General features: G+C 43.5%; 3 protein-coding genes across 3 annotated transcripts; 1 reads left to right on the forward strand and 2 right to left on the reverse strand.

The window, feature by feature from the left end:
- Nucleotides 1-920: 920 nt before the first annotated feature.
- On the forward strand, nucleotides 921-16,316 carry LOC128303543 (LIM/homeobox protein Lhx2-like). Its single transcript, XM_053040526.1, has 6 exons — nucleotides 921-997; nucleotides 1,087-1,221; nucleotides 8,336-8,536; nucleotides 8,965-9,245; nucleotides 15,487-15,725; nucleotides 16,092-16,316. Exons 1-6 carry the CDS (start codon nucleotides 921-923, stop codon nucleotides 16,314-16,316), a joined length of 1,158 nt encoding a protein of 385 aa, XP_052896486.1.
- A 12,920-nt stretch (nucleotides 16,317-29,236) lies between these two features.
- LOC128300700 (G-protein-signaling modulator 2) lies at nucleotides 29,237-35,667 on the reverse strand. The gene is made up of 7 exons (XM_053036861.1): nucleotides 35,051-35,667; nucleotides 33,961-34,700; nucleotides 33,258-33,822; nucleotides 32,534-32,728; nucleotides 32,379-32,464; nucleotides 32,085-32,307; nucleotides 29,237-31,999 (listed from the first exon to the last, which is right to left on the reverse strand). Exons 1-7 carry the CDS (start codon nucleotides 35,093-35,095, stop codon nucleotides 31,592-31,594), a joined length of 2,262 nt encoding a protein of 753 aa, XP_052892821.1. The 5' UTR covers nucleotides 35,096-35,667; the 3' UTR covers nucleotides 29,237-31,591.
- A 423-nt stretch (nucleotides 35,668-36,090) lies between these two features.
- On the reverse strand, nucleotides 36,091-37,103 carry LOC128300622 (S-adenosylmethionine sensor upstream of mTORC1). The gene has a single exon (XM_053036749.1). It carries the CDS (start codon nucleotides 37,099-37,101, stop codon nucleotides 36,091-36,093), a length of 1,011 nt encoding a protein of 336 aa, XP_052892709.1. The 5' UTR covers nucleotides 37,102-37,103.
- Nucleotides 37,104-62,607: the final 25,504 nt, after the last annotated feature.

A 62,607-nucleotide genomic window follows, 5' to 3' on the forward strand; every position in this document is an offset into this window, starting at 1 on the left:
GAGCCGATGATTGTCAACGTACGCATTTTATGTTGCAAACTGATGTGACGTTTGAATAAAACATTCGGCCGCTGGGGGCGTGGGTATGGGGCGTAGAAGAGACGATGCGTCTCGAGTGCTCTCGATTATCGATTTTGATGAACACAATGAACATCCACCTCAGAACGTACTGTATTAACTGAAGCATATTCAATAAGGGACAGCGCGCAGATCAATGAATGTGGATAGTTAAATTGTAGAGAGGTTCAAAAGAAATGGAGTATCGCTTGTAAGTTGAATAATTTTCGTCCGTAACGTGCGTAATAGTTTTGTAAAAAATATTTGTTTGAAGTACGGATAGAGTTTAATGTCAAATTCGAAGAAATTGACAGATGACGTAGAAGAAGGCAAACAAAGCAGGCCATTCGTTTATATACTCTAATGCTTCTTTAACTTCTAATCATTTATCTAATTATTATGCAGCTTTGCGAGTTTGTCTACTGTAGGAAACTTATCAATGTATCAATAATTTATCATTCTGAGATGATTTATGACTCACAAATGTCAACTCAACTATATATTAATGTGTACATAAAATTTAATACCATGCCCATATCGAAGAAACCGCTAGACCAAAGGCCAAAAGGATCGTCCAATAAAGAACACTTCTTCTGGCCACATTGCGCAATGGTCAACAAAAGATTCTAATTACATCAAATTCATTTCCAATAACCTCAACAGCAGCTGTGTTCGAAACCGAAAGCGAATGACCTACATTGCGTGCGTTTCTGCTTACATGCTATAATTAATAAAAGTGTCTAGGTGAAGAAAAGGCGCGCGCGCGCGTTTGAGTGCGATTATTAAAAACCCTAACCAAGTGCAACAGTCATCAGCGGCAAAGAAAGTGACAAAACCAAAGCGGAAGTGCAACCGATCGAACCATGCTGAAGGACCTCATTGCCGCCGAAACTGTGGCGCCGGAAAAATGTGCCGGCTGTGGCATTTCCATTCGAGACCGGTAAGAAGCGGTTTGTTGTATTATTATCGCGCTTTTACACTATTTACCCGAACTTTCCGCCTCCGTCCAACACATTCCCTCCCGCCCAGATACTACCTCCTAGTGGTGGACCGTGCCTGGCACAACCAGTGTTTGCGGTGCTGCAAGTGTCTACACAACCTGGAAGCGGAACTTAGCTGTTACTCGCGGGAAGGAAACATTTACTGCAAGGACGACTACTACAGGTACGCTTTGGTCGATTTTATTACACCCAAGATGCGCCGCCAAAAAGATGCGCTCATTATTAAGGAAATTATTTTAACTACGCTACGGACGGACGGTACGATCAGCACGAAACAGTTTTTTGTTTGTTGGTTTGTCGTGGCCATTTCTTACTTAACGGACGTATTTTCATGCGCCATTTGCACGCGCCTTGCAATTAACAGTAATTACCCGGTCCGCGGTATCCGCGGTTGGTCCGCGATGCAGACGCATTTATCAAACAGTTTAAAGTAATGAGATTGGTTGCTGTTTTCGGGTGGAACTTATTAAACAAAACGGTTGCAACGGTTTTAGTTTTACGATACAAAAAAAAAATTTCGAACGCCCAACGGACAAGTGTGCTGGGCTTAATTTGAAAGAATAATTAGGACAAAATGATGCGTTTTGGTGCATTTTGTTTTGTTTTGTTGCAACAACGGGGAGTAACGGTCGGGACAGACATGAAGTAGTTTAATATTTTATTCTTTAATTTCAGTTAATGTTGTCTGCCGGGCGTGCATAACGATTAGTTTGAAGATTTGTTTACTGTAGGTTGCTATTTTTTTAATTTATAACATCTTTTCATTTCATTTATAATATGTATTTGATACACAAATAAGCTTTTTGACAAGTTATATTAAAAATTAGATGATTAGATGATTAGGGGCTTAGAGTAGGATTGGTGGTAAATTGGCAGAGGCACCGGTCTTCACACAACAGGACCGGTCCAAAAACTCATCCGGACCAATCCGCCGTAGCAAGAACTAACTATCCGACTACAAGTTATAATTAAGCCTTGAAAGATAAATATGGCAGGCATAATCCAGTCGTCACGCCAAGAAAAAAGGGTGAGATCATGTTAGATTATGTATTGATGTTGTTGATTAATTGGAAAATAAAATTACAGAACGTAACCAATGGAACAATAATATCTTCACAAAGGTCAAAAGATATGCTCCAGAGATGTATTTGCTCAAGTCCTCAAGTTCTACATACATCTCCCATAAAGTTCTTTTAACAATAACCATATTCATACCCCACAACACCGACAATGTGCCACCTACATTCAATCACAAAATTTGTTGCTATCCTTTAAAAAAAATGTAAAGAAACCAAACTTACCTCGACTTTTCTGCTCAACGCTTGAAAAGAAATCCTTTTCCACCGCTCTGTCAGCGAAATGAAGATATCGTTTGTGTCTGTAAGAAGAAAAAAAAATAATGAGGAGATTCAACAGTGGCAAGAAATGAAACCGTTACAATAATGAAAGCAAAATATGCTTTTACCTGTCGTCCTTTTTTATGTTTTCCTCACGGTTCCCCACCTCCCGGTTGGTTGTCTGTTCTTCCCATTCTCTGAATCTCAGCGCAATTCAATCAGTTTTCTGCACCCAACCGCAAACGCAAACCAACTCCTCCGGCTGGCAAACGATTTACCCCGGTACATGACAAGGGATCTCCGTGTGTAGCGTCTCGGGGTGAATCCATAGAATGCAAATAGCTGCTTGAGCCATTGCGGTGGCGGGGGTGATACTGTGGAGTACACAGGGAAAGAGGGAAGTACTTTGGAGTACAAATAAATCCGAAAGGAAAATGGAATACTTTCGTACTGTGCCTTCCCATTCCGGCCGAAACCCATCCCGAAGGCAGCGATGAAGTTTGCAGTGTACGTTGGGAAATATATTATGTGCATATCTTATTTGTTGTTTGGCTTGTCGCGACAGCACCGCTACAGAAGTCTCTCTCTACCATTGCGAATCGTCCAACTACAGGGGGAGTTCTTGAAGTTTTGAGTGTATTAAGCAGAGGCAAGAGAATAACAACAACGACCAAAGAATATGCATGAAAAGATCACCTTTGCTGCTTTGGAGTAAAGTAAATATTTTTTTTCCTCTTTTTCGCAATTCTTTCTTTCTTTTGCCGTCCACATCACATCATTGACAAGATTCGTGGTTTGTTGAACCGCTTACAAGCACGCTGCACGTTGCGTCTGAGGATGTGTTGTGTGTAGGCAATAAAATCCTTCCTTTCGGTAATGGCCGGTCACATAAAATACCATAATTTGATGAAACTCATTTTCCACTCCGTAAAGCACAACCGAAAGGTTTATTGGAGACCCCTTCATAAAAGCGGTGAGGCTTCTTAGAATGAAATATGGAAACTCATGTGTTACATCACAAATGTTGCATACCGGAAAGATGTGCCCAAGAAAAAATGCAATGAATTTTGTAACATTGAATGAAGATCCCCACTCGAGAAGCGCTGTTGGAATAACCAATCTGTAACATTGTACTCATGGAGCACTACAATGGAGACGCCTGGTGGTCCAACGATACCACACAGGAAGACACCAACGATACCCCGCTCCCGGGTGTCTTTGGCGTCAATTTGCATGCATGATTTCTTGGGCATCGCGTGTGGATACCGTGGGCGGGTTTCCTGGTAACGATTTGCACCTTCAGCGTACGATACGCCCCGTTCTTTCCGGTGGGTGGCTGAGCCGTGGCCCACACCATTACGGTCCTGGTCGTTGCCAACCTCACGGGGTAGGGCGAAAAAACCATCATCGCAATCTTTCATCAGTCCTTCAAATTGTAAGAGCGTTCTAAAGCCAACCCCGATTCCGTGCAAAAACGTTCAGCTACATCATCATCCACGAAACGAAACAGCCACCAGGCGACGACCACTGGCTGCATCCGGTCGGGTCGGGCGAATGAAACGACGAATACTCGCAGGACGACAGCGCAAGATGTGTGACCCAGATACGAGGGTGGTACGTGACAAATGAGAGAAAAACGCAACCACTACAAAAAAAAAACAATCGACTGCAAGTTCGGGAGAATGCTATCACGCAGCAGAAGCGCATGGATGGTGGCCGAGACTATACTTCCCATCCCATCGTATGCAACGGCTGTCGGCTTTCCGTGCCCACCTTTACCCGACAGTCACCGGGCATTCACACACCGGAGGTCTCCGGAGATGAGCCGCCGGTGATACGCCACGAACAGGCGAATGCATGACTGAATATTAATCCGACTCCAGTTCGCAACACGGCAGCCAATTGTTTCCGCTTTTCCGCTGTGCGCAACCAGCAATGGGCTATGATTATCGCGAAAGACGCCCCACCACGGCTGAACTGGTTTCGGTGCGAGAAGCTTAAGCCACCCATACAGACGGATGGCCACCGTGCTTTTGAGACCGCAGCACGCCAACCCGCCCGGCGGTTGCACGTGCTGCACCGCTACCGTGCCGTCGCGTTCGCGGAAGCGTCGGGATTACCATAAAATTGCTCTCGAATGTTCTTTTGTGTGTCTGCGTGTGCTTGGGGACTGGCGACGATTCCCGTGCAGTGCGGAACGGATTCCTGGACGGTGCCATAGTGCGAACCACGTACGCGTACGCTTCGTCGGAACGCGCAATCGCGGATGCGTGTGGCTGCGTGTGCACCACATGGCCATTTAAATCATTCGTGGAATAGTTGCCGTTACTCACGCAATGTGCACTGCGCAAGAAATTCGAGCATGCGGTCGCATGTGACTGGGAAAGGGAGTGCGCGTTCTTAGAGTGCTTGCGGAAAGGCTACTAAGTGCGTGGTTCTGTTTGCAATACTTTCAACTGGTGGGTGATGCGATAGGTTATTTACTTATTTTTAATATTTAATAAAAGCACAGTCATTTCTCGAGTCACGCGACACTTCAGTTTCGCGAACTCGAGACACGAGAAGCTCAAAATTTTGACAGTTCGTGTAGTTTTGTATGTGAAATTCAATTTTTTATTTGCCAAATTTCAATTTTTCCCAAAAACGTTGAATTTTTCTATACAAAAACACTGTTTTTGGTAAAACTTAACCTAAATATTGAAATAATTGTAGCAATATCAATTAAGAATGAGCTTCGTAACGTGAAAAGAAGTAATCGATCTCTAAATATTAAATATAAAAGAATTTATAAAAGGAATTCGACTTAAGTTTAAATGTTTAACTGACACGCATCAATTGCGTAACTCGGGAAATGACTGTATACTAAGCCTTTTTTATAAAAATTAGGAATTAGATGATTGTGGAGCAACTTCCAGACAATTTTACAATCAATTTAATGGCAAAAAACACAAATTATCGGCTTTATTAGGACTTTTTTCGAAGATTTCAAGTCCAGTAGTTTGAAATGCCTACTGAAGGCCAACATAAATCATAAGTTAAAAATATGTCAAAATTGTGAAAGAAGATCTGATTATTGTAAGTGGGATTTAATAATTTCACTATATACTGTACGTAAAAGTGTTTATTTTGGTGTTTGGTTAAAATATGATTAAAATTTAGTAAAAAAATGAAATATTAATGAAAATATGAAGAACAATAGGAAGTATGAAGTATTTATTTATTTATTAAGTATTATATGTGATTATTTTTAATAAATTTACTGCATAAATACTTACCCGTCTTATTCGGAACTACAACCGCTTAGGGAGTCTTGTATGCCATTCATGTTGCAGCATTCCATCTCAGTTTAGAATCACCACACCTAAGCAGTCCATGTGGACGATCCAAAGGAAATTTATGAGCTAGGTACTTCGGTTCCAAAAAGTCATATTTAAAATGCTTTAAAATTAGCCCAAAAATAATTTAGGAAGAACTCGAAATTACTTACAATACTTTAGCATTAAATTACAAGACAAAAACATCATTTAATAATTCTGCAACAAAAAAGTTAGAAGTAATACTTTAACAAACGTAGCCTCCCCATAAAAGGCCTCCTAAAATTGGTATCAAACACCACAGCAACACTTCACTGAACGGAACAAAAGTTTTGGTAAAGTGTACGAATACATTTATCTTTGCTTTTCCGTCATTTTGTTCCCTTCTTTTTTATACGCTACCAGCACCAAAACCATTTGGTGACCATCGCGACCAACGACAGTCATGTTTCACGATCGATTTTACGCCACCACCATTTCGCCCTCCTCCCCTTGCCATCCACCAACCGGTTTGGCATGGTGCAGATCGCAAAAAAAAAAACGATTCCCGTAACCGTATAAATTTGGAAAACAATAAAATAAAATTGTTAAAAAATTCATACCAGCCACCGTTTGGCCGTGTACGACCCGGGCCAGGATGTCAACCTTCGCTGCAACACCCAAACCCACCCGCACGGCCGAGCAGATGGAGTCTCGTCTGGTGAACCACCGGTCCAGCTTCGGGAATGGGACCGAGGCAGCACAATTCCATTCAATCCGATACCGGTAAAATGTTGCTTCGGTCGCGTTGGTTGAAGGCACCGAAAGGACACAACCGTGCACGGGGGGAATAAAAAGAAGATGCCCGCTTTATTCGTTGCATTGCATTTTTGTTTCCCGTTTTTTTTTGTGTGTGTTTTTTTGAATGAGTCTCAATGTTCCACCGGAGTGCAGTAGGAGGGAAAAGATAGCAACAACTTAACAAAAAAAAACTCCCCGCCGACAACGAAGCCATTTCGTCCTTTGGCTCGATCCGGATTGCAATCGCGACAAAACGTTTTCATTGCCGTTCGTTTCGTTCGTTCCCGCTTCAATGCTTCCAGCACAGCGCGAATACCCACCGGCAGTCATCCTTTCCTGTCTGCTGCAATTCAGCTTGACCCGAGCTGGCACCGTTTGGCACACAGCGCACTTGCCGGGGAAGCGTTCGGTCGCATCGGAAGTGATTGTTGGAAGAGACAACATGAATACTACGCTTCAGCGCTTTTACGTCCATGGTTGGGGATGCATGGAGACTTCATCTCGAAGTCCACAAGGCACCGGGTGCATCCGATGCACTCGCTGCAGTTCGCTCGCTCTGCGACAGAAGCATGCCCGGTACACTGTCCACATGCTAAGGTGACATCTTTGCAACCATGTAGATCATGTGCTGCGGCGGCACTGTGGTTCGCGAAACGATCGTTTGTGTCCAAAAAAGGAAAAACCCATCCCCTTCACGGCGTGGTCCCGGGCACCATTGTTTGCAAAACAAGTCGTCCCGATTCGGGGCTCAAGGAACGACCAAGAATGTCGATTGCAGCATCGACATGCAGCGTTAAACACACACCGGTGGCACGATAACCGCTCGCACCGCACCGCGGAAAGAGAATGTTGCGGAACGGTCCATCCAGCGTGGTTGCGAATACAATGGCGAAAATTTCGCGGAAATCTGAATTGTCCTCAAGCCGCCTGCGGACACTCCCGGCAGCCGTCCGGTACAGCGGTTCATATCAGCTGGAAAACCGGGTCCCAAACCAACAGAGATATTCGACAACGCGACAACCCATCGAACCCGGTCGCATACATAGTTTTTGTTTGTTTCTCCCGTTTGACGTTTTACCTTGGAATCGATTGAATGGACATGCATGATTTATCGGGAATTTTGTAGCAAAGTTGGAAACGGGATAAATGGTTACGTTCCTTTTTATGTGTGTGTGTGCGTGTGATTTGTTTTTTCCCCAAAAAATAAATAAAAAAAAACACACACACACACTACGGCAACCAATCTGAGCTTGCGAGTTGTTACTGAGTACCTCGGGATGCCTTTTCGATTCAACATGGCGGAGGTCACGTTCATGTTATGTTTCTTTTTTTCAAACCAAGACATCTTGAAGAAGGTTTTTTTTTACTTCTGCTTCCCGATCGATCGGGTTCGCGTTTTGGTTGCAATCGATTTCCTCAGGGATGCATGAATCATTCGATTCGACAACCCTTTGCTTCACTCAATCCTTTTTTGGGACGCGTAGAACTTGGACTGGAATGTTGGGCTTTTGGCTTCCGGAAGTGGGCAGTGACCAGAGGGTTGTCGAGTTTGTCGGTGGTCGTGGTCATAAATTTTTCAACACTTTCAACCGGTTCGTTCCATAAAGGGAAAACTGCAACGAACGTCGTTGTTGCTCATGCGGGAAAGTCCCAGTAGCTGTGCTCCCAAATCGAATCGGAATTCGTGATGTTTGAGAAATCGTTAAGACTCATCTGTATGGAATTGTTTCACTAAATATTGGGGTTTAAACTCATTTTCGTCATGCTCCATTAGCTTGTCATGTTTCCTATTTTAAGGCATTTAAGTTTGAAAAATAAAATGTATAGTTATTGCTCCTTTTTGCAGGCATTTCTCAGTTCGAAGATGCGCTCGGTGTGGCAATGGGATCAGCGCCTCAGATCTGGTCATGCGGGCGAAGGATCTCATCTTCCACGTCAACTGCTTTTCCTGCCTCGTTTGTGGACAGTTGTTGCGCGGCGGTGATACGGCTGGGATACGCGACGGCCGTGTGTTTTGTGGCGACCACTATGAGTCCGAAGTGTTAAGGTGAGCATTGACGTTAATTGTACGATTGTTTGCATGTGGTAGATTATGCAATATGTGATCTTGCTGTAGCGTTAATGGAAATACTTTCAATCTTACTTTCTTTTCCATCTCTGTCTGATTTATGTCTCTTTATGTCTCTTTATCTTCCCTTGTATTTGTATCTCTCAACAATTCACAACTGTTGTGCTTAAACTCTGCTTAAACTCAACTTCATCCCAAATACCAAACAATAATCATATCGAAACAAAACAACATCCCTTAACTGTAAAAAAAAAATATCGATTGAAAAAAAAAACAAAAAACCACATGCAAAAACCAAACAACAACAACTACACGAAACAATGGACAACGGCGGCCTCCCGAAACACTAATGTAATGTACCTTGCTTCACACATTGCCACATTGCAAACCACACCAACACCAACCAGTGAACCCGAAACCATTTCACCGCAGTTTTTCCCCGTAACGACGACCGGCGGTATGATGGTACAGTCGTCGCAGAAAGGACGACCCAGGAAGCGAAAACTCGCCACCCCGCAACCACCGGGGCTGCTAGACCCGACCGGCGGTTCGGTGCAGCATCCCACCAACACCTGCCCGTCGCTACAGTCGACGCCAACGCAACCGCAAGCACCTCAAATGCAGACACAACAAACGACACCACCACAGCCGCTCGAGGCACTCGATGCTGGTACGCCTCTACGTTTAGGTAAGTCGGGGACTCGGGGAACCCGTGCTGGAACCAACGTTTCCCGACGCATACGCGTATGCTCACGTTTTTCGCCCACCTCACTCGATTCGCTTATTCTTATCAACGAAAACCCCTTTCGCGCGTTCTGGTCCTTCGAGCTAACGCGTCCACATCCCACGGGGGTCAGATTTCGTCACCGGCGGAACGATCGTCGCCCACCGTACGACAATGTTGGCGTGATGAGCGTGAGCGACCGAATGCCGTTGTTGTTGCTGTCACGCTCAAGTGGCTCTCGGGAAGGATTTTCTTTTTTGTTTTGCTTTTCAAATAAAAAGGGTATTTTGCTAGCCTTTCGTGCTTGTTTGCTTGTTGCGAAAATACGGGCAGCATGATCGCCTACCGCACGTCCTAAAGTGCCTGTATCAAGAGCCACAACACTTACGTGACTTTTGGAAGATAAGTTGTGCGCGATAAAGTAGGAACTGACCGAGATTTTATGCGATTCGTTGTAGGATCGGTGGGCTCAACGTTGGTTGCCGAATGTGAGTCAACCATTTTCAACCACGAGAGTCAAACATGTTGTAGATAGGTAAACAATTTTAAATATTATTTATTTATTGTTAACAAATGCTTTAAGACTGGAAATTAATTGATCGTTGTTTATTGACATCACCTGCTCAATAAATAGAATAACTCTGATTATCCGTGGTACTCCGTAACCTCAACTTAACTTGTGGTAAATCGGAGACATTGATAAAAAAACTCCACCAACTCTATTTTAACTCGAAACAGGTGGTAAAGCTGGAGATATCTCTAGAATTAATTTAAGCTGATCTAGTATGCTTATACATAGATCTAGAATCCTTATCAATTTTCTGGAACCACTGTTGCAAGATGAACTCGAAGCTGGACAAAGCTATATTTCCAGACACACAGAATGTTTTAGAAATATGTGCCTTACGAATAAAATCAAATGTAACTAGTAAAAGATCCAGAAAGGAATTCAAAAATGACTCCAATTTTGCAACTTGAATTATAAAACCCTATATCTGTTGCAAGTAAAGACTCTTATTATTAGTATTCTTATTAGTCCGCTTTCTCAGGGTAGATACTTGATAAGGTAGATTAACTTTAGACTATCTTTTGCCATTTTTCTATAAATTTTATATGAACGAAGTTTGACAAACCTGAACTCAAGGACCTCAAGCACAATCAACTTCCTCCAGACTGTCATGTCGTTCGTGTCCATTTTTCAGCGTGATTCTAGTTTTCTTTATTTCCACATCATATACGTGTCCCGAAAGTTGAGTGGAACGTGTCATTTTCAATTCTACTAGCACAGATGAATCACATTATGCTTTGGCTTGGAAAAATGGTTCCATTCTAGAGCCAGTTTTACTCAAGCTCAACCATTCTTTTTTTTTTTGCTCAAGGCCAGCTTCTAGGTGGCCCGCAGGTTCGCTTTAACGGGAAAAGCACAACCCCCTGTCCCATAAGCGGTCCCAGTGGAGTTACCAGGCAATAGCCACCCGCGTAGGCCGGCTTATATCTACAAGGTGGCGCCAATCCTCCTGGGAGGCAATCAACGCACGGTTTATTGCCGGGTTGCTGAGGTTGCCATTTTTCTTTGGCATTTCAATCACGTGTCAATCCCCAAGCTCATATCCGGAGCCCACCGGCCAATGCGTACGCCAAACATGGATGGATGGCTTGCTCACTTGGTGAGTAAGCTTTTTATGCCCGGTCTCGGCTCGGAGGAAGACGATTTCTACAAAACCACCGGATGTTGCTCGCATGCACATGGGTTTTGCAGGCTGTTTGGGTGGAGCAATTACAAAAAAAGACGCCAGCAAACGAAAGCACATTTGATGTTGTCTCAACTGTAAAGGAGAGTTCCCTGGAGGCAAGCGTACTAAAGCAACCGTTTTGGCGTGTGTATTCGATGTATTATCGAGCGCTAAACATACGGCCCGAGGCGAGCTGGTTTCCGGCAATCAGTACCCGGGCCCGGTGGTTCGAGTAGTTCACCCTCAGGGCAACACATCCTTTTGCGGACGGATGGGCACCATTGGCGATCCTTTGGGGATGATCGGAAAGTTAAGTTGTCAGGTAACGCGCTAAGCGGATTCCACGATGGTACGCCATGCGGTTCCATCTATTTGATGCCTTGCTTGGGCATGTAGCGAATGGTTTCGGGTGCAAGGACCTTAAGAAAAAGTTGCTGACTTTACAACAAATAGATGTAACACGAAAATTCAATTTCCGCTATCGAAATAATTTAAACAAATTGAAAAAGTACATAAAGGAACATTAGGTTAGGTTAATTGATTAGGTTGTATAATTTGATGATACGATATTTTATTTCAGACTGTCTATTATTTTTTAATGTTATAAAGATTATTAATATATTTTGTAGCGGATGGAAGATCTAATGGAAGAATTCTATACGAAAAAAGGCTATAATTAAATTATATTTTGGGGACATTTAGGGACTTCAATAAGTCCCGCCACAATGTAGATAAATTCAATTGTGCGAACAGAAAGATAAAATAATAATCTTACCTTTATCTATTGAAAGAAAAACGCAATGAAACGTTTTACACCCGCTAAATATCGACTAATTACTACCCGATTGTCGTAAAGCATTAAATTTAACTTCATAAGATGTTACACCCTTAGGTCCGCATCAATGAGATGACCACTTTAAAACGAATAAAATGCAGCCCCATTTGTATGTCCTTAAACAATGCATCTGATTTACATGACTAATTAGTTTGTTTTTCTACGCGTTCGCCGCGTCAAGGTGAACCGATAGTGTTGAGTAATTGACTTAATATCGGTTCGCCGCAATCACCGGATGTTGTCTGGATGTTTTTTTTTTGTTTCGTTCGGGTACGAACTCCAAACGACTCCTGCACGGTTCCGACACGCTCGTATCAGTAGCAAATGGCCAATTATGAGTACCCTCCGGGTCATGAACCGAACCGCCGAAGGAACCTCCGCTTCCACACGCTGTCTCTAGCGCAGAAAGCGAGAAGAAAAGGCTCCAAATTATGTCGGAACCTATCGGATGTTACCGGTGCCAGTTCGTTAGCATTTGGCTGCAAGCGCAAGCTTTGCTGCGCCGTAGCGTTGGATTTTGTTCGCGTGCCCACCACCTTTTGGGCTCCAACAGCTTCACGATGCACGATCGCCATCCACGCCAATAATACGGAGAGCTCCTAGGCTGTACAGCAAAGGGGGAACTTTCTGCTGGGCAGAAGAAAGACTGCTGCAGAATGCAAACAACTGAACCACGGTCCATGGTGGGACAAGCGGGTGCTCTCATCATTAAATTAAAATAAATCACTCATACTTCCTATTATGCTAATGATGAGTGTATCGCATCTTCATTCGGGCCATAATTAGCTACGGACCAGCCGTCGGTGCGCCCCGGGATGCATTTTATTTTATGCAAAAATAAAAAAAACACCCCAAACTCTCAATGGACGGTGGGAGGCATGCACAATTTCGACACCACCATATATCAAATCACCGATAGGCGCCCTTTCCGTTGGCCCCGATGCAAATGGAGCGGTAGCAGTGGAATTGAAAGCAAAAAGCACCCAAAACAAAAAACATTATCAAAATGCCATTCAGTGGCAAGAAATGGGTTTTGTTGGGCGGTGGGCAAAAATATTGGCATAGTATAATGGCAAAAAATCAAGCGAAAACGGTAGCAAACACGGAACGAACCCCGGCAGCTTTCTTGGAAGTAGCAAAACGGTTCGCCGGTGCATGGGGGGAAGGGTTTGTATCGGTAGCATCGGTTTGGAAGGTGGCCCCGTATCTTTGGCCGGCCTGATGAGACTTATTGGTGGGATGTTTTCGGTGGCATCCCACGATGGGTGGGCGGCCCGGGCACGATCCTCGGTCGCGTCGGTCGTGAAATCATCATCATCAGGGTAAATGGGGAGATCGTGCTAAAATTATGGCCGAGCCGAGCCGAGCGCAAACGATACAACTTCATTAAAAGGAAATAAATAAATATGAGCTCGTACCCTCGTCCTCGATCTCGACCTGCGGTGAGTTTGGATAAAGACGTGATCGTAACCACACCGACTGGGAGTTGTTAAAAGTTATTTCTGCCTTGATAGAGTATTTAAGATTTGAAATGATGCTAAATAATAGAAATGAATAATAATTGTTTGAAATATTAACAAGATAAGGGGAATGATGAGTTATATTATAATGGGTTAAGAGTTGGAACTGCTGTACAATGAGAAAAATAAAACCTCATAAGCATATTTTATAAAGCTACCCATAAATAAAACGAAAGCATTATGCATGCTTCGCAAAATCATTAAAAGCAAAAAAACCCATTCCCGTCATAAAATCGACACCCTTTCGGTCATAACGAACTGCGCTTGGGTGGAAATTTCGATGCAAAGATTATCTAACTAGGTGGCACACATCATTATTTTGCATTTGCAACACCCGTCCGCTCGAATGGGTGCCGGGTTAGAAGACCCTTTTTTCGCCCTCTTCTTATCCTATACACTGGCACTTAACTATGTGCAGTAATAAGCCGCTACCAAGTGCCCCTCCCATTTGCATTTGTTGCATTTGCATGCTACTGGTGCATGTTCTGCTGTTCTTCACTCCCCCCCCCCCCCCCCCAAAAAAATGAAACGGTTACATGAAAAGCGCCTAATCACTTCGAACCTTCATGAAGATAAACAACCACTCGGAGGGCACAACAAACCAAACCAAAAGCGTGTGAGTTAAGCTTAATGAAAGGAGAAAAAAACTATAACAAAAACGATCATCTTCGTTGGCTTTCCGAGAACTTTTGTACCGAGGGGCCCCGGACTAAACGGTTTTCTTACCGAGTGGTACCGAATGTTTCCACCGTAGTGGAATCAACCCTCTAATTCCGCTCGCTAAGCAAGCACCCCGAGTGCCGAGATGCAATCGCGAAAGGGTTTTCTGTTCTTTTAACAGCCAGCGTGCAGCATAACAACGCTAATTTTCGATAAATATGACCACGCCAGCATAAAACCCCACAACAGCCAAGCGGTGGAGCAAACATAACAACAGCAACAGCAACCAGAGGGCGAATAAACATGCCGCTGCAGCCAATCAATGCAAATCTACGAGGTGCAGTTTTGCCGCCCCCGTAAAACGCCATGCTGAACAGTGCTATAATGGCAGGGCCTAAAGTTATAGCATCTTGCTTCGTTCGTTCGGTCGAGATTTTTCGTTCGTCGGCCCGTTTCTGGGAATATTGAACGGATGGAAAGAAGAGAAAAAAAGTAATATACCCTATAAAGAGGGAGGAAAAAAGCTCACAAGACATACCCCTTGAAGGAGGGAGAATGTTTTCTTTCTCGCTCATTTTTTTTTCTGTTTTCTTACTTGCATGTGCATCAATGGGCACAATTTAAGCTTCACTCAGGATGCACAATGCAACATATTTGTATGTAAAGTATGTTTGCATCAATTTTCCCCCTTCGCCACCCCCACCCCACCACCCACTTTTTTCCGCCTAAAATATACACAATTTTCTTGTACGAAACAATAGATATGTTGGGGGTGGGTTTTTCTCGTGCCAAACCGCTGGTGAAAAGCGAGCAACAATTAAAACCAACAAGCGAAAATTTCAAACAAAAAACCCTCCACAAGAGAAAGCACTGGGGGAGGTTTGCTTATCGGAAGAGAGGAGTCTGGGAGAAGGGGACGTTTGTTTGCTTACCACCCTTGGAAGGTGGACCGCCCTGGGAGCGTTCAATAAACAGAGATCGCTACTGCCGGCCTGTCAATGCAGTCGTAAATTTTTGCATTTTGCCGCGCAAATCAGCAATTATTTAGCAGTGAGCTGCTCTGCGTTGTCTTCCACCTCCCCCTCCCTGCCCGTTAAGGTTAGTTGTTGGAAAATATGTTAAACACATGCTCACATCGCTGCGATGGCAACGAGCGACAGCGTGGAAATAAATCGTTTTGTTGTCTTCTCACCTTGCATTTCCGCGGCAAAGCAGCGATCAAAGCCGTAGACCAGTTGACGAGCAGTGGAGTGTGTGCTTTTCGCTTGCCAACCGTTACTGCGGACAACGTTGTGGGTGACAAAGTACGAGTTGTTGGAAAATTAGTCGAAGCAGAGAAAATTTACGCTGCTGCCTTTCAAATGGGGAAAGCCGAGCAAGGGAAGCCGATGTATCGTATGCAACCATGAAAGTGATCATAATTTTCTGTCCGCTTTTCGACTACCTACACCAACCAGATCTGCTGCACAAGGAGCTGAGCGTGAACAGTTTGGATCTGTCCACGTACGACGGTAGCCAATCGCCCGGGTCAGGCGGTGCGCTAACGCCAAACTGTCGCACAAAGCGAATGCGTACCTCGTTCAAGCACCATCAGTTGCGCACGATGAAGTCGTACTTTGCCATCAACCAGAACCCGGACGCGAAGGACTTGAAGCAGCTGGCACAGAAGACGGGCCTATCAAAGCGGGTGCTGCAGGTGAGTTTACTTTTATATTTTACAAAAGTATTTTGAAGACTCATTTATTCATTACTAATATTCTATGAACGACATAGCAGAACTCCTCAAGATTCCTTGAACTCTGTAGCATATGGAAAAGATCTCTTCTGAAGTTCAGGTAGATCCTGTGAAATATGGGTAAAGAACATCAAAATTAGACCTTTTGACGGACGGAACAAGAACTTCTGATCGTTATCAATACAAATTACTCAGGATCTCTGCTAAAAAATCAGAACTTTCTTGCGGGTGATAGATTAGGATACTTTTTAATCATAATCAATCCTTACGAATATTTAAAAAAAATTCGGATACTGTGTAAATTGTAACACGAATTTCTTTCGCCAGGTTTGGTTTCAAAATGCCCGCGCAAAATGGCGCCGAAACGTAATGCGCCAGGATGTGGGCATGGGTAATCCGGGCCAAACGCTCGGCGGCCTACCATCGATCGGTGCCGTCACGCTACACCACCACAGTGCCAACGGGCCGAACGATCCGGGCAGCATCGGCGATCTGTCCTCGACGCAGGTCCTCGAGGAGATGCACAACATGACGTTTGCCGAGCTGTACTGACACAATCTGATGATCAAGAACATGATCCTGTCGAATGTGATAAAGCTGTCGCGCAATCAATCACCGGCCGGTTCCGCAGGACATGCGGCTGAGGAAGCGGCTGAGAATGTTCACCTGCGGCCGCAACTCGAGCACCGCCCGGCAGACGGCGACCGTATGGGACTGTTGGATGCCGATGGGTCCTTGCTGGACGAGATGGCACTGGAGGCATCCACTTCCGACGGTGGATGGACACCGATGGGCTGTCTGGATGGTGCGAGTTGCACCTCGTTGCTGGACGAAGCATAAAAAAGCGGCAAAACACAAACGCCCGATTGTAATTAGTAGAGGTGTTTATCTAAGATAGTGTAGCGTGTCGTGTCGTCGACAATTCTCTCAAAGCCTCACCAGATCCACTCACCCGGCACTTTGTCGCCTCGTTAACAGCGCCAAATGGGCCACGAGAATGGTAATTTTGTAGCCACACGCCTGAAGTAAGTGGCTTACTGTTTGCATTTGCCTGTTCCACGCTAATTGGTCCCTTCGGATGCGATACGGCGGCATCCAGAGCGACACCGCGCATCGTCCTCATCATCATCATCGTTATTAACATCAGTTTCACACCAAGCATCGTAAAAAAAATAATGCGTTTCAGTGCGATAACGAGCAAAAGCGGGACAGACGGGGGTACATAAGAGTGCAACACAAATTGCAAACGATGCATCGGACAATTTGCCACCGAGTCCGATGACGGTGGTGAAGGTGTGTTCGAGCGTGCCATACCCAACCGTCCAACGCACACATTTCCGGCTATTTCGTAATGAAAAGTAAACTTTCCAACTGAACTTTTCTGATATTCACCGCGCCAACTCTGTGCTGCACTGCTAGAACTAAACGGTTTCCATGCTACCACACTCACTCTCGACCAACTGGGCCGGATGATGGTGAAGTGTTAAATATGTTCTGCTCTTTACCTCCCTTTTGTGCCCGACCTTATAATCATAGTTCGCTGCCCCACCCCAGAGCGCTGGTAATTAATTAATACGATAAACCAACAAACGATTAGTGCGGGCGAAAGTGTGAATATGTTGCACGTTTGCTCGAGTGGCTGTTAAGGGCAAAAGGGTAAACCCAACACGACGAGTTGGCCAAAACAAAATGGCCTCCCCGTGGACGCACCCTCACTCGCCCGGATGTGTCCCCCTCCCCTCCCTCGCGCCTTCCAACGAGAATGTAAATCGTAATTGATTTAATAGTAGGTTTTTCGGCCGCACCGTAGAACAAACACGTGTACACAATGTTTCATTATTTGTGCCTACTGTTTGCATACATTTACACCCAATCAAGCTCGGTTGGTGATGGTGACGGAAGACGAAAGCAAAACCGGGATAAGTGGGATTAATTGGAAAAGTGCTAGCGAACGAGAATACACTGTGCTCTTTTCGATTAAATTAAATTGGGTGCAAAACGGTACTAAACGGACCTTCATCACACTGAATGCGGCAGAAAGAGAGGAAATTGTTACAAACAAAACAACAAAAAAACATTGACAATGGTACATCTTTTGCGCTCAATTTTGCAACTCTCTCATCATCCATGCGTCTAGCCATGTCAAACGAAAGACTTCAATGCGCGCGGAAACAACGAAAGCGGATGTGCGATATAATTTAACATTTCATCCTTTTTATACTCTTTTAATTGTCTTTTCTCCGTCCCCAAAAAAACTTCCGTATTCTTTCCGACATGGTTTGCCCAGTGCCATGAAGTTTGTGTATAATCGATCGAAGCCAACAGCGAAACTTAATGATCGTTTGTTACCCCTGTTGACAAATGCGAGCGCGATCGCGGCCCATCGGAGTACAAATTAGTGGTACAAATTAATTTACCATGCAAAAACACAAACCCGGCACAGACACACACACTACAACTACGCCCTAGCTCTTGTAGCAATATGTAAGTTCATTTGGTCGCGATTGTTTCCTTCTGGCTGGCCGACCGAAGATTGGTTTTCGGTCCGTAACGGTAACGGTAACGATGGTGGAGAAGGTGCACCAATTACAATAAGTTCGGTACAGCAGCATAACAGCAACTGTTCTGCTGCCCGCGGTGCAGTAGTGCATTCTCCATTTCGGGGAGGGGTTAATTATTTTGCTTCGATGCACCCTCACCCCAAGGGTTCCACACCACCGGCACACAAACACACACACAGCGGGACAGCAAATGACACTGTGTAGCTTTAATGAACCGGTACACGGTTTACACTTCCCCAGCTGATGAACTTTACCTTCCTGGTTACGTTTTTTTTATTGTACTCATGTCACTGGCCTTGCAGTAGATTTGAAAAGTGTATTAATGATATTCATTACCGGCACCGGGAGTAACGCGATCGCGACTCAAAAACAAAACCAACCAATAGGGGTTGATTCGGACATGATCGTTTGCCCCGTCGGTCTGACCTGCGGGGGTGGATGCAACCAGATACAAATCTTATTATCCAATTAAAGACCAATTATCGGCAAACAAACCTCCGCGAGGGAAAGGGGAAATGGCAGCACGACAAACGGACAAAGTGTGAATAATGTCGTCCCGGTGTTGGGATTGAGATGCAAAACTCACGGTGACAGCGACCGTACCCCCCCGGTTGGTGTTGTACCGCGTGAGCGCCTTCTGTAAGTACGCGAATGCCTTCACACTATCGTCGTCTGACAGGTGCCATCGAAGCACAAGTAACGCTTTCTTCGTGGCTTTTCGTACTGGAGACAAACGAGCTGCAGAAGCATGATTAATGATCGTATTAGAAATCTTGGGACATGATTAGATGGCGTTAAGTGAGCAAGGAGATGCATAAATTTTGTTGTTTTGAAAGGGCAAAAGGGGATCTAACGATCGAATTGTTTAAAGAGTTAACATTGTCTTGAATTGTTAACTTGTTGTTTTTTCTAAATTATGCAACATGTACAGAACACATTCACAAGATAACTCCACGTTTAACAGATGCATTACCAAACGCAAAATCAACGTCATCATATTCCATAACGATGACAATTATCGTTGATTGCATATTTACTCCTATGCTCCTAATAGCAATGTACTTTCCAGTGGGGAAAACAAAAAAACACACTTTTAAGCACCTATAATTTCATGTAAATTCTTCCCCATCCTCAACTCTGTGAATCCCCAATCCGTTTCCACCCGTTCGAGCGCAGCGAACTTCATGTCAAACAAATGCAATCCATTGCATTAACATTTTTCGAATAAAATACGCAAATTATAGCTTGTTATTGGGAATTCACCAACTGTAACCCGACCGTCATTCCGTCAGCACACAGAAACCGAAGGAAGCTGCGAACGGAGTTGGTCCGTACGCCCCAGGAACCTGTTCGCGGGCCCGAGACCCATTTGCGAATAGTTTACCAAATAGCCGACACCGATAAAATGGCTTACTTTATGTTGCAGCATACTCGAACGCATGGTTTCGAGGCAAACGTTTAATTCGTGTCCGCCCAAGCCGTGCCGCTGCACTGAGATTCTTCGCATCGAATCCACGCTTTATCCGGATAGCACGGGATAGATGGATGTGATCGTGGGCCTGTGGTTCGCGTGGACATGCGTCACCGTTAATCAGTCGCCAGAGTTGGCCGCACGTACGGACACGCGTCCCGGTTGGAATCTGAAGCTGTTGTGTGGATGTTGGATGACGATCGTCAGGCAGGGCATACAACACAGGTTGAGCATAATTACTGCCTGAAAGGCGTGTACAGAATGCAACTCCTGCTGGATGATCTGGCGGTGTAATGCAAGAAAGCGGTACGTGATGGTAGCGACGAGCTACCGATGCGAGTGTGATACTTCTGGTCGAGTCGCTAGAGAGTTTGTCGCGATGTAACAAACCAAATACAAAACAAACAAAACACTGTAATACAAAACCATGTAGAGAGTTGTAGATAAGACACTAAAGGATATAGAAAATCTCAGAGGAAAATTGGTAGCAGGCTAGTAACATTGCGTAGTATTGACAGGCATTATGCGTAGTCTTTAGTGTGAATATTGATGTGATTATAGCACCAACAGTAACAGACAAAACGAAACAATTGAGAAGAGCGAAATGAAATCAAAAGTAGATCGTAGTAGAGTTGAATGATGTTTGTGCGAATGTTTGTCCGTTCTTCGACTGGTAAGCCCACCACTAACATTCAACAACGAACAAATCCGAACAGATGTAGCATTGTACATTGTAGTCAAAAAATAAAATAACAAGTCTAAAAACCACTATCACACATACAACACTCAACACCATTGTTTCCTATTGCTTCGATTGAACAGTTGATCACCTCCAAAATTTCCTTTTCCTCTTTAGAGATTTTTGGCAGCAAAATGCATACCCCACAAATATGCAACGTGCTGCTGCATTTTCCCGGTAAAAAGATGCCACCAGCACGATAAGCGAAGGTGCAGAACTGTGTTCTATGCCGTACAAATATTTCCCCGAAAATCAAGCCACACCACACCAAACTGTTACCGTTATCGTGGTACATAAATCGAACATCATGCAGCAAAAAGGAAAAGGGAAGGCGACCTAGTATCCTGCCCTCACAATGTTTATTTTTTGGTGAACATCCGCGCCCAGGACGAGGTCAGCAGAAGCAGCACCAGCCGCAGCAAACAACTGTCGAGGATCGCGGTGAATCGTGGTAAAAATTCAATATGGAATTTGCATCCAATTAAGGAATACTTTTCCACCGGGTGAACCCCATTTTGGCAACGGCTTGATTCCTGGTAGGGCGGTGATCATCCGCCACCGATTGGGCGATGCCAAGTTCGTGTCGGCTGCAGTGCGCCGGAATCGGATCGGAAACGCGCCGAGGATTTGTGAGCCACGACCGATCGGGTCAGGTCGTGAAGTTTTGCGCATCCGCAACAGGATGACACTCGGGGTTGGGGAAGGGTTAAAAAACAATAGAGAATTATATAGGGTGTGCTCGAGGTCAGCGACAGGAGCGCACAGTTGGAAGTAGCGCTTCCGTTCCACGGGAATACATCGTCGAATGGGATGCTGATAAAATTTCCACAAGAAGTAAAGGAACATTTCGATCGTGTCGAAACCGATTTTTGTTCTTGCCTCGTTCACAACGATCACGTCCTTCTTTTTTTTTTGTTTTGCGCCACCTACGCCGGAGTGCAACATTGGAAAATGCTTTAAAACCATCGAGATGGAGTGCTTCCTCACAAGGTTATACGAAAGACAACAAAATATAAAAATCGCTACAGAAACATTTTAGCATCAAACAAACAAAACAAAACAACAAAATGCATCACAAAAGGAAAGAGAAAACACAAAAGGTGGAAAAAATATGAAAGAGAACAAATGAAGATTACACACGGATTCTGTAGAGGATTTTGTCTACTCGCGACGTTTACGGTGGAGCTGTTACGGACACATTTTTTAGCCTTCTTTTACTTTTGTATTCTTCAAAACTCTTTGTTCTTTATTTTTCTTTACTCTTCCGATCTTCTCTCTTCTTTTATTTATATCCTTTATGCTGCTTCTGCAAAAATGCATTTGTTTTGTTTTAACCGTTGATTTGTTACACACTTTCGTTGGATTTGTTTTTACTTTTTCTAACTCTTTTTACAGATTTGTTGCAGTTTCGTTTTGTTGCTATATGCTACGTCCATTTTTCTTGGCATTTTCTTCTCTCGGATGCATTCCCATTATTTACATAATTGCCAAACGATCGTAAAATGCGAACGTTTATGTACGCGGGAAGGAAACAACAATCGGAAGATGTTGAGGAAGTGCATAAAGAAACAATAAAGAAAACATCCAAAATGGCGACTTTGCGTGATCGTTAAGACAGTATTATCGCTTAGAAGGATGTGTTTTACTTAGTTTTATCAGTCTTCAACAACTAATTTTGTTTTATTCAAATAAAAAAGTTATTCCCAAAATCACTTCCACCGACTGAAGCACTTTTCGATCAACCCAACGCTGGTGGATTATCAGCGAGCAAATGGGGAACATGCATTTCGAAAATCTGTCGAAAAAATCACTACCGAACAAAGCAAAACCAGACCAATTAGCGAAATACCGAATAATTCAATTTCACGTAAAGTTTTTTCTTCCCTTAAAAATCTAGCCCACAGCTTTCGGGACGGAAGGGCGATCAAAACGCAATGGTAAAAATAACAGAGCACTACAACTATAGAACAAACCCGTTTCAGCACGATTGCATACTGAACTACGCTTCCAAAGGTATGTGTCAGTGGCGATGAGGCGACGAAAAAAAAGGGCCAAATACGCGCACAAAACAGATCACTTTCATGTCGGCTGCGGTTGGAGCAGGGGATGATCTTTTTCACCTTGGCAAGTCAAACGCACGCTAACCGGCGGGAATCGGAACCCTAATCGGAAGGATATCATCCTTCACCGAACAAACCAAACACCAAACGGAACGGAAGCCCAAAATTATGACAAATTATGGCGACCTGATTTGACGCAATTAAGGCATTCCGGGAAGCCCGGTTTGGGAATGGATTGGTCGCCATGCCCCCAAAATAAGGCAAGCAGTTGGATTTTCTTCAACCACACAAAGGTATAGAAAAAAAACATAACAAAGTTCTTAACGGGAACAGTGCGTTCCTGAGCGTTCCATTTACGGCTTCCAATCCACTTCGCGTCCGGAGTTACATTAAGTTGTACTTTGACAGTATTTAATATTTAACAAATTTGATTACTTCCTTTTAGGTGCTGGTGGTGCATTCATTCGTTGTGCGCACAAAAATTAATAAGTGGTCGGATCGTGTTCTTCGGGGATTTTCCCGTTTTTGGCTTCCTACTACATAAATCACAAACGGACTGGTGGCAATTTGGAGAAAACGCTTTTCACCGCGATCCTCGTCGCCGATTGCCGATGAATGCCGAGGATCGATGGCTTATTTGGTGCCGCCATCGTGCCGGAAGCAGCGCGATGGTTTTACGGAGGATCGTTTCTATCCTTATGCGGTACCGTGCACGTCGGCACGACCGCAATAGAAGCAGTGAGTCGTGTTTTAGTTACTTTTTTTAGGTTTTCTTTAAATAAGTTCAAACAAAAGAACATACTGTCAGTTAATTGGATTCAGGCAGGATTTAAAAGGAAACTTAATAAAAAAGACCGGTGATCGTACGAATAGGAAATAGGAGGCAATAGAAACTAGCTCGATACAATTGACAGTATACAGCAAAGTAACACATAATTTACACAAAAAATGATAAAACTAGATCACTATGTAGTTAAATTATCTTCAGTTTCACAGCTTAAAGGTAAAGTATACAAAATTAAAAAAAAACTCATAAACTCGAGTTTTTCTCAAACCTTCTTCTAGTAGCCATAGTATCTTTCAAAAATACATATTGAAGTCTATGTTATCTTTATCTTGGTAGCATTTTAACAACAAAGAATTCTGTATAAAATTTCATAGAGATCTTGTCATATTCATGCATCATAATTGCAACTGTGTTATTAATAAGTGTTAATATCTTCTCAGTCACTCGGTTCACCATTTAGTCTAAATTTAAGTGTCTTCCTTAGTCATTTTAAACTTCAACGGTTCGACAATTATTGTGGTTGACTTATTGACATCTTAACCAAGTTGAGACTTTCAGTTACACAAGGATTTATCCTCCAACGAGTTATTATTACAATTACACAATTATTATTCTTTCAGACCGACACATAACAGGTAAAATTCTTTAGCCTAGCAATTAATTATTTCTATTATTTTGTTTACGTATTATTTTACAACTTCCTATTCCTGGTATTCCTATTTAGTATATTAACTATCTAACAAAAAATTTAAAAAATACTCGAAATCAAAAATTGATAATAAACATTTAACTATCGACAGTTGAATTACATATTTGAGTAATTCTCCCAAATAACATATTATTTTAAAAGCTAATGAATGTTAATGCTACCGGTTGTCCCTTATAAAGAAAACTACTGACAGAAGTAAACTAAAGCAAGGAGAACATAATTTACACACAAAAAAACAGTTTGTTTGTTTGCCTTTCGTAGCGCCATAAATCTATCAGCAAACCTGAACCGCTGTAGCCGGCATAAATCCTCCCGTAGACAAGGAACAAGCGTACGTCGATCGCCCAAAATGGGATGAAAACAACTCAATAGTACAACCGGTTGAGGTTGCCTACGCACACAGCAGGCCAGTGCCGGTAACTCCGGTGGTTTCCGAAATGAGGAACCAATATTCAATGTTTGGTCCCACAAAATGGGTTGTAATACGGGCGGACGTTATCTTTCAAGCCACGATTAACCCGAACCGCGGGTTAGGAGCCGAATAGTTATGCCGCTGAAATACCGATCCCGACGTCCTTCTCTCACGCTGTGCCAAGACGGTCTTGGTGACACGACGAGCGCTTCTGTTCGGACGGTAGCGATGAACTCGTACATCATGCCCAACCCGCTGCTGGTTGTACCAAGGATCTGCCAGGGTACGAAGCAAAACGAAACGAAACTCCCCGTCCAGGCGATCAGGTAAAAATCGATTGCTTAATTTATAACGCTTCCCTTCCGTTTCGTGCCGTTTCACAGAGGAAGCTAGCCATACATCATTTCCGAAGATGCTTATCTTGCGCCTAAAGATGCTACCGAAAATAGTTCCCGAAAATGGGACGCAAACCGTCGTTCGTACGCAGCAGCCGGCATTCCTATCTCACGGGCTGGTCGGCGATCGTTGGCCGGCCCTAATGCAACCGCGGTCCTGAGAAATCTTTCCGTCGTTTGTCGTGCCACCACCAACGCTGCGACAACGCAACTGACTCACGGTGGCAAAAAAGGGGTAGTTCCATGAAATTCGGACACACATTCTAACAAAAACTGTCCACCGCACAAAACCCATCCCGAGCGCCAACCAAATTCCAGTTGCAAAATGATCCTAATTAGCGGGAAAATAGCCCTTCAATACGTGGGATCATCCCTGGTACGGTGGGAATTGGACCGTTTTATGGCCCAACCAAGTCCAAGGAGATCCCTACGCGATGATTGGTAAGGAAGTGCGGTTCCTTCGCGGCTACCTGCCCTGTCATTAACACGCTCCCGAGGAAGTATTTATCTCGTGGGATGGTTAACTGCTCTTCCGGTTGCGGTGGTTCATCGCCGCGCCTGACCCAGACTGTCCTGTCCAATCCCGACTTCAGCGACCCCGTGCGGACACCGTACGGATAGGCATTTCCTTCTTTTCCAACAAAAAAAAAAGAAAACACGTGCAAAGGTACGCCATGCCGGATCTTGGCGTCTTCGGTGGCGTTGGTCCACCTTCTCGAAATAAACATAACGCTGAGTCAGCATGACTCCGAACCGTTTGCAGCAGACATGACCAGTCAGCCTTCGATCCATCCAATCGATCGATTGGTTCGCGAGGTTCTTTCGTGCGGCACCAATCATTGTTTCACATCGTTATTATGTCGATTATTCAATTAATTCGCTCCCCACCACCATTGGGCCAAGACATTCTTGGCGCACCGCACCGGTGGCACGAAAGGGTGGAAAGTGAAATTACACAATGAGAAAATTATAGCGTTGGAGATGGTTGGTTGATTCTTTTTTTTTTTGCTGCACAGTAGCTGGTTCACCGAGTATTATAAAGCGAGAAGAACCCGGTACAGAAAAGCCACCAGAATTTAAATCATACACGAGCCGATAATTTTCAGGTGTCCAACGAAAAAAAAAAACAACGCTTCCTGACTGCTCGTTTCTGTCCGCCCACCCGAGAAACAAACGCGAGGATTAAGCAGCGAAGGGCACACCATAAATCAAGGGTGTTGCCCGGGAGGCGTAATTCTACAAATTAAGACAATGAAACAGCAGCATGACGATGCAGCAAGCGGCGTTAGAACGGAACGCCATGTTCGGAACGCGTCGGTCGTGCCGTGTGCTGGAGCACATCCGATTAGAGACCATGCGAAGATGGCCGGACATCGAATTCTTTCCCACACCGTGAACTCCTCCAATCCTAGACGAATCGTTCCGTCGATACCCCATGCTCCGGAGGAAGGCCATTCGTCTTGAATTAATCGAACAAACTCACAACAACTCCAACCAACTGCATCCTCTCGACTGCACCACCGCGAAGATCTGCGGAACACACATTCATCAGAGCGACAATTTGTTTGCTAGTTTATTGAAAATTGAGGTGTTATTTATCGATAACAGATCATAAATTTATCTCGCCTGTAACTTCAATCCCCCGGGTCAGGTGCAATGGCGGCATCCTTGGCTTTGGGTGGAGGGATACGAGCGAGCGAGGTTGCTCGTACTCGCAAAATGAATTTCACACACAGCTCGACAGCTTCCCGGGACAGCATTTGCATATCGGCCACAATGCACTCTTCGGTACCGTTTTACCCGCCGGCGTGTGGGAAATCCTATTTGAGGGAGGAAATTTATGATAGCCTCGTGTGCTGCCTGCCTGCATTCGCGATCGATTCTCACCAGCTTCGAATTGAGCAGGCCGTGTGCTTAAATTTGTTTTTGCCAAACCGTTTCATTCAACCTCGGGTGTGTAGAAATGTGTGAATGAAGTGCGTTTGCCTGGGGTGCAGCCCTGATGCAAATATGCTCCTTGATGCTTACGCTCACTTCCCCTAGAGTAGCTAGGCTGGCACATATTAGGGTTTTATAGTGAGAAAAAATACTTTTCAAAGATTTTTTACTGTTTTTACGTTTGTTTGAATAATGAAAAATCCAAACAACATATTTAGTTATAGACATTATAATTTAGTTGAACTATAACTTCTTTGAGAGCAATTTAAAACTGAGATCGTGCAGAATCAGGAGGTCGTCGAGAAGGTGGTTCCATGGTACCATGCCTCGGACTACGGATCATTACACCGAAGGTCTTGAATCAAATCTCAACTGAACTGGAAACTCTCCTTAGCACAGGGTGTTCGAGTTCAACTCACAATCATGCGGATTTCTGTTAAATTTTATCTAATATATGTAAAGAAAGTTTGCTAATCCTTCTCACTTTCTTGGCAATTCTTCAATTGGAAATAAATTTTGTTTCAATTCCTAATTAATTCAATCCAATATTTACAGTTTAAAAAGCTTTGAACAAATCCGGCTTGTAAAAGTAAAAGCTCGAGAAAGTGAGTGGAATTCCAGAGCTATCTCTATTTGATATTCCAGTTTAACTTGAAATGATTCCAGATAAGGCTGAAGTGTTGCAATTCTGACTGTTACCCCCTATAAATGAAATATAACGTGCAAAAGAGACTTGAAGAATTTTCTTGGAATTGATTGAAAGTAATAGATCGTTAAAATATTGTAATTCCAAGTATTGAAATTGCTGTTTTTTTGTAGAAATAATTTATAACCAATAATAACAAATTAAACTATAAAAAAACAGTCTGGACAACCAAATGAAGTTTAACATTCAACTATTTCCGAACAATTGTCTGCTCAAGACAATAAATTAAATTAAATCAAATCTTCTTAAAAGTGCATTCTTCTACTGGCATGTTTCACCTTAATGTACATAATTTCTATTTATCTTATCACGTTTGTCCTGGAAACGTAAACGATTCGTGCCACAGTTCCGAAACATTGATCGGTTACGGTGGTGCACCGATCGGTTATGCGCACCAAATTGAAATGGATAAATAATCCATCGGACAGAACCCCACCGCTCAGAGCGTTCGCTTGGCAAATATTGAAAACCCGGCCCGTCCCATCCTACTGCCGCTCATTCCAATCGCATCGGATGAGAAACAAGGTTGGAAAGGAACGGTTCATTTCGATTTTATTACTTATTTTACCAACCCGCAGACCCCACCGACCCACGGGGTGCTTCCCGATGCTTGCACACACCGAACGTTGGGCGCACTTCAAATCACCTCACAACAAACTGAACGGCTTTGTGGGAGGCGAGTGAGGTGTTTTTAGCATAATATATTGATATTACCACTCGAATACGTGTAAATTGTTTTATCCGTTTTGGGGCGCTTACGGCCCGACGCCGGTGTGGAGGAAACCGTTGCGAAATGCAAGCGCCGTTGGCCACCATCGTCCATATCGGGGGAAAAGGTGACGTATCGATTCTTGGCTGGTTTGTGCACCGCGTTTTACGTTTTATTTTCTTTCACCCATCCTACACCCATGCACAGGGCGGCGAGGTGATAAGCGAATGAATCAATGCCTGCGGGATGCATCATGCTGCTGCATCTCGAACCACCCCCCCCGTTTTCCCCGGGCACAAACCATCGCAACAAATTTGCCTTGAGGCGTTCTACATTCATCTTGCGAACACCTTATGTTTGCACTGGCAAGACAGTCGCTAGTGAAAGAGATGCGATGCATGCAAGCCTATGGGAAGTGGAGTTTTAATTTTATTGTTTGCTTTAAGCGACCCGATTGGAAAAAGTAATTGAAGCATAAATCAGATAGATAATTCAAATATCCGGGCGAGATTTATGCGCACCACTTTTGTAGGTGCGCGTGATGATAAATTCATAATTTAAATAAAAATACATTTCAAACAGAGCAACGTTTTGTTGCTGATATCGTAAATTGTGAAGTCGATGAGCAAAATTTAGATGCACATGTCAGAGAAATTTAGATATGTAGAACAAACACATAAAGATATTCAGATTAAATCAATGCCTTAAGAATATTATCATGAATATAACAGAAAAAAATTAATATGTAAACAAATCATGTTAGACAATACGGCAAAAGGATGAATAAAACATTAACAATGAAAAACAAAAACTTGAATAATATTTTAAATAGTTTCAGTCTTTCCGTAGCAGATAAATAAAATTTCTTTTCCATCAATATCTTACTTCCATTACATCCCATACGTGTCCCAACACATTCTTCTCTAGTTGATCGCATATTATATTTGGATTTGGAAAATTGTAGATACTTTATTATCATTATTTTCATTCAGCAGCTCGTGATAATGTCGTTCATAACAGAAATAGCGCTCTGATTGGTATTGGCTGTAGATTCGTTTTCTTTTTGCTGAACATTGTCATTCGAGTAAGAGAGATTTGTGTCACTGCTCGTTCCTATATACCTTTTGCTCGGTTGTTGCAATCACCTCCGCTACAGATGCCTGCAGTAAGAACTATCATTCAACCAAATTTATATAGTTCAGTATTCTGTGTTCTATTCCACACAAGCCAACACTATCCAGTAAAGTAAAATATCCAAAACGATTGTGGTAAAAACTGCTTCCTATAGAAACATAAATTAACAGCAGATTGTATTCTATTCCACCAAACAACAAAGCCATCCAAAGACGAATGATATGAACTTCGAGCCGGGTGCTTTACCCTTCCGAATGCACTAAACCATTTCGAGCTATACTTTACAATTACGGAATCGTTGAAATATGGCGCTTGACGGCCGATTGTACATTATAGAAATGCGGATACATAGAGTTTTGTATGTTTTTTTGGCAGGCGCACTTACTCTCTAGTGCTGCTAAGAGTTGGGAGTGTTGGAATCCGCACTACGCGCCATTAAAGGTATCGCAATGGATCGGTAGAGTGTGTATAAATGGTATGTAATATGTATAAATTTCGTATATATCAACAGATAACGCTGCTGCGTACTCGAGAGCATATTAGGCGGGACGTTTAGATTTCCAATGTTATCGTTTTTGGTTAAGAGATGTTTTAATACCTGATTAGTAATAATGCTTTGTTCCTACCGGTTGAGTTCGCACTTTGTATTTGTTTTCGTTACGTTTGGAAGGTGTTACGTTACTAATTACTAAGTGGCTGGATCGTCGAATGGATCCCCTCTCATTCTTTCCCTTTCTCCTCCACCGATCCCTTATCTATAGAATTTAGCGGAATGATAATATATCATTTAATTCTACCCAATCGGAAGCGGAGGTAGCAATACGAGTGTGCCTGATAGCTTCCACAGATTGTAGGATCCTTTTTTTTTGCTCTGGGTTGTGCAATGCTAGTGGTACTTCAATAGGAAGTGGGAATGGAAGATTTCGTTAGCATTGCGCCACGTATTGTAAGCCACATCTAACGCGGGGACAACGACTTTATCGGCTGTATCGTTTTTATTCTCTTAAATATTGTATTGTATGTTCATTTATTCTTTTAGCTTCAGCTTTTTTAATGCTAGATGTTTTGCTCAATCTGTAAACAAAAAATCAATAAACTTTGCAATGATAGCTTCCCAAACCATACCTAAATCAGGCCTAATCAGGCTTTAGTTTCTAATCGAACCATTCTAACCTGTTAACTCTTATACTCTACCAATGGCATACGGGTTTGCTCTACTGCTTACTTAAACACTATATCGGGAGGGAGAAAGTCGCTTGCAATGATATAAATCCATTAAAAGTGCACAATTATTACAATAAAAAGTGCGATAGGCGAAACTCCAGTGGTACAGCTATCCTTTAACTGGAAAAATAACTTTTCCACCGAATGTGCGGACAAAAAATCTTCTGAACCTTGCTCAACGCGTTGCGGGAATGAATATTTCTTATATCGCAATTGTTGGACCACAGCTAGGAAAGCACATCTCTCCGTTAAAAAAAATCGTACTAGTAAATTCCCTTTGTTGGATTACATTTATCATCTGAAAAAGTTTTTGTTTCACAAACTATGAACTCTAATTTCACAGCTCGGGTACAAAAGGTAAAACAGTTTAGATAGATTCACAGCAGTAGTTTTAAGAAATAGTTGGCATAAAATCATACATAAAACATACACACATTCATGTTAAACAACAAAGTTTAACTAACAAATCAAATATATGTCACAATTTTGCTTCAACGTAAACGCTTGCTTAAAAAATGGACGGGACAAATATAGTTTGCAAGAAAATAGTACATTCGTTCATCGATGTAACTTCGCAATGGATGATCTCGTTCTCAACACACCCAATGCATCTTTAAAAACCCACCATAGTTTGCTGGTAAAATAAAAAAAAGGCATTAATAGCCGCACCGTAATTCAATTAGATGTTGATTAAAATATTGTCAATCGCCCAACGCCACACATTTGATATTTGTATGATATGAAATCGTGGGATAAGTTTTGAAATTCTCCAATACCAGGAGCTGTACGCTTTGCTTACATATGCACACCAAACAAGGAAACTAGGAAATAAAAACGATTATCCCTTTTTGTGTGTTTAAATAATACGCAATCATTCACCATTTGTGCCGGTACTGTTCCCCTAGAAAGATGGCAAACTGTAACCGCATTCTGTGACCGCTAGCGCCCTATTACAGCGCTACTAACGATCGAATGAGTAAAATCATTTTAAACTTTTCCCAACGCTACTTGCACCGCTGCTGCTGTTCGGAGCATTCCCGTTGGTGACGTTGGCACCATTGTTGGCAGTACTACTATTTGAACCATTATTATTGTTTACGCCACCGCTCGCATTAAGACTGTTCCCATTGCTGCCATTGGAATGGTTGTGTTGCTGGTCCGGGTTGCCACTGCGGTTCGGATTGTTGTTCAGCGGTACGGTGGCACGTTGATCCTCCATACGGCCTCCCTGGAGGCGCATGATAAGCGAAAAGAAATCCTCATCCGGCACGGTTGCGCCGCTGTTCGAGGTGGCCTTGGCTGGTGCGACCACCGGTACATCGCTCGCTTCAGCATCGAGCGTTATATTTGGTGTTGGCAGCTCCGACCGTTGCTCCTCAATCCGTGAACCCTTTTGGTCATTGTTAATCGCAACGCACAATTAGCTTTACTTGCTCTAAACATATTCTGAATATCAGCCCAAATGAAACACTTACCTGACATCTCATCAGCATATCTAGGAACGCATCGTCCGGTGGTGTACCGAGAGCGACTGGATCTTCCTTCGCGGTCGAACCCGGAGCCGACTCGTTGTTATTTGTGGGATGGCTCATATTGTTTGCATTACCAAGCGATATCCGTTTCAAACCGGGCAATAGGGCACGTTGTTCATCCATTCGTTCCGATTGAAAATGTGCAATCATTTCCAGAAGCACGTTCCTAGAGAGCGAAAGACACTTTCAGTTAATACATGCAGAACATAACCATAGTGGAATGATTAAAGACAGAACCTATTCTCTTTGCCCGCCGGTGGGTTGTTACTGTTATGTTGCGTTAAAGGTTTCCTTGCAGAATCAACACTTTCGGCATGCGTTAACTAAAAATGGAGCAACAATGCAATAATTAGAAGTTGAAATGAAAATCCCAACATCATCACGATACTAACCTTCAGCGTGCAGCGCTGATCGTCCATACGCTTGCTCTGCGATCGAGTCAATAAATCGAAGAAATCTTCGTCGTTGTTCTTGAAGCTGTTTTCGCTCTTTTTCACCTTCGACGGTTGGGACGGTGGTACCTGCGCATTGGTCGTTTGATTCTCCTGCACGTTATGCTGTGCCAGCTTTTTGCCATCAGGCGTTAACTGCAAACAAAACCCACCTCATTAGTCACTCGATCCAATAGATTTACACACTATCAGTTCCCGTGTTTTTTTATGATCTCCAACCCTCGGGGAAAGTTCCAGTGAAATTTTCGGCAACATATTCTTATCTTACCAGTCTGATAAGACCGCATTACTCTTTTTTTGACTGCCCAGGCCCATCTACACTCAGCCAATATGTGAGTGAATGATAAAACGACATCCTCTTGCACCGTTCGATACGAACTTCCAGCGCCAATCAAAGCGCTGTTGCTAAACTCGCGGTGTTGAACCTATCAATTCCACTTGCTATGATGCTACCCAACACCAGTCGTTACGCATCCAACATATTCCCATCGATTATCATTGTTTGCCCTTGATTATAGCTGCCTGGTGGTTGTTTTGCATTGTATAGACCTCGACACCGACCGCATTAGCGATAACGATCTCGCTCGCACACTCATCCCCACCCCACTTGCCATCCACCAGGTGCCAATGTTTACCTAGTTCGATCAAACATCGTAAAGCATACCTTAATTAGGTCTAGCTGCTCCATGCTCTGTCGACGTAAGCGATGCTGTTTACTTGCCGCTAGGGACGCCACCTTTGCTGCTGTCGTATGTGTTTGGCCATGCGGCGGTTGCTGATTACGGTGCATGGCTCCCGTTTCGCTGTCGACTCCATCGGACGGTCCCTTCATTACGGTGGCTGTATGTGCACCGGCATCAACTCCCCCGGCACTATCCGTGTTGAACAGTTCCGGCAGGCCAAGCATTCGGCGTAGATCGGATATGTTCATGCTGGCCGTGTTTTCGCCCACCATGTCGCCCAACTCCTTCGCCAGCAGGTAGTGCGAATTGGCGTAATGTAGCGCTTTTTCGTGATTGCCAATTGAGGTGTGAGCATTGCCAAGGCTCCAGCAGGCACGTGCCTCCCCGATACGATCGCCCAGCTCCTGCGCAATGGCCAGATGCCGCTGATGATAATCGATCGCCGTGGGGAAATCGCGCAACAGTGTGTAGGTATTGCCGAGACTGTAACATGCCTGTGCCTCTACCGCCCGTTCCGTCAGCTCGATCGCTAACGACAAAGTACGCCTGGAAAACAAACGTATTACGATAACATGAAAGACTATTCTTAACATAGCAAGCTATCGTCTAAACAGCAATAATCGTTACACTTGGTCGTTGTAAAGTACAAAAATGATCCTCTAGATTAACATCCACACTACTCACTTGTAATGATTAGCCGCCTGTTCGAAGTGACCGAGAAAGATGTGAGAATTGCCCAGGTTGCTGTTCGCTCGCCGTTCGGCTGCCTTATCACCAAACTCGCGTGCTATTCTTAACCGCTCCTGATGATGCTCGATGGCCGTTTCAAACTCACCCAACAGATAGTACGTGTTGCCGAGATTTCCGCACGCCCGCCCTTGTGCTCCACGATCATTAAGCTCGCGCATCAGCCGCAAGTTTTGCTGATAAAAGTCAACCGCCTTCAGCAGCGAATCTTGTACCTCGGCAGAAAAATCACCCGGATCTTTCTGGCCCAGCTGCTTGCCCTTCGCATGATATACATTGCCAAGGTTGTAAAGAGCTCGTCCCTCCGACAGGCGATCCTCCAGGACGCGCGCTATTGCCAGATGACGCTGACAGAAGATGGCCGCTTCATCAAACCGACCCATCACCTTCAGCGTATTGCCCAAGTTGCCGGATGATTTCGCCTCACCTAACCGATCGTTCATGGAGCGTGCGAGCGTGAGGTCGTGCTTGTGGTACTGCATGGCTTTCGTGTAGTCACCCAGGTAGAAGTATGCATTCCCCAGCTGACTGTAGATGGCACTGAGCGTACGCAGATCGTCCGTACCGGCCTGGATAGCGGCCTGGAAGAATGCCACACCCGCTCGACAATCGCCGGATTTGCACAGCCGTTCGCCCTCCAGCGCCAACTCGAGACACATCGAAGATCCATCGTTATTCTGTGGAAGAATGGAACAGTGCAACGATGAGACACGATAGCAAAGCCACACTTAATTGATCTTGGCGCCCTCAGCGTACAAACGCGGCGATTCATCTGCACCCTGCTGCTGTCAAATTCCTCCTTCACGATTCCTCGCCGTTCGGTACCGAGTTACAACAGTACCGTTTATGATTCACCATGTCTTTTTTGTTGTGGGTCATACGAGGGTGAAAGAGGCATTTGAAGCAACAAATGAAAAACAGACTAGGGGGTTGTCTTTCAATTAAGCGCATCTTGGTCTTCGGTTTGTAAAGCGCTTCGGAAAGATGGATGGAAGCAAAAAACTGCATCCACACGGACACACATTACCTGATCGCTGGATAAATTTTCAGCGCTCGCCGAAAGTGACGACATCGTAACACGGGCGTGTGTTGATTGGAATGTTGGAACCTTTTTTTAGTGCTTTCCTGCTGCAGCTGTCGATGTTCAGTTTGGCAACCAGCAAAGAAAAACGTATCGCGTTCACGGAAAGGAAAACACTTTCCCTTGTAAAAAGACGGTGGTGTTTTGTTTGTTTCTCGTCTTCCGCTCTGCTCGCTTCACTCGCTTGCTCGTCCACTCCTATGCTCTCGCATTGCCTAGGCAAGCATCTTCAGCAGCAATTTGTGTTTTTTTTGGGAGCGACCGGATGAAGATTCAGATATTGCGATTAATATCGATGACGAGTATTCCGCAAAACTCAATATATCCAAGATCGGCGCACTGCACGGTATGCGAGTAACTCTCAGTGCGGGGAGTATTCTTGTACCAGGGTATTATTTACGAACACATTCTTTTATGGGCATTGGATCACTATCGGTGGCGACTTTGCAAACTTCTCCAAAACAGAAGCCACTGCACCAGATTCACTGTTCACACAAAATGGTAAATGGCGTACGTTGCGGTACATTGGCCGCTTTCGACAGTAGTACGTAGCATTCCGTGTAATATTAGCAATCGAGTCGCAATCAACTTTTGTAGTTTCTTTACGCTAAATTATCGTTCAATTTCTACCAATAAACAACTACAACACGGCACCATGGCAACTTCCACGGTCTTCGAAGATGACACATTGTTTGACAGCACGTTTGAAAAAGTCTAAATTTACGTTATAAAATTTTAATTTGGTTTTCCAAATCCTCTGAAATTCATAAAAGTTCAAAAACACGTTATTGAAAAAAATCCAATATTATTTGCAAAGCAAACCAGAACTTTTAGCTTAATTTTCAAACGAACACCGATTGCCCATTGCAGAAGAAATCATTTTCAAATGGATCAATAAATTAAGAAAAAAGGCATACTGTCGTTCTTCATGAATAAAAAAATAAATACATAAATTAAGAATCGCTAATTTCAAAAGTTTATTGGTCTTATTCACTTTCTTCAAAAGGCATCCCAGCAAAAGCTGCCCTTATTTCTCCATCGTCCTCATCCGTTCGAGACACATCCACAGCACAACCATCCTTTTTCTCCTGCTTCGGTTCGTTAAAGTCCTGCGGAATATTCAACACTGGTTGCATATACGCTTCTCGATGTATATCACACCATCTTTTACCAACTGCTGGGAAAATGCACTTTCGAAACACCATGCACGTTACATGTTCTAGTTTTTCGATTTTTATCCTAGAAAATCCTATCAGTCCAAGCGTGAAGCGCCAATTTTTCATCAATTTCGCATTCGCTCCCTGGTGTCGGCTGTCCGGTGTTATGATGAGCAGGATTCCTTCTGGTTTCAACAAATCGTACGCCTTCTGGCAGCATCGTAATCGTTGCTCCGACGAAGGGAGATACTCAAGCAGCAAGCTAAAAACTATCGCATCGTAATAAGCAGCAGGGAACGCCTCGATGGAATGGTTCTCTTCTGAAGTGAACAGATTTGTCAAGGTGTGATCCACTGCTGCTTCGAGAAAATCACAATGCCACACTGAAGAACGTGCTGGAGCTATATCGATGGCCGTTACATCAAAGTCCGGAAAAGATGAGAACGGATCGTAACAGCTACCCACATCAAGCAGCTTTATTCGGTCGATCGAGTACGGACGATGCTCGTAATGGTAGCCGGTGTCGATCGCCTGCATAACTTTATCGTCCTTCTCGCGAAACAGATACAGAAGCGGTGTTGCTCCATGAAAGTAGCATCGACAAGATGCAACAACCCATTCGATGCGACTGTTCGATCGTTTGCAGCTCACTTCCATTGTGCGATCCCAGTAGCAGGTTGCCAGTTTGTGCATTGCTTCTGCGTAGCTTTTTAACAAATCTGCATCACGAACGTGTTCTTTCCATACCGTTTCCGGATCTTGTTCCTTCGCCGAATCACGTAGTCGTTGATGGACGGACTTTATAAACCCAGATAGTTCTAGCTGCTCTGGTGTAGCCATCGAAAATCCAATTCGCAAGCGTGTTGTGTTGATTCCAGAACGTAAACAAACAATGAAGCCGTGGACAAATGAAAGAAATAAAAAAGGTAAAAACTATTTGACATTTAAAGGTAAATTTTCGATTTATTCGACAAAGAATTCGTTTTTTAAGCGTGGTATAAAGTTATGAAAGTTCAAAACTACGATAATATTAATATTATTTCATCAAAAGTTTTTCCAAATTCCGCTTCACAGTGGGAATCACGCTTGTACGAGTCAGAACAGCTGCTCGAATGAAAATGGCTACTCGAAAGCATAAAATTTGCTCGAATTATTTTCCTTTGTGGTTCTTGTTTTGGATAAACTTAAAGTGGACTGCATCTCACGATTATTTATTTTGCACTCGATCTCACTCCGAATTTACGATCAAAATATGCAATATTCCTTGCTAAGAGCAATTGGCCAAGACTGAGAAACAAAACGGAACCGCCTGCAAAAAGCTACAAAAGCTAAAAACGTTTAGAAAACGTAGAAAACGATTGCTCCTTGGAAAATCGAAATCAGTTTTTTAATCAAAAAGAATGACCCGAAAGAATTGACCTAGGAAAACCGTCCCAGGAAAATTCAAATCTCCAAATCTTGGAAAATAAAAAGAAATTGTAACTACGAGGTAAGTAGAACGAACCTTACTGAAACTTGTTTGGAAAATTTTGTGCTACACAAAAGGTACTGATCAAGCGACGCCATGCGTCTGATGTCACCGATTCAAAGATGGTAAAAGATACAGGCCGCCTGCCAGATATTCGTGGAAGGTGTGTACTTTAATCGAATAGTGATGATACAGTGTATTGTGATTTCCCCTTGCAAAAAGGATTACGCCATAATTCTGAATTTAAGTTGAGACTGCAATGAGTTGCAGTGCAAAAGAACACATAGTTTAGCCTGAGACACACGCATGGTAACACTTGAGACACCTCTACAAACAGCTTTGCTTAGGCATAAAGTTCACAATAAACTCAACCCGAACTACCCAGTCGGAGACCACGCAACGTGCCCACCTTCGGTCACCGAGGCAAACATTATCGTCACTATATTTGGACGGCTCAACGGTCAAATTTAAACCGGCCGATGTTTGCCATTGTTTCGGTAGTAATGTACTGTGAATGGTTGCATAATCCGTGCCCCAAAAGCGGACGGTAAATGTGGCTTATGGGTGAGCACAAAAATTTGTCCATTTCTGTCGTCGGCGTGAACGCAAACGCCTCAATCTGCGGCCATTTCATTAGGTGAGCTAAATATTGATTTAACCAAAATCTCCCTTTAACGCAGCAGGTGCCATTGAAGATGTTGAAGTCGCTGAAGGCAGGCTGGACACAGTACTCTCTGAATCATAGGTAGATGCATTTGTTTTTTATTTGAAAAGACCTCATCGTACGAGTAGATCTACTCCGCACAAAACTTTTCATGGGTAAGCGAAAGACGACGCAACACCAGAAGGCTAGACCAAGGAGCTACACTTTGCTGCATTCGTAACGCAGCCAACGCAAAACAAACACGAACACCAACTGTGAAATCAAATCTTCAAACATTGCCGCCCATGGTCTGTCGTTCGCTAGACGCTGGGCGGCATCATGATGTGCATAATGGAGCGCATTGTTGGAGTGCGTAGCATCAGCTCCACCCAATCTCCAAACAGCAAAGGATCCTTCCACCAACAATAAACCCCCCAAAGCACGGCCAACAGTTGATTAATTAATTTTAAAAACAGCACACACACGCTTAAACTTCACAACAGGCGCATCATTACACCGTTGAAATGTTTTGCTTTCGCGTAGCAAATGTGGAGCACATTCTTTACTGTTGTCACAACAAATTGGAGATTTAAATTGAAATTCTTTTTAATTAGTACACAATGCGTAGGATTTTTTACTGGCCGAAATTGTCCCATCACTCGCGAAAGCAATAACTTGGCAATAACGGTCTTGTCTTTGAAAATTCGCGCGTTCACTCACTGTTTGACAGCTGTCACTTACACCTCAGCAACGCGCCACTAGACCACTAGACAAAATCGTTACGGTTTTAGTAATTTTATTGCTCTGCACAGTCATAAAGACGATTTAAACTGCTTATTAAGCTTTATACAGCTGATTGTTGTTAATAATAATTCAGTTAAATGTATTTCCTCAAGAATTCCAACCGAATGATACAATTTTTCCTATTACAATAGAATATTCTTTAAAAATAGAACTATTTCTCTTAATTTTGTGACACGTTTTTATGTCGTCTGATTCAGGTGGAAGAATTATGGTTACAAATTTGGGACCACAACGCTCTTTATAGGTCATCTATGTTAATCAATGTATTCTAGACACAAAACATGCGTTACACACATGCTGGACCATAAAAGCGATTCGATTTGTTTACAGACACAACTTATTATGTTTGTTATGATAATGCTTGCTTTTGAATCATTTCTGGCTGCTTCGGGGACACATTCTTAATGTGACGTCAAGCTGATGCTGGTAATGCAACAAATCTGTGTCACCCAAACAAAATCAAGAGACGCCACTCCGCCACATGTTCCGAGCGTCGGTGCACCGAAATTAGCATAAAAGAAATCGATCACCAACGTCGTGTGTGTGCGCAGGTTGTGCTGAGCCTTCGCAACATATTATTTATCCGCAGCAGCTCACCAGCACCCCGATCCCTTTGGGGTGGGCGTTTCCGCTCAAACGTTCTCCGCTGTGTGTAGGTGTACCGCGGCCATCCCAGGCATGCCAAATGTGATGCATAGAAGTGGAATTATTAATAGCGTTACGCAAGGTGACTCGCGAGCACGCCGGTGGAAGTGGATGACGCATCGGGTAGCCGGGCTGGATTGGAGGACCGGCTATAAGCGCCTTCGCCAGCCGTCATAATCGTCGTCGTCGCCATCGATCGCGTGTCGGAAGGAGCCCGTATGAAATAATAATCGGCCCCAGCGCGATGTGACGATGACGGTGTTGATGGAGATAAAGTGATCGAGAGCATGACTTTTTTCCTACCAATTATTGATTTCTTTCACAGATCGGATACCGTGAAGCAGACGGGGCGCGATACAACATCATCATCGCGATCATCATGCGGTGGCATATGTACATACATGCAGCACGAGAATGAATCGAAGTTCTGACGGTTGTGTACTGTAAGAATTTGCTCGTAGAGCTGCATGAAGCAAAAGGGTTAGCCGCCGTATCGATCAATCGCGATCGATCAATCGTAAAACCCCACACCGGGACCGATTATTGTGGGAGGCATCGTTTGTCTTCGATCGTTTCGAGAAGCTATCATTATCGAAGGGTGCGCAATGGTTGAGGACTAACCTTCGAGTACCCTGTACAACAGATGACAGTGCATCCTGAGTTTCTGCAGCTACACCAACAGTGCCCCGAGGCGCAAGAGAATGATTCAGGGCTTGGAATCAATGAATTTACTCTAATTATCAATTGATTCATTGGGAGTCATGCTTAGCACATATTTAAAAAGGCAAAAAAAACCCATTTACTATTGGATTAAGCCATTTAAGATTTATTTTCGGAAAACTTTGCGCGAAACACATTAATGTAGGCATGGACAGAATTGGTGCTGCACACATCAAACAAGCTACGCTAATGTCATACCTCCATCACCGATTGCATTTTAGAGCGGCGTAAATCATCACTAACTGCTGACAGGATGCACATTATTTTGAAAAGCGTTATGCCAAACATACACCTCCTGAAGATGAAAGGGTGTTCGGGGCTGCGAGATAATTCATCAACCAAACGTATCAACCGACACCGAGCGCCACAGCCGGTAGATAAATTGGTTCAATTTGACTGTGGTTGGGTGTTGGGTGAGATTTAGTGCCGCAGTTAGCAGCCCTACGGTTGATCCCATCGATCAAGCTTTTAGTGCATTGCACGTGTATCGGATATATTTTTACATTGGCCATAGTAGTTAATTGTTTAAAATGTCTGCATAAAATGAGTTCTATAAAAACCTAAAAAAAAAAGGTACACTACTCGTTTCTTCACACATCACTATCAAAAGTGGTACTCAAACGACTGTTAAGTATTTTATGATACGTTTTACCTGGTACAGGCAGTTCCCGAGATACGCGGTTCCTCTTATACGCGGATGCAGACATACGTGGTTTTTGGAAATTTGACAGTTAAGTTAGTTTATAGCACAAAATCTAAGCGAAAAGGTGAAAAATTAGTGGAAAATACCTTGCTTCGTCATATAACACATTTGTTTTTATCTTATTTTAATGTAATCTTTCTAAAAACCGCCTGATTCGGTGAATAAATTAAGTGCAGAGAAGGAAGTCGACTCTGTGACTTTGAAGCATTAACGGAATTGCAACGGAAATCGATTTAAGTGGAAATTCGAGTTAGGCGGATTTTCCCTGGTCCGTTATAATATCTCGGGGACTGCCTGTACTCAGATTCATGAACCTGATTGAATGACTCTAAATCTCTATTATTGATGACTCAATAATTCAAGATAACTCTTGAAGGATTCATAAGATCTTGAGTCTTCAGAATAGAAGATTCATTAATTCGCAAAGATTTTATTATTGGAATAATTTATATACCGATGAAATAATGCAACTAAGCAATACGGCCTGGCCGTCTCTGAATAAATAAAAAAAAAAATAATAATAATGCAACTACTTCTTTGACTATCCACAAGGGATCTTCAAGAATTCATAGTTCTATGAAGATTCTAAAATCTACGAAAATTCACCCCTTCTGGGGTGACCTACTCATGATTCAAATGACTTTTCTCAAAAGATTCATCAGACACAATACTGGAAACGAATACTCGTGTTACTGTGAAATTTCAGCACGTTATTATCAAATTTAGTTTTAAAATGAAACGCTTTCTACAAAAATTCTATAACATTTCAAAATAGTTTAATTTGTTCAAAAATCTTCCCTGAAAATGCATATGAAGTACGGGAACATCTAACACTCATGTTTTCCTGCAATTTTCTAAAAAAAACAGCAATGTTAACCCATCGGTTACGCCTCGGTGAAGGTCGCCCTTTCGTGTTGCGCCTGTTTTGTCCCATTCACGATCACGAAACGATACAAGAAACAACCGACCCAACCCGGTGTGCATAAAAATTATGCGCAACCGGCTAAAAACCTATGGGAATATTTATGTTTTTTATGAGCGTTTTTTTTTCGGTGCGCCCCCTGTCGACGACCCGTTCAGTCGAAATGGTCGAAAGGGTTCTATTTGGGTGTAGTCAGTCGGAAAGTGAACAGGTGCAATTATACGTACGCGTCGTACTTTACAGTGGCGGTCCCATTCGATGCACTCACGGCGCTGTGGCTTCAAACATTGAACAACCCGCAGTACGCCTATTGCTTCACGTGACTTTACACTGTCACTGGCACGGCACTAGGGTTTTGATAGTGCACGGTGTCCTCCACCTTTTTGTCGTGATATATTTATAAAATGGCAACAAATGGCTTAATTAGTAACAGTATCACGTTCCTGCCCGACCGAAGCCACGCTCTTTCCCCACCGTGCCCAAGCTGGGCTGGAGGGCTTCGTCCGAAATCTTTGGTGCGAGGAACTCAATTAGAGTCATCCCTGCTGATCAAAAACCCCCTGTATAGTCCGAACCTGTGCGCTCCCCGCCGTGCAACTGCTCGCACGGCCATCGTGTATAAGTTATATTTTGTGCAACCCGGTTCACCGTCATCGTCAGACGGTCACATTCATTACGGGGTGATTTGTGACAGATCATTTAGTCCTTTCGCGAATGGCAGATGCTGGGGATGGGACGGATGTCTCCGAGAAAATAGACACTCGTTTCGGGGTTTTTTTTTCTGGGACCGCACACGGGTGGACCACAGACTCCCACGCGAACCCACCCCATCTACACTTGTCCGCATCGGCAGTGTAGCGGACTAACTTCGGTGACTTCTTGTGCAATTTTCGCTTCCTTGCTGTGAGGACGGAGGGGGTAACCATTTCGTTCAGGTGAACTGCGATCCAAGCGTGTGTTTCGTCACCGAGGTTCGGTACACCCCACGGACGGCTACTGGGTTTTATTATCATACGCGCTGAAATGTCCTCGTGCAACGTCCGAAAGGGAACGAATTGATGGAGGAGGAAAGATTTTCCACTCTCCCCGACACGGACGTTTGGGTGAATGTTTTGAAAGTATATTTGAACCGTGATGGATTGAAATTAATGGAATGGATTTTTCATACACCGTCGTGTGTTGGGACCCACGCGACCCATGCGACTCTCACGACACACGGCAACACGACGCTGGTGATGGGAAGGTTTACTATTTTGCTTGCATCTTAATGTTGGTAGTTAAAATTAAATCTGTTTTTTCTTTACCAACTTGATACCATTTGATGGGCTACAAAAACGGTAATGTTGTCACAGTCGTAAACAGTCTCTCAAAGAACTCGCTCCCGAAACAGTGATCAATTAAATGTACATTTTTCATCACCCATATCAAGAAAGGGCGTTATATTTCTTGCCATCAAAATATAGTCCTCATTCTTCGATTTTACATCTTCTAATGAACTAATTTCTCTGACGCGCTCTGTTTCGCTTTACTACGGGTAGTAATTTTAGTGTTACGGTGACTTAGTGCGGTGTTGAATTATAGTGCGATAAAAGCACGTCGCCTCGAGAAAAGGTAAACCGCGTACCATCTGTCCCGGTGATATTCAATACGAAAATCAGTTCAGGCATGCCTTGCAGCAGCGTTCATGCTGCATGATCGGAAAATAAAAACATCGTTATTAGCGATCAGTTTCGTCGCTTAAGGCACACGAAAACAACAACAAAAAATCCCACCTTTCAAAAAGCTGTTCCCAACAGACACGTGTGGGTTATATTTATTATTTTACTCTTATTTACTGTTAAGCTGCCAGGAAGTGGACTAAATTTAGGTTAACCTAAAATTAAATGCTACTCGCGCAACGTCTAACGACATTCGGTTCATCTTCTCTGGCTTCATTTTGATGTGACCCCTGTTGAACCGGCGCTTCCTGGGCATGGTAGGAAATGGTAGGAAATCTGTTCCCGGTGTTGTTTCTGCTGTCTCGCCGAACCAACGATCGCGGCGGCGTTACCGGCAGGGTGTACAAACGTAAAAGAATGACATTTCTTAACAAACGGTATTAAACGAATATTTATCATTTTTTTCCTAACCACATGAGTGAGCTTCTTTTTTCTCCCGTCCGCTAAAGTGACTTTTAGGTGAATAAAAGGCGATTCCACGATTTTCTTGTCCGCTTTTCGCTCACTAACTGATTCCTAATCCCTTAAGTAAACGCCGCATGAATTCACATCAGTCACTTCTAAAAATGGGTATTTCTAAAGGAGTGAACAAAACAAAACACGATGACACATACCGCCGGAGTACGGCACACAGATTGCGCGTACGGCGACAAAATCATTAGACACAAATTAACTAACGGATGAGGCAAACTTCCGAGTCATCAATCACTCGCGCGGTTTCCTATTCATCTCGAATCGCTGGCGTGCCCGTGCCGTACCGGTGCATCAGGTGTCGAGACTGCTGCCAGTGATCGAACGGATCGCAGCCCGTCGATCTACGGTGCTGTCGCCTCCCTCCCGAGTGGGTGCGGCTGGGCCTGACTGCAAACTGCAACGTGCCAAAACCCATCCCTCACTGGTGCGGTTCTAGGTGCGGTCAAGTCGATCATCTTACGATCGCGATCTTCATCGCAACGGGCGTAACGGGTGCCAGTCGGGTCGGCGTGAGCAAGATGCCGTGAAGCTGGCCGTGACAGTTTTCATCTAGACGCGCAGATTTTCCAAACCCCCCCCAATCCCGAGCACCAGCAAAGCGGTGGAAAATCAACAGGCAAAATTTGTGATTCAACAGGACGCACCGTAGACACGCTCAACATTGATTTCGATTCACCCGGCAAATAATTGAATCGGACAGACGAGGCTCATAAATTTTAGCGTTAAATTCAAACGGCATACGATCCATGCTGCCCGATGATCGGTAAGGCAATTGCTTCGGATGGACATTTCGGCAGGGCGGTGAGATTTTAATGACGCCTTTTTTATGTTGGATGCGTGTAAGAATTGCCAGTAATGCGTCGTTTGATGGATGTCTGGGCTGTTCGTGTTGCTTCGTGAGCTGATCAAGATTGACAAAGCTGATGAAAAGAGCAAATAAAATTGGTTTGGATCGTTTAATTATCACTACTTCTTTATGTTTTTAAATATGACTAGCGAGTTTTGGGAAATGTTTGGTCTATTTTAATATATAAATTCATCACTGAGAAATTCTACAAATAATTCAAGAAATGCCCAGATACAGTTAAGTATTTTATATTAGTGTAGTACAGCCAGTCCCCGAGATACGCTAGTATAACTCGAATTTTCACGTAAGTCGAATCCTGATTACACTTCAGAGTAACAGAGTCGTCATCCTTCTGGGCACTTAATTTATTCACCGAATTAGGCGATTTTTAGAAAAATTACATTATAATAAGTTAGAAAAAAATGTTTTATAAACCAAAAAAAAGGAATTTGAGACCAATTTTTCAGCTTTTCGCTTAGATTTTGTGCTATTTCCAAAAACCGCATATCTCGGAGACTGCCTGTACTCTCTTGGACAGTTTTATCGCTACTGTTTATACTGGTTAATCGATATTGTTAGTCGATAAATGTCTCGTCAGCATTACTTACATAATGTAACTTAACATACAAAATCCAGTATGTTTAGACATTTTAAGCCCACCTAATCTTGCCTTGCCATCCTAGGGTCTCTATAAAACTCCTATTCGACCATTTCGGCAAAGGAAAGCTTTAAAACATCGAAAAAAAAACATCTGTTTGGCTTTTATGGAACTGTCCATTAAAGGGTAAGATTCTTCGTGTAGGGATTTTATATAGCACCACAGCATCTATAACAAACCTTTGACCGTCGTCTCCGTGCCCTAGCCGGCATTTAAATTCATCCAGTGCTTTATCGGTTGAATAATGGCTGTCAATATTGGTTTATGTCAATCGATCTACTCGAGCGTGCCGAACGATGACGCTAAAGTGAAAACCTCTTAAACCACAACCAGCAGCCAGGGCCCTTCCTAGTACCATAGAATCGATACTCTAGAATCTGTAATAACCCATCAAGTCACTCGCTCTCGAAACGTTTTCGCCGAACATTAAGGTCGCTTTCCAAAAAAAAAACCTCCCCACTGCACAACCAAGGGTATCGATACAAATTGATCGTTATTGAGTGGGATAGGGCATTCGAGTTTGTCAAATTAAGGCATAGGAAAAGATAAACCTTGGCTGCAGCACCGAAGTGCAACTGCCTGTCGAACTGCATTCATTCAACCCGAGCCGTATCTGGCCTAGGCGCCAATTCCTGGTCGCATTTTAACGAGGCCAATATTTGTTTATAGTCGCCCACCAGCGGGCCAACCTTTGCCTGCAGGTCCTCGACTGTTTTACCCGTCGCATTTGAAGCTGAAATTGGGTACCTCATTTCCATTTCTTCCTGGTGGGTGCTCCCAACCATATGACGATCGGACCAAACGACACTAGCTGCATCTCCACCGATCGACATTAAGGGATTGCGAAAGGGTGTACCGTATGGTCACTTCACTTGCGCGACCCGATGTGTATCCAATTCTTATTCCAACACTCCCAATCGGGCTATTCACGACCTCGAGAGCATCTCAGGACGGGTAGCGCTTATGTTAATGAGCGCACAGCAAATTGGTTCACACGCTTCGGGCACTGGTAAGTTCGGTAAGTCAGACCTCGAGGGGAGCAAAAAATGACAAGTTGAGTTCCTAGTTAGCTGTTGCATACTGTTGCATACGGTTTTGTCCACAGTTCGGTGCACTCGAGCAGGTTCACGTTCATTACGGTAGCCACTTAAGTCTGCTTTGCACCGTTCCCTGTTTCACACCGGTAACACACGCGAGGTCGTGACAGATTATGATAGGTGGCATGGGTCCAAAATTGGAAGTAGTGCGCTATTTGAGGGAGAGCCATCAAAAAATCTACTTTAGATGGCTCAATATTTAAACCTATTTATTGAATCTACCTGTTTTGGGTACGATTGGATGAGGGATGGGCCATTTTATCTATTAAGATGTTACCTTTCGATGAATTTAATTAATGACCTCAAGAGTCTATAAAACCAATAAATTGTAGCAATTAAAGGAAGTAGCGGTGGATTAAGAAAGGTTTGACGAGAAAAAAAAATAAACAATTTAATGCAATATTGTTTTGCCATTGCTGCAGAATTGGTCTAATGGATTTAATGTTAATGTTAATCAAGTAATTAATTATTTAATTGTCTAAATGTTCATCCTTAATAGCTATGTCAAGAGTTAAAGTAACAACCTTACATTTTTACCTAATGTGACAAATTTGTACACTCCATCTCAAATATTACTTTCTTTTTCATAAAATTCCACTTGATAGCTTGCTTTAGTTTTCTTTTCAGGGCGAATAGCCCTGATCTAAATTTAAGACTCTAGCAAGTAATTCAATCGAACTATGGCTGAGTCACGCACTGCGAAATAAATCATCCTTCTCATTCATTGATCGACGAAATGCATCATCACCACCTACAAAGTACATCATCAAGATCCGATTAATCATCGTATTAATTAAATTATATTCCTCGTTTCAAGTCAGCACGTTTCCTCGCACGTTTCAAGTCAGCCTGTGCCAACGGGAGCAGACATTTTGTTGGCACCACTAGTAATCCAAACTGATATTCGTTTTACTGACGAGAAAGAGCAATATTTAATTCTTGCATAATATAGAAACCATCCTGTTAATTTCGCTTATCTTTAGCTTTGCTGTAAAAATCTGCTGGTGAGGCATTGTTTAATTCAAATTAACGTACAACAACGCCCAAAACGAAACAACAAAATGTCCAAACACACATGTCACACCGTCCCGCTGACGTTTGCAATGTTTCAAATTAGCTTTTCCTCTCGTGTACCACCCGAGTCTGCTTGCCAGACATGTGTTCGAGTTTGTTGATTTGAAAACGTTTTCGTCCAACTGTGATGCAAAGCAAAACAACAAAACAAAATCACTCATTTGCGTACACCTATGCCGCAAAACACCAACGTTCGAACCTGGCAACATCTGTACGGTTGGAGCAAATTTGGCAGTGGCAAACAAATTATCCTCAAACACAACTGTCAAACGTCCGTTACGTCAGTTGTGTGCCGTGAAAACTAGAACTTGTTAGTAACCAATCGCCTCGACCACTGAATGGTTCCACCAATATAGAGCCAATTTTTCATAACTCGATAAACAAAGCGAGACATGCCGGACACAGCTTTTCACCAGGACCGGTCGTAAGCGGACCCGTGAAGTAATCAACAGTTGAATCTTCCGACGAAGGTTAAGGCAAACTCCATACTGTGAGTTGAGCAAGAAGAAAAAATCATGGCGATTAGTCGTTGTGAATAACCGGTAAATAAACAATTTGTGCATCCACCAGCTTTAAAAGCCACCCCAACACCGACGTCACCACACGCACGTACCGGTGCCATTGCCAAATCGGTGTTGCTCCGTTGTTTGGCAGATGCTATTCCCTTTCCACCCAGGTACTCTTGAATATTGAAGCCACACTTTTCAATCTCTGTAAAAATCCCCAAAAGGGCTCACCGTTATGCGAGGCCCTGCATGTCGAAGATGAATTCGTGTCTCATCCCCATAAGGATTGTGATAAAACTTTGAACTGTTTGCTAGTTTTAAGAGAAAGTCTACTGCTGCTGTTCCATTACCGTCGGGACAGATACAGCAGTAAAACTCGTGACAGTATGAAAGCGTGATCGAATCGCATCTTGCGGCAATGTTTTATGTTTAACTCCCAAAGAATAGCGAGATCATAGTGCGATCTTAGTTCGATCATTAGCAGAAGGTCTATTATATTTCATAAGTTTGAAGAAATGCCCCAAAAGTTGGAAATTCTACTCCCATCTCCACTTGCAGACACGATTTCCCGAGCAACCGGCACCATGCGGCTCACTACCGATCGTCTCTATGCGGTCAGCATTTGTCCGAAGTCCGGGGTCCGGCATGCGTCCGATTGCGAAACCGTTCCCACCGACGCCGAAATAAACATGGCAAGACGCCGACAAACCTAGCCATTGACCGCCCGAGCCATCTAGATGGAACAGATGGTGCGCGGCTTTAAACAAACAGCCCTTTGGGCGCACAGGCATGATCTATCATCATGCTTGACCAATCGCTCCGGAATGTGCGTACGCCGGACATAATGTGAGCGACCGTTTGGTAGAAGCTGTCGTGTTCGTGCCGGTTTTTCATTTTCTTTTCCATTCCCACTGTAAAACCGGCACAAACCCTACGCGTGAGCGACCATCTTCGACCTCGTCGCCAGCTGAGATTTGGTGTCGCTTTCCGATCCGATTGACTTTCCGCTTGTGTGCCGCCCTGTGTACTCACCAGCAACCCATATGACGCTTCATCCCCTTCACCGCGTGAAGTTTGTCAACCAATCAAGGCCTCTAATGCGCCGCCGCCACCAAGTCACTCGTCGTCGGGAGAGGTTGATTTGCAATCCTACCGAACCGTCCGTCCGCCAACGCTAGAGCGCTACAGGTTGGGGGTGGGTTGACATTAGCCCGGCACACCTGCGCACACTAATGGCCATTTCAAGGTGATCCACGTCGGAACAGGTGAATTTATCCAGACCAACGAGTACCACGCGCTGCAACGCAACCGATTGCACCATTAACACCTTCCGAGTGACGACGGGGAAGACACTAAACGGTTGCGTGTCCACTCCCTTCCGCGGGTAGTGTACTCTTTGTTAGTGTGGCACATTCCTCACTAGATGGCGCACTGCTTGCCACCGAATGGGAAGGATATTACTCCCTTACGAGGAAAGCTTCCACCGAACATCTTGGACACAATTGTCTGGCAGATAATTTGATTATAGTTGCCACTAGCCAAACAAGGTCCGCGAGCCTATTCTGCATAGTGGTACAGGTCTAAGACTGTCCAAAACTGGTGTTTGAACAGGCGGGACCTAGCGTGCAAGTTAAGCGAATAATTTTTCGTCATGCTTCGGACTTCGGAGGAAGGAAAACCAAACGGTTTCACTGCGAAAGGGTCTGTTTAACGGTGCACGGTGTGTGGTAAAAGATTTGCCGACTGATGCATGCAGGCGGATACATCTGGAGGGTCTGCGATTAAAGGGAAAGCTACACGGTCGTCGGGACGGTGAATGGGGACGGAATGGTGGCAAGTACTAAACATAGGTATTATGTCATGTTCACAAACGTGTTCAGCAGCTTTTCTTGGTGTTTCTCCCGAAAACGGTCATCATGAATAATGGGAACCGATTACAGCGGTTTCGCTGGAGTTAGACAGATTGGTTTTTAGCCAGACGGTTGCCACAGCTAGAAGGGATTTCTATTTAAAAATATACGATGCCATCAATGCAACTAGTCAGCGTAACTGATTGGATGCATTAAGCCTTCGGCATAGTAACGATGGGAGATCCTGCAAACATCTCTTCATAACTTCAACCAGTATTCACTTATCTTGCATCCCCCCCCCGACCGTGTATCTTGTCAAACAGGTTAAACTTTATCGCCAAAAATCACTCCATTTAGCATACAGTTTTATTGTCGTACGAAGAAACACTCACCGAACCACGCAAAACCCGATCGGATCATTCGTCTTCGGCACCACATACCCGCGATGCGGTTCTATATGGTCAGGATGAATATTAATCGATCAGCGGAACGGTCGACGGTGACGACATTACCAAACACGGCATCCAGTCCGGCGGCCCAGCCAGTTGACTTTAATTAACGATCGCATGTAGGAAGCGTTAGAACGGCGAACAATCTGCCATTCTGGCTCCGGTTGTGGTCGTTCCCGGGGATAAGGAACATCGAAACCCCCTTATTTGGGCTGGCCACTTGGGAGCCTTTTGTGGGAACCAACCCCCAGGCGCAAACGGCTCCAACCCTTTTTTGGCGGTGCCCGGGTGGACCCGGGCCACGTCCTGAGGATATCCTCCCGGACGCAACAGCTGGCGGGCGCCAGATCAAGGTGTTCTCCTAGGCAAGCGGTGGCAGCGCACGGTGAAACGAGATCGATTAGTCAACCCACACCGTGGCATTGTGGAGGGGGAGCCCGAGCTCTGGATAGTTAGAATCGTAACCCACCTACGATCGATCCCCCTCGACAAAGGCGGAGTACAAAGCAAAGCGCATGGAAAAATAACATCCCTTCCAGCTGCTTGTAAGTTTAACAGCAACAACAACGAAAAAACACGCCCCAACGGATGCCGTGGGTTGATCAATCAAGTTCAACGTGGTGGTTTTTATGAATGAATTTCAAGTTTTACTTTCGCGCCTAGTGTAAGCAGCAAGTGTGTGAGCCCGCCCGATATTCCGTGCGCCCAACGTGCTACCTGTCGACCACGCAGTTCTTGAATGAATTTGCGTTTGGCATTTGAAACGAGTTTCGCGGCTGGCTAGCTAGCAGTTGCGAGCGCAGGAGATGGTTTAATGAATGGCTCGTAGCCTTCAGAGTCCTTCCAGTCGGGGCATAGAAAGGAAATGCGTAGGAAAGATGTGAAACAATTGGCTAATGCTGTGATCAAGTTACGTAGCGATGAAATTTATTCGTTGCACAAAGGAAAATCAAAAGGATCGATTCGATAAATTAAACTTTACAGCGAATTTAAGTCTGCTGATGTCACATTAATTGTTAATTTTATTATTCAACACAACTGGACAATCGAGTAGACTTAAAATAGAAACAGGTTATATTAAAGGTTGACGAACATCCCATACAAATCAGAGAATAGTTGAGAAAATAGACATGTTTAGGCGACTATTAAACTTCATAACGCATTATAACCTTAATAGAGAGACCTAATGAAATTAACAACTCCTATAAGAAAGTAACATTCATAAACGGTTCCCTCACCTTTGGTCTTAATTCATTATTTCCAATTGTGATCCAAAGTACTCCCTGCATGGTAAAATAAAATTTAAACATCATCACTAACCGATTACCTCATTCGGCAGCATTCCAATTCCTAATTCCAATCGCTGCGTAATCAGTGCCATGAAATGCAATCGTGTCTATACTATCACAGAAGATGGTTCACTCTTGTAAAAAGCAAAGGAACGAATCCATCGTGACCTCATGCGACACATGGTTCAGCAGCACTTTGTCCCTTATCAGTAGAAGACGCCCCGGGGGTAGGACGTCCTGATGATTTACAGCTTCACCCTTTGCAGTGGCCCAAAGACTGTCCGGAGACATAAAATTATTCGTCCTTGACGAGCCCTGTGTTCGGTAAAATAATGGACCACGAGAAAAAAAAGAAACACGTTGAGATCATCATTGAACGATCGCACAGAGCTGGGAGGATTGGGTGCGCTTGGTGTGAGATTACGTGAGGGTAATAAAATTTAACTGGTTTTTCATAAGCAAGTACCCATTTGGAAGGAATTTTTACAACAATTGAATAAAACTCGCACCAAACATACCGATGTAAGCAATAGCGGTTGCATGTTAGGTCCGCTGCTCACTGTAATGGTTTTGCTTGTGAGTGCCACGGGTGAATAAAACTTTAATTAATCTCTCGCGTATTTTGTCTTGTTGTTTAACGATATTTTACTACATCCCTTTCACGCCCACCACCATCATCCACCATAACGGCAATCAACCGTTCGACGGTTGCAGAAAATGATCAAGATTAACTTTGCCATTCCACATGTCAGTTCGGCCAATCCGATCCGGCTTCACGCTTCCCATACGTGCGGCCCGGGCCCACAAGCCGGCACAGCAAATGCAAGTGCGCATTCCGCGGGGCCGCACTCAAGTGTTCGGCCGAGTGCACTCCATCAATCGTGGCAGGGTGGTGCGATACGGACGTGTGCCCAAGAGCGATCACTTTCCGTCGCCCCAGAATGGGGTCAGTTTTCCCACAATTCCTTTCCAGGCTGGGCCACTTCCAACTTTGGCTGACATTTCGCACCAGCGATCGGTCGCTGGCGATCATATTTTCCTCCTGCGTCAATCATCCCTTGTCGTTATTTTTCCACGGTCAATTTTCCAATCATTTTATCGCATCGGCGATCATGCGCAGGACGGTGGAATGGTGTGTATTGGTACGGAGGCGTAAAGTATGGTGATATATCGCCGTGTGTGCTGTACAATTGGGAAGCTGGAAGCTCATTTAAGGGCACACGTACTAATGGGTCCAACCATAGTACGCTTCAAATGTCAATTGTTTGGGTGAAAAATTGCATCCCGATCGGCGCATCAATCAGCCGTTGATTAATGGTTCATATCATCATGGGAAAAAAGTCAGTTGAAATAGCATCTATTTAGTTATTCTCCCATGCCACAATCCCTGAAGCTATCAGTAGCATACATGAGCGGATTATCATCAAATCCTTCTTTCCCTTCTCAGTCTTCTATCGTGTTGATATGCCGTGTTAAACATTTTGCCCGAAAGCAAGCAAGTTTTCCGATGAAATTATTTCCACTCGGCACTGCAACACACGCTGTTAATGCAAATGCATCCGTGGGATTTCCCTGCCGGGTCATGAGGAAGGGCAGTAAAAATGAAAACCATATGTGCACCACATTCTTCTGGGTAATGTTAGCGTAGTTTACCGCCACGGTTTTTGGCATACATTGACAAGCGTAAGGGATCTTTTTTCGATCTTTTGAAGAGAACAACTACACAGCATATGCCGTCCTTTTTGGTTATCTTACGTTTCTTAGAGATCGCGATTTTGTGTTCAGAAGTGTATAAATTTGATTAACCAGTAATTTTAGTCTATTTTGATTATTAAAAATTAAGAATTTTTGCTCTTCGTTACTTTATTTACTTACTTATTTGTTTATCTGTTTTATTTTTCATATTTCTTTCTTCCTGTTTGTTATTCACTTTATTGCTTAATGAATTTTATATTTTGTTTTATTGGATTTTATTATATTTTGTTATTGTTCTAATTAATGTAGAGCGTGTGTTTCATACTTTACTACATACTTGCCGAGCTTTTACAATAAATTTATTTTCATAATAAATTCACCATAAAATTACGATAATTCGCTGTCAGCTACAATTGCAGCATTGCGATCGTACGACCATTCCAAACGTCATCGGACCAAGTTTGCTGTCGCCCTCATGTGTGTCCGGTACTTTGTGTCCATTCGGTAAATACGACCGGATTGCAACACGCACACGTGTGTGGGTGCGGATGGATATGAAGACATTTTTAAAAGCGTTTTTAATGCCTCCGAATGTTTCCACTGACCCAGGATCAATCAGGTCGGCGGCTTAAAATCCATCCCAAAGTGAGTCATTTCACACTCGGTCTTGCTGTATTAAAACCATCCGCCATCCGTGATGAGCATATGTGTGCGGCACGGGCCTTTTTACACCATTTTGTTCCATTTTCGGTTTCAACAATTGCTCCGTTTCGATTGCTTTAGTTGCCTTAAAGGGTGGGGCAATTAAGATAAATTGTCTGGCTATCTTATTACCGGGAATTAATCTTTAAACCGCAACAATTCACCACCACCAATGGTGAAATATTTTGGGACGAATGAATCTTAATAATACACACACTGGGTGGGTGGAAGATTGCATTCGGTCATGCGATCTTGCGATCTTGCTTTGAAAATGGTATTTTTGTTCGCTCTTTACTATGCTCACACATTGAAGATCTCGGCCTTTTGGGAAGATGATTTATGCTTCAAGAAGCGGCTCGAACTGCATTCGAGACCCCGATAACCTTCAAACTAATCTTCATGACTGATAGAGAGTTGATCGGTAGATACACGCTCACCATCTAATAGGCGTGCGGCTGCCGAAAATATTGTGAATGAAAGACGCAAGATAAATTTAACGCTTGAATTCACAACTGAAGAATGTTCCCAAAAGTTCAAGGCATGATTGGGAAACTTTACTCACAGTAAGCAAACAACAACGAAGAGCGGGAGAATAAAAAAAGTGCAATAAAACTGTAAAGATCACATTGCAGCACAAACACTAATCGTCCAAACACGCCTGTAACAACTTAATTCTTCGCCACCGAGCGGAATTACCCAATCTATCGGCTATTGATATTCTTAATAGCATTTCGTTCCGGATACAATTCGGTTTTAACTTACCCACCCCGGACGGTAATCAATATTCATTTGCAATCGCTAAATGCGGAGGGATTTCGTAACCTTTCGTCCTACGATCGCGCCCATATTACGTGCGGCAATCTCTCACGTTGCTGCCATAAAAGGAATGCTCTAACACAGATCAGGGAACCGGTTGCCGTGAATCATAATAGGTGTATGAGCACCGGCGCACCGCTGCTGACAGCTGATTTGATTCTAATATCTTGCTCGTTAAATTTGGTACCATTAAATCAAGCTCCTTGTTAGTTTGAAGTTGACAATTTATTTGACCAAATCGGTATTTTATCAGATCCGTACGATCCGAGTGACAGTGATCGTTTCATTTAAAATTTTTGTTACATTTTAAGTAAGCTTTGCTATGATGGAATGTTTCTTTGGAATGAACCTGAGTGATCTTTAGTAATGTTCGCAATATAACAGTTATGTTCCAAAAGACGACATACTTCACACGCTTCAAAGCCGTCATTCAATTGTGTAGAATTGGCAGACCCTTCTTCGATGGTATAACGATTTGCAGACATGTGTTTATCAGTTTCATTGCGCTTCGCACTAATCAGCAGATCAGCATCGGTAGAAAGTGAATCTGCTTCAGCAGATGGTGATGTCGGTGCGTGCGTTGCGTACTGAGCTGGCAACATAAACGACAAACAAACACTAAACGCCCCACAATGTGTAAAAAGAAATGGGAACCATGCGGAACTCGTAATACAGTTGTGACGATTGTCCCTATCTTCATTGACAACGCTACCCCACTGACCCGCCACATATCCGTTTGAATCTTATACAATGTACTGACTGAGCAGGGCTCTGCAGTGTTGGGAACAGAAAACATTACATTACAGTGTGTACCTACTTTTAATGTCACCAGCAAGTTGAGGTTTACTTTAGAATAACTTATAAATTTCTATTTCTTCAACGTTAATTTTATAATGTTGTAATTACTAAGCTTTTGTTATTTATCCTCTTGATAATTATTTTCCCTTAAAGAAAGTGAAAATTGACGGTGATTGTAAGCGGAATTAATATTCCACAGCAAGTGGTAAAAACCGACAGTGACCGACCAACCCCAGGACCGAAGCGCAACTCTCTCATTACGCACGGGGGTACGTGGGCACGAACCGTACGCATCGTGGTGGTCGTTGTGCGAATTAAAAGTACGAATCACCCTGTGGAATGCACAAAATTGAAGCATTCCAACTGTACCAACAGACAGACAACCGCCGACGGTAATGGCAACAGCAACATTGCGCCTTAAGACCACTGGCCCGATCTCATGCTGCTTCTCCGTCCCGGTTTTTGGACTGCCCCACAGTACGTAATTGACGTGTAATCGTGGAACCAAAGCGGCAGGAGGATCCGGGCGCAGTGATCAAAAGTAAAAGCTGCATAAATTGTGCGGCGACGCTTTATGACCGATTCGCCACTACAGATGACGCCAGCGAGATATGCTATTTAAATCGAGAGAGTGTACTGGAAATGGGTTGGGGATGCACGGGGGATGAGACATCGTTTGTTCCCCAGCGTTTATTTTCCGCACTCACACGTTGGACGCTTCCGCAATCGGGCAGCAATACTGGCAAATCATTGTGTTGTTGTGTTGGCCCATTTCGCGACCGGCTCCGCGTGGTTAACGATGGCGCTTGCATGCACAGGAAGGAACAGGAGGAAGGAAGGAGTGGGGAAAATAGTTTCCAACGACAATGGAGGATCACTTTCTTGTGTGCCAATGTGCGTTTCGTGTTTAGAGGATTACTAGCGTAGCTGAAACGAAGACTTGACTCGATTTGCATGCCAGTGCAGCTGCAGCAGAGAAAGGTTGATTACAATTTAATGCGCGAATTAGGAGAAAATGTGTAGATTTGAACTGTTATGCTGTAGGAAAGGATAAAAATGAGATAAAATTAAATAAAAAAAAGGTTAAATACTCCATTTTGCTAACTTTGCTTACAGTAGGTACAATATTTGTTGTTTCAAGATTCGATTATATTAGAACTTTTTAAATTGTTTAATTATTTATTTGAATAGGTTTCCTTGTCTGCTTATGAAAATTCCTACCTTTCCATAGTCACGTAAAGATGCAAACTCCACCTCTTGCTATTCTTGACGACTCCATGTACAGACTATATGGATCTGATTGTTCGGATTCTTGCTTAGGACATCATTCAACTCACTGAGAAGTATAATTAAATGCAATGTCATGCAATGAGCAGAAACATTTCCTAATATTGTGATAAGACAATATGCTGGCCAGTCCCCAAGCATTTATCACTAAATCCGGAATTTTGTTGATGCTCATATTTGTTGTGAAGCAGTGAATTTTTTCTATTACTGCATAGGTAGAGTGTAGAGTCACTTTGGAGTTTTGTCTCTTTAATTTCTAATACTAGGGTTGATACCGCCTGGACATCTATTCATCTGCTAGATTCATGAAAGTCAATTATGCCTATGACATCAGCGAATTCTAGAAGATAGTTGCCGAAGATTCCACCCCCTATTGTTGACTGACGCTTACTGGAACGGCGTTGTTAAGAAGATTTGAAGTATATGTGATCGTCATAGAAGAACCAAACAGAAACAATCCCTTCTATGGACCTTCCTTATAATTGTACGACTTTAAGCAAACCTCAAGAGTCAATATCAGTGGACCAACAGTCAACAGTCAACAAGAGAGAACAATCGAACCAATATCGTATCGTATACCTGTTTGGCGCCTGTTGATATCCATCTGGTTTTGACCTACCCTACTATGAACATATGCTTCAACATTGCATGATAATTTGACGATCGAATGTCCCAAAGCCGTTGGCACTAGATGATCAAAAACATACTCAAGTTAAAAAGATGTTATCACATTTTGTACCATAGAATTGTCCGTAATTTTTGATAAAAAGTACATTTCAAAAAGATTTCCTTCTCCAACCTTCTGAGCGCTTCTGATTGCTTTCCATTACTCATAGAAGTATCGTGCTCGTGTGCTCACGGGTGTCGTGTAAGGGCTGCCATGCTTGTGGGTGTGATTGTATTAGCACAGCACATTCCCTGCCCGCCAGGTCTCCCACAAGGGGTGCACATTACAAACGCAAATAGCCAGCAGTCCAGTGTGGAATGACGCCGAACGCCGGTAGGGCTTACATCGGCGAGACACACGAAAAAAAAAACCGTCATCCAGGCTTCTAGCTGCCCGTCGATCAATACGCTTAGCTCGTGCACAAACAGGGTGCTCCAAAAGCTTATTAATCTTTTCCCAATCCTTGAGACGCGACAATATCTGTGCTTCTTCCAAAACCCCGAATTCATACCGCAATCGATGGCCACGCGGGGTCTCCGTCATCGCTCGCTGGAGATGTCGCAGCTAAGCAAGACGTCAAACAAGTCGCGTTTGTACAAATAGAGTGAGCGCGCGCGCACGGTGCGTGAGCCTGCCTGAATGGGATTCCTCATTAGGAATTCAAATCAGCGTTAGGTTTTTGCTTTCGATTTTTTTCTCTGTTGATGTTGAAGTGATCCTGTCACCAGTGCTGACTGTCATCGACAATCGACCAAGACGTTTGCTCACATTTCTGCTTTTTTTTTGGTTTATTGGTTTATTTCCGTCTTTATACCTTCTCTCTCGTTTTGCTTCCTTAAAAATTTTAAACACAAACAAACGTTGCATAAATGGCGAAGCGATAATGCTCGATAAAGGAAGGCAAAACTTGCCTCGCCGGCATCTTTTCCAACCGTCTAATGGATCATTCCATAAAATGACATTTCACACTAAGCATTTATGAATTTGCATCCACCCTGCAGTGTACTGGTGACGGGGAGAAGGCTATTCATAATGAATTGTCCCAACTTTAAACACGTCTCATGTGCCTGGTAAGGGTTTTTGGATGGAAAAGATTCCAGAAAGTACGTAAATACCCGGTAAGGTATCGAAACCGGAATGAATGGTTTTGGCGTAGGAAGTAGCGGTGGACCCTGAACTGGTTGAGTTCGTTTAACGTATTCGTTTCATTGACAGATAATCATGACATCATCGCACAGCAAACAGGCAGCAGCTTTATTGCAGAATTTGGGAGTTTTGAACTCGTCTTTCACTAGGGTGACAAAATAAAAAAGAATGCCATTAGATGCTGTTTTGGCTAATGCCTTTTGAAATGAAGTTCTTTTCTGAGCCATAAAAGCAAAAATAAACACTGTGCTATCAATATTATGAGATGTTCTTGAAGATCTATTGCGAGCTCAGTGAGCTATTTTGTCTTCTAAAGGGAAATTATGTGAGATAAAGAATAATTTATCTTTCATTGATCTTCTCGTTGGTAATTGTTGTACCAAAATTTGTTTCAAAATGTTATAAATAAAATCATATAATTTTTTTTTTTTTCATGATTGTTTGACGAAAATTTATCTTAAATGAGATCGAACGATTACACTCCAAGCGGACACAATTCATAAACACTGACACCACCCTCAAGAATCCTACTCTGCAGAGGGGAAACGAAAAAGTGCTTACTCGATCGATGCTAGATCTAATTTTGGAATACCGCTCTTCCACCCTTGGAAGCCAGCTTGGCAGGTCCAGGTTACTGCCTCCCTCAGGTTATAATACGGTGTGCCGTAAACGAGGAGAGCTTCTAGCCAATTGATGTATTCGAATCTACTTAACTCATATCAATGAAACAAATGTTGAGTTGTGTAGCAAATATGTAATGTTATTTAAGTAATGTGATCTTCATGAATGAAAATATTTCCTAGAATTTTAATTGAAGCACAAAAAAACAGAACATCGCATAGAATTGTTTCACCAAACATACTGGAAATGGGCGTATTGCTTTGCCTTTCAAAATAAATCACCGTTGGCGCCCACCCCCGCGGTTCGCACACACCGCAAAACCGACAGTTTTAGCAGAAAGACATTAAGCATCTTCGCATTCATTAACGCTGCTGCTGCTGCTGCTGCTGTGGCGGCGGATATGTTTTCGGTGCACGTACGATCCGATGACGAACTATCGCGGCCCATCCCGAGTGGCGTAATTGAAATGCGCGCAATGCATCTGCAACCATATGGACGAATTATGATGGTGATGCATATTGCACGGGTTACGCATGAGGCGTACTGTTTATGTAGATGCTTCCCGTCATCCGACACCGTACACAAACAGCTTCCGAACCGCCGCGCTGCCAGCAGCAGTCCCTTTTGCCGGTTGCATGTTTGAAAAAGCAATATGGGATGGAAAAAAAGAACAACATAAATACACTGTACGATGAGTGCAAAACAAGTAAAAAAAAGCATACACATACACACTTGTAGGTAAAGGAGCCGCTTGTGGGTGTTGGGTGAAAGAAATTGCATAACGATCCGTTTCCGGCAAACGTAATATTTGCCAAGCTTATTAATTATTTTATGAGCTTGCTTCTGTTTTTTTTTCCGCCTCACTGTTCGTTGCTCAATCGCACACCGGTTCGTATGTAAACCGAATCGTAAATTACATTTTATGGTTCTCGAAGTGAAGGACTGGTGTAAACCTTGCGCATGGACGCTAGGTAGGACAGTTAGAATGTTGAATGTTAATTTACGTTCTGTAAACATTGTCAAACGAATTTACAATCTGTTAGAATATCGTTTCGGGTTGAAATGTTGCTATAAACCTTTTCCTTGATTAGATCTCATTTGCATTCGGTTATGAAGTGAAGTTTGGTAAGGTGCATCTGTTTCGTTTCAAGGCGACTAATATACTCCCTTGTTGGCGGATCAATCTTATTTCGGCTTTGGACTGTTATTTTTCCTTGCCCAGTAGAGATTTTGTATTAAAAATTCAGATTACAGTTAGAGTGCTTTCGTTGATCTGTTTTAGAATAGATTAAACAAATTTATGATAAAATAGGTTTTTAAAAGATCTATTTATTATTTATCCAATTATTAACATTTTTCTTTTGAGTCTTTTGGCCCGTAATAATTTGGGGATTTAATTCAACCGTTCGTCGCTTATAACCATTCAAGTCTCCATATTGTCCTTAAGTGTAAAATAGTGTTTAATTTGGTTATCCTTGCTTAGCCTCGTTGGAAAAAAAATTAAATATAAAAATTATAAAATTTACTATCTTCTAGCACTCGGGACACGATCTCCATCGCGGGATGCTGCACCCTGTTCCGTTCTTCATCGTTAAACCGAGCTGTACTGTGTACCGGAGGGGTGGGTTCGAAAGGCAACGACGGTAAGACGATGGAAAAACATATCGTCCCAGCGAAGAAATGATACATCCAGCCGCGTACGTATGCCGTGTTGTCGCGGCACGGCATGCCACGATGTATGTATTTCTGGGATATTTTTAGCATACACGCTACACATCTTTGCGCTGAACCCGATTCCAATGGAAACCGAAATGCATAAACAGAAGCCAAACGAAACGAAAAGTAATGTGCGCCCCAGAGCGCTGAAGTAAGAAGGAAAGTTTACCGAAGAAAACGGACACACATACAGCGAGAGAGCACACGGTAACAACAACAAGAAAAGCAACCACATGTGTAGCGAGCTGTACCGAAAGGAGATGTTTACGCACGGTGTGTACCGTTGAAAGTGAGGAAAGTTAAAGATCTTCCAGCACTCCCCGTTCCGTGCATGATCAGCAAACGCACGTCCCGGTTCTTTTCCACCTTCGAGCGTGCTTTTCTTTCCGTACGCTTAATTCCTTTTCCAGACCCGGATGCTCGGCTTGGTGTTGGTGTTGGCCACAATGTTTTCTTCTTCGTTATCCGAGATCCTCGGCACTCGGACTCGGATAAAAATCGGTACGGTTTGGCTGTTATTAATGGCCCTCGTCCCATCCTTGCTTGTTGCACCGCAACACAATGCCTCATGGTGACGCGACGTTACGTACAAGGGCTGCGTAAGCGCGAGGAACTGGAACTGGAATTAATTGCCCAAGGGGTAGCACCAGGATCAAGCGCAAGATTCCACTTGTCCCTTCGATTCACGGGACCGGGAACGCTCGGTTTCAGGTGTGCCGCAATCGGTGGGAAAAAGAAAGGTCAGTCAGTGCGTGTACATGTGAGCGTGTCTGTATGGAAGTATGTGTGTGTTTGTTTTTTTTTTCTCTTGCTGGAGATCTCCTCCACCCAGGTTATGTTGTGAGAATCAAGTTTAAAGATCCGTACACCGGGAGGGACGCCAATTCCATTTTCCACCGAGCACACCGAACACAACCGAGTACCCTTTTTTGTTAGGGTCCTTCGCCCCGCGTTCTGCTCGCTCAGGTGAATTCGGTTCACAGCTTTACACGCCTCAAAGCGTTTCTTTTTCCGGCTTGTTTTATGCCCAT

Source organism: Anopheles moucheti, chromosome 3, assembly GCF_943734755.1.
Source record: "Anopheles moucheti chromosome 3, idAnoMoucSN_F20_07, whole genome shotgun sequence".
Lineage (NCBI taxonomy): Eukaryota > Metazoa > Arthropoda > Insecta > Diptera > Culicidae > Anopheles > Anopheles moucheti.

Excerpts from the sequence above, each read along its gene's own strand:
- LOC128303543 (XM_053040526.1), top strand. The coding sequence starts at position 921 with ATGCTGAAGGACCTCATTGCCGCCGAAACTGTGGCGCCGGAAAAATGT. Across the intron at positions 1,222-8,335 it reads TGCAAGGACGACTACTACAG|GCATTTCTCAGTTCGAAGAT; the intron begins GTACGCTTTGGT and ends TCCTTTTTGCAG. Across the intron at positions 15,726-16,091 it reads TATCAAAGCGGGTGCTGCAG|GTTTGGTTTCAAAATGCCCG; the intron begins GTGAGTTTACTT and ends TTCTTTCGCCAG.
- LOC128300622 (XM_053036749.1), bottom strand. The coding sequence starts at position 37,101 with ATGGCTACACCAGAGCAGCTAGAACTATCTGGGTTTATAAAGTCCGTC.
- LOC128300700 (XM_053036861.1), bottom strand. The coding sequence starts at position 35,095 with ATGTCGTCACTTTCGGCGAGCGCTGAAAATTTATCCAGCGATCAG. Across the intron at positions 33,823-33,960 it reads CAGGCGGCTAATCATTACAA|GCGTACTTTGTCGTTAGCGA; the intron begins GTGAGTAGTGTG and ends TTTGTTTTCCAG. Across the intron at positions 32,000-32,084 it reads ATATGCTGATGAGATGTCAG|GGTTCACGGATTGAGGAGCA; the intron begins GTAAGTGTTTCA and ends AATGACCAAAAG.